This window comes from Misgurnus anguillicaudatus, unplaced genomic scaffold (assembly GCF_027580225.2).
Source record: "Misgurnus anguillicaudatus unplaced genomic scaffold, ASM2758022v2 HiC_scaffold_28, whole genome shotgun sequence".
Taxonomy (NCBI): Eukaryota; Metazoa; Chordata; class Actinopteri; order Cypriniformes; family Cobitidae; genus Misgurnus; species Misgurnus anguillicaudatus.
In genome coordinates, this window is record NW_027395278.1 from 2,880,975 (window position 1) to 2,943,483 (window position 62,509).

Here is a 62,509-nt window from a genome sequence, read left to right on the forward strand (position 1 = left end):
GTGTCACAGATTGGTGTCCCTTTTTCTGAAGGGTGCATGGCGGTTACGCCCCCCACGAGCACAACGCGCTCCAGCCTGTCCCTATGTTCACCTCCCTTTGAACCCCTGGCTCAGGCAGAGCTGAAGTGGGTCTCTATTAAGACTGCCTTTCTCCTTGCTATCACGTCAGCGAAGCGTGTTGGGGAACTTCATGCGCTCTCTGTGAGTGACTCATGTTTGAGGTGGAACTCCGATGGCTCGGGGGTTACCCTGTGGCCCAATTCAGCTTTTCTTCTGAAGGTTTTGTCATCAACCAACCTTAACCAACCTATCCACCTGGCACAATTTACTCCCCCAGAAGGGGAGGACAGATTACAGCTGCTGTGTCCCGTACGGGCTCTCAGAGCCTACGTCGTCGCAACTGCAAGTATAAGGCAGTCAGACCAGCTCTTCCTCTGCTATGGTGGTCCTAGGAGGGGCTGTGCTCTCTCCAAACAGCGGTTGTCTCATTGTGTGGTGGATGTAATCACCCAGGCATATAAACGAGGTGGTCACCCCCTGCCATCCGGGGTGAGGTGCCACTCTACCAGGGCAGTCTCAACTTCATGGGCGGCCCTGCGCGGCGTGCCCCTGGAGCGCATCTGTGAGGCGGCATCATGGGCATCCCCGAGTACCTTCTCCAGGTTCTACCGGGTGAATGTCGCCACCCCCCATCCACTGGAAGTGGTCCTGTTGCCAGACTCTGCACTGTCCTCTCAATAAGGTACGTGCTAAATTCCTCGTGACTTTTTTGGTATGTGTCATCCAGTGCTTAAGCACCGCCTCTGGCGGTCAGTAGGGATGAAATAGAACGAGAGTTACGTATGTAACTACGGTTCTATGAATCCCGGAAGACCGCCAGAGCGTTCTGTCACTCAGAATTCCCGTGTACTCGCGAGAAGATTCTGTAGGAACAGATCCTCTGATGTCACCGGAAGTTATAGACTCTCCGTAGGCATCAGGGGTCACGGGTGACTTTGTTGGTATAAACACTCGACCTGCGCATGCGCGAGATGGATCATTCAGTGCTTAAGCACCGCCTCTGGCAGTCATCCGGGATTCATAGAACCGTAGTTACATACGTAACTCTCGTTTTCCTTTGGTTTCTTTGCGAAACGTAAAGCAACAGCCGATCATCCACATCAATCTTTGTGACTACAACACTGCATAGAATTAACACAGTGTTATTATCCGTTTGTACCAGAGCTTTGAACCTGATTTTTTCCCAATTGGTTCGTTCTGAACAGAAACAGTATTTTAAAGCAACACTAAAGAGTTTTTGCTCTTTGCTCCCCTTAAAGGTTGGAAGCGGAATTGTCCATTACCACTGTCGTAAATAATTTAGCCTAATGCAACGAAGCTGGCTCTGATTGGATTGTAGGTCTGCCGTAAAGCAAGTTTTTGTAGTTTTCACTCGAACTACACTCGAACTACAGGACCGCGACCCGACGGTTGGAAACTTCTTTAGTGCGGTTTTGGCCGATAGAGGGCTGCAAAGCCCTTCAAAGTGCTGTTCACCCTGTTTTGAGTGGATGAACGACCAAAGCTTTTTTGCAAAAGTTATTTTAAGGTAAAAAAACTCTTTGGTGTTGCTTTAACGTTTCCGGTTTTCGGTTCAACCCTAAAATTGATGTTCCTGAACAGGCTAGAACAAAAAAATTAAGTTCCCTAACCAGTTAATAACGTTCCATGTCAGCTGTGGGACATGCAAATAAGTAGGCTGATCATTAGGACATTAAACTTAAATTATTAGTCTACATAATTTTCCTTAAGGCTCTATCTTGTCATCAAACATTAAAAAGGGCTACATTATGTAAGCGGCATAACTGTAATTCTGACATGCCTACATTTGTTGAGTGCACTTAAACACGCGCACACACACAGACGGAAGACGGAGTTTTGCACAGAAATCTGGTCAAAGAACGAAAAAAATAACGGTATTAACCCGTTAACGTTATTTTTTAATAACTGCACTGTAAAAAATTTGGAGAAATTACAGTATTACTGGCAGCAGGTTGCCAGTAACTTACTGTAGATTTTACATTTATGTCATTTATTGGCAACAGTTTGTTAAAAGTTAAATGAACATGAAACTTTTCAGTCTTTATCTTCTACAGTAAGTTACTGGCAACCAGCTGCATAATTACAGCTAATTTTTTACAGTGTGATTCTGTTCCGTAAGATATATTTTTTAAAGTTTCTGGTTTTCATTTTCAGTCCGTGAACTGGTTCAAAGCCTTTGTTTGTACAGATACTAATATAGTTATAGTCTGTAGTGTGAATGGCTCTTTATTCTACTCCCCATTCTGTTTGTCTTCTTGAAAAGAGTGTTGCAATACTTCATGCAAGTAGCTTCCAAGATTGGGGTCAATTTCCTGTCAACTGCAATGATTTCTGAGAGAGATTTAGTGAGGAAATGAAAGTATGATTTGACCTTCAAGAGTTCATAAATTTGCTAATTTAAATGGAATGACCCCACGAGGACCAGACAGGTGTCGTTTCCCCCCTCAGGCCCGGCACTGCTGCTGAAGCGCTCAAGGTCAGAGGTTAATGGAGCCGAGCGGTGCTACGCCTCTCATTCTGTGATTCACTGAGTGTGGATTTGGTAAACAGTGAAGCTGTCAGAGCAGATTAACATGAGGAGAGAGCAGTGCGGCGGCATAACAGCGTCCTCGCAAGAGAAATACATTTAAAGGGATAGGTCATCTAAAAATGATCTCACCCTCAGGTTGTTCCAAACATGTATAAAATTTCTTACTAACATAGTTTGATTAATTTGGAATTAAACATAAATCACAAGTTTCATTTGTTACGCCTTAGTTTTGACGAGTTTACGATAAAATGTGGAAAGCATATTAATAACGAATGAAAAAGTGACACTAAGCCTTTGAACAGATAATCGCACTTTTGAAAAAGTTTAAATGTCATTGTAGGATGTTTGTACGAATCCATATACATATGAGTATGAGTAATACTAATAGTGATGCTCAAAAAAAAAATAAAACACCAGTAATAAACAGACCCCCACATTTACCTCACGTATATTCTTTAAACACAACATGGTAAATGTCATTGCGCACCACTACACCCACATTCCATGATACAGCGGCAGTGGGCTCAGTAAACTCAGAGCAGCCGTCTGTCAGTATAGCTCAGGTGAGAGTGTGCATAGCCACAGGCCTGCGTATAAAGGAAGCTATCAAATGTCACTCGCACAACTCTGACTCATGCATGATGTTTTCAACACACCTCAGGAAGGGGGGAGAGGAAGATCGAAGAGATATGAGAGTAGCATTTCTTCATTCCTATGCGGATCCTGGAACAACATAATCTTTCATGTGACACCTCAATACAGATGCCTTAAAGCATAAAGTTACTTTGAATAGAGACAAAAAAATGTGATGAAAAGCAATGGGTAATGTAATTTACCGCCAGTTTCCTTGTGCATATGCACGCGTGCTCGCGCGTACACACACATTTGTCATTTAGCCAGCAGGGGTTAAGCCCACTTCTTTTTGTGGTGCTATTCAATGGCCCCTATTGGACTTGATGTACAATGGGAGTGAAGCTTTGATCTTAAGGGGGCCATGCACATATTTAACACTTCCACCCCCGAAAAGCTGCTTTTTTAGCCTTGACCTTCACCCTTCAAAGAGGCACAAAACTCTACAAGTGAGAAAGATGGACCACAAAACAGTTAAGGAATTACCATACCAAAGGTATTTATTTTGTTTAGTAGAAACAACATTAAAATATTACAAATATAATATCTTAATATCTTGTTTCTTTGCATTGAGGTTTACTACATCAAATAGACTTTCCTCAAGTCTGATAAAGATCAGATTTTCTTCAGCAAAAAATACGCTCTCATTAAAGTGTTCAGATGTATCAGCTTACCAAATTCTGCCATCAAAAGTTTCAATTAGGTATGCACCGATGGATCAGCCTATATCGGCAAATAAAAGCACCTTTTCCACTTGCGGACATCGTCTGGTTGCTAAAAATCAGCTGATCAAGGCTGATTATATCCTGTCAATCACAAAACACACCATAACTCAGTGTGTGATTATTTTGAATTGAGTGAAAGTGACAACAAAGTTGCAGTTTCTATGCTCTGCATTACAAGGATTTCAGAACGTAACAATTTGATTTGAGGTGTGAAAAGCAAAACTATTGGTATCTATAAGTATCAGTAAATGTCATTCTAAGTAAACGAATACCGGTATCGGCATTCGGCACCAAAACTTTGTATCGATGCATCTCTAGTTTCAATGTAAATTTTTTATCAAATTCTTCCAAGAACATTATCTGACTAATGCTATTAGTTACTATTTATAGCTCCTTTCACTTACTGACTGTCAACAGCTTAATTTATGTCTATTTTTAGATGTCTAATAAAAGCATCAGAGATAATGATGATACTTGATTTATCACATACACTGTCACAAATAAAGTTACAAAAGCTGTCACGGAGACGGTACTCTTTAAAAAAATCATATTATGTAATATTTAGATATGTACCTTTGAGGTACTAATATGCACCCTTAAAGGGACACCTCACTTTAAAAAAAAAAATAGGCTTATTTTCCAGCTCCCCTAGAGTTAAACATTTATTTTTTACCATTTTGGAATCCATTCAGCTGATCAGCTGATCTGGCGGTACCACTTTTAGCATAGCTTAGCATAACCCATTGAATCTAATTAGACCATTAGCATAGCGCTCAAAAATAACCAAAAAGTTTGGATATTTTTCCTATTTAAAATTGGACTCTTCTGTAGTTACTAAGATCGTCTGAAAATTTAAAAAAAATAGCTATTTTCTAGGCAAGGGAAGAGATTTCAATGATTTCCTTTGATATGTCTAGGAACTACACTCAAAACATTATTCAAGAAATGACACATTAAAATTGTGTTCAATTATTTTAAAATACCTTATTAAGAGCAATAAGTATAAATATTTAATTAGTCTAACACAAAATGAATATGTACTATAATTCATTGATTTCTTTTTAATTGTGTTAACACAATTAGTTTGAGTTTGGGTTCTGGAAAAAGAATTTCCCAGCATGCTTTGCATGCAACTGCTTTTGGAGAGTTTTTTTTAATTAAGTGTTATTTTATGCATTTTTTGGGTAAAGAGAAAGACTCAATAGAGTTTAATGTCCGTTTATCTTATTGATTTAGAAGCGTTTGTGTTATATTTTTTCAAATTGTTTGGTTACCATCGTGCAGAAGAGTGGCGCTTGTGGTTAGGTTGTGGATGTGACGTATTTCTCTCAATGAGTTTGGAGATCAGTCTCTTCTCACATGATCATCCAAAGTATCATATGTTATTATTATTAGCATGCCAACATGTGCTTATGCTAATTAGTATGATATAAAAACGTTTTATATAAAACAACAGAATTGAGTTATTCAGACTACACTACATTGAGTTATTCAAACTATGCTAAATCGCATTATTCAGACTACATTAAATTGAGTTGAGGCAACAAAGTATTGCATTTACTTTCAATTGAGTTGGACTAACTCAATATATTTTTATTGTGTAAAGCAGTTTTTTATGAGTTAGGGGTACACATTCATATTGGATGGAAATCCTGCCCACAATTTTATTGAGTTAATCCAATGAATTATTTTTTTGAGTGTATACACTCTAAAAAACAAACGGTGCTATATAGAACCAAAACTGTTGCTTTGGATCGTAACCATAGAAGAACCATTTTTAGTGCCATATAGCACCTGTGTAGCACCTGTGTAGAACCATATAGGGGCCATATAGCACCACTATAGCACCACATATGGTTCTACATAGCACTATATGGTTCTACACAGGTGCTTCACTGGTGCTTCACCGGTGCTATATGGCACTAAAAATGGTTCTTCTATGATTACGAGCAAAGAACCACTTTTGGTGCTATATAGCACCATTTGTTTTTAGAGTGTACTCTCATTCCGGCGTAATAATCAAGAGCCCTTTTCACACAGACATTCCGGAAAATACACGGAAAATGCATTCTGGATTTTTCAGGGATCGTGTGATTTTTTTGCTCATTCCCACTGCTAATGATTTGCTGGCATCTGCAAGGTCCCAGAAAGACACGTAACCTGTTGAAATTCCTTTACTATCTACTACGCAGCGTCTGAAGTTTCTATATTATTTATTATTTCTCTCTCTATAGAAACCACTCGCGTGCATTAATTATAACATTAAAAGGAACGCATGACGCGCCATTCTATGCTGGTGAATGATCTCAGCTTCAGAGTAGATATTTGACGAGCTCCCTGATCTCTGCTTTAATTTTCTCATCGTGATTGTTAATATGCATTTAAAACCTCTTTTTGAGGAGCTGAACGATATATCTTGTTGGGATGACGCAAAGGTATTTTTGTTTATTATAAACTTAAATGAGCACATGACGCAATATTCTTTTATGCTGCTGAATGATTTCCGCTTCAGCGCAGTAAGTGACAAGCTAACTTGCTAACGAGCTAACCAGTTTGCTGACATTTCTCGTCATGAATGTTGTATTGCATGTAAATCCCTCATTTTAAAGAGTTGAACCAACTTCATGTTGCCATGACACGCGCGTCCTAACTACGGCACACGCGTCATTGTTTATGCTTCTCATTTATCAATTCCTAATAACTGCTTCAATCTAGTTTGTGACAATTCTCGTCGTGAATGTTGATGTGCATGTAAATCTCTCGTTTTAAAGAGCTGAACTATAACTTTTTTGGGATGATGCGCACGACACGCCCATTACGACATTGTTTCGGCTTCTTGTTCACACAGAGGGTTTTCCGTGTATCTTACTAGGTCCTCTTTCCGGCAACGATCTCAGAAGATTTATGGGACGTGTTTGCGTCAACACAGAAGCTTGTCTGGCAATTTTACAGGTATTTTCTGGGACCAAAGGTCTGTGTGAATGGGTTTTCTGGGACCAAAGGTCTGTGTGAATGGGGTTAAGGACTTTGCTGCCGTACCATGGCTGCAGCAGGCACAACGATATTACGCAACACCCGAAAATAGTCCCCTTGGTAACTATTAATAGCAGGGGACTTTTTTCGGGCACTGCGTAATATCATTACATCACAGCCATAACCGGAGATTGGCTGAATGGATTCCAAAACTGGAAAAATCAAATGTTTAACTCTAGGGGAGCTGAAAAATTAGACTTTTTTTTTTTTTAATGGAGTGTCCTTTAAGGTAGAAGTATATGTATTTATGTATACGCAACGGTCCACGCACAGTGCGCATGTGATGTAACTTTTGTCATCAGAATTGTATGGATCCACTGTACGCAGATTACCAGATTTTTGTAACATGTACTTTGTGCATGTACACAGAGGTGTCACAGGTGACGTTTATTTGAACGACGGGCGGAACCCGGCTTCCACACTTTATTTGGACGACGGGCGGAATCCGGCTTCCACACTTCATTTCCGGGGTTTCCCCAAAGGCAAAATTAAGCCTGATCACGCTCAGGTGGGGCAAATTAACACAGCGGTTGCTAATAGGCTAACGAGGAGAAGAGTCAGGGTATAAAGACACCTTTGCAGACATTAAACGAGGAGTGGTGGTATACGTTGTGTACGTTGTGTTGCTGCTTTGCAGACGGATCACGCTGGTCGGATCGCTCTCCTGGGGAAGAGAGTGAGAGGCAGTCAGCGAACGAAGGGGTATTGTGGAGTTTATGTAAGGAGGAGTGGACACAGAGCCATCGAGAGCACCGTGAACAGAGGTTATTGGCAACTAAGCGTGAGTAACCGCTGTGATACTTCTCTGCAAATGTCTCGTATGAAGGATTACCCTGGTGTGTGTTCTTGTGTTTTGTGAGGTCCCTGGCCCCACTGGAGAGGAGAGCGTGGGTGAGCCGCGGTTGACCAGAAGCGTGGGCGAAGCACCCGCCGCCAGTAAGCCAGTGGCCCTGTGGGAAAGAGGAAGTGCAGGTGAGCCAGGGAAGTGATAACCGACACGCCGGGCTTGTGAATACCATACATCTCTCCCTCCCTTGGGATCCAGTTGTTGCCCAACCGATCTCTCGAGGTCGTCGTGGTCAGGTGGCAAGGACGATCTAAAATTCACGTGACGTGGTATAAGAGTGCTGTGGGTGAGTTTCACTGATTGATGGTGTTTACGCTTGACTTGCTGTGCATATGCTGTGCTTATAGCGTTCGAACTGCCCAGCCTCCGACGAGACGCGAGATGGTGACATCTGTTGCGGCCTGAATCCTATAGAGAGAGAGAGAGAAAATCAAGCTTTGCGCCCGGGGCGTGACAACGAGAGCTTCGCCTTCTACTTACTTGAACCAGTGGAGCTCCGTGTGGGAACGAGGATCCCCCGGCACTGTGAGTAACGCAGCCTGTACAATAACCTGTTCTGTGCTTATAGCAACAACCTACCTGAACCAGTGGAGCTCCGTGTGGGAACGAGGATCCCCCGGCCCTGTGAGTAACGCAGCCTGTGCAATAACCTGTTCTGTGCTTATAGCAATAACCTACCTGAACCAGTGGAGCTCCGTGTGGGAACAAGGATCCCCCGGCATTGTGAGTGACGCAGCCTGTGAAATAACCTGTTCTGTGCTTATAGCAACAACCTACCTGAGCCAGTGGAGCTCCGTGTGGGAACGAGGATCCCCCGGCACTGCGAGTAACGCAGCCTGTGCAATAACCTGTTCTGTGCTTATAGCAACAACCTACCTGAACCAGTGGAGCTCCGTGTGGGAACGAGGATCCCCCGGCACTGTGAGTAACGCAGCCTGTGCAATAACCTGTTCTGTGCTTATAGCAACAACCTACCTGAACCAGTGGAGCTCCGTGTGGGAACGAGGATCCCCCGGCACTGTGAGTAACGCCGCCTGTGCAATAACTTGTTCTGGGCTTATAGTAACAACCTACCTGAACCAGTGAAGTTCCGTGTGGGAACGAGGATCCCCCGGCACTGTGAGTAACGCAACCTGTGGAATAATCTGTTCTGTGCTTGTAGCAACTACCCACCTGAACCAGTGAAGTTCCGTGTGGGAACGAGGATCCCCCGGCACTGTGAGTAACGCAACCTGTGGAATAACCTGTTCTGTGCTTGTAGTAACTACCTACCTGAACCGGTGAAGCTCCGTGTGGGAACGAGGATCCCCCGGTACTGTGAGTAACGCAACCTGTGGACTAATCTGTTCTATGCTTGCAGCAACCACCTACCTGAACCAGTGAGGCCCTGTGTGGGAACGAGGATCCCCCAGGGCTGCGGGCAATCAGTGGAGTGTGTGCCCTGGTCTGGCTGTGTTCGAGTCTGCCTCCAGGAGAAGCGGAGCGCGCCACGGGTTGTTGAGCCAGAGCCCCGGCCCCCAGTCTTTTCCCCAAGTGGCCCTGGAGGCAAAGAAGAGCCATTAGTTTTAAAGTTCCCTTTTTCCCTTCCCCCTTTCCCCTTTTAAATATTTAATAAAGTTTGTTTTAATTATAGTATACTCGTCTGTCTGGTCATTGGGGTGGTCTTGGGAAACTCCTCGAGGTGGAAGAGTTAAGAGGGGTGTGGCCCAGTAGCATATTCGGGTCCGCCCCCGGCCGTGACAGATTTGGCGTAGTCGGCAGGATTTCCACCTCGAGTTGAGCGACCAAGGTCCTCCAATGGCCGACGACGAGTTGCCCGAAGCCCCGCCCCGTGTTGTGCCCGAAAGGCCAGAAACCCCACCCCGTGTTGTGCCGGAAAGGCCGGAAACACCACCCCGTGTCATGCCCGTATTCCTGGGAAACCCCTGGGTGCAGAAGTATACTGGGGTCGAGTCCGAGGTTCATTTGACGGAGTGGAGAGCCCAGATCGAGTATTTGGCCGGCCTTCAAGGGCTGAGTGCCAGCCAACAACAGCAGTTTGTATTAAACTCACTAGGAGGAGAGGCCCGGCGAGAAGTGCAGGCCGCCCCCGAAGCCGTTCGAGTCACCGCCCAGACCATCTTCCACTTCCTCACCGAGCAGTATGGTGATACCACCCCTGTGGCCGTCCTGAGGGCGCAGTTCTTTAATTGTAAGCAGGGCCCCCACCAGTCCATTCGAGCCTTCGCCCTGAAGCTGCGCGAGCAGTATACACGCCTACAGCGACGACGAGATCATGGGATTGGAGATGAAGAGACCCTGTTAAGGGACCAGTTCCTGTTAGGGCTACGAGAGGGCCCCCTACGACAAAATCTCCGAGTGCAGTTTAGACGAGACCCTGAGCTCACGTTCGACGACCTGAAAAAGGAGGCCATGGCCTTGGAAGGCGACCAAGCGGAAGCCAAGGAGGCCCCCGTATGTGCAGCAGTGAGTGGCCCGGCGGCAGCCTCGGAGGTATCAGACTGGAAACAAACATTGAAGATGGAGCTCTTAAAAGACGTGCGAGATCAGATGGCCGAGCTAACCAAGGCCCTGGTAGGGGAACTGCGCCTAGGGCCGGGAAGGAAAGAAGAAGGGCCCGCCCCCCGAGAACGGACGTACTCTGAGCGAGGCCGGGATGGGATGAGGCGGCCCTGGCAGGCGAGTCGCCCTAGGTTTGAGTGGGACAAGCAAGGGAGGCCCATTTGTAATCGGTGTGGGACCGCCGGGCATGTGAGTAGGCAGTGCGGACCACGAAGAGCCTCCGAGGGGGGTTTTTAAGACGACCGGCCACAGTGGGTCATGTGGTCGGCGCCCCCCAAAGTGACCCCCATAGAAGAATGGAACCCAAGGACGGGATGATTGGGCTTAGCCCAATAGTAGAGGCCCAGGTATGTGGCACCACGGTGCGCTGTCTCGTCGACACTGGTTCTCAAGTGACTTTGTTTTCAGAAAGCTTGTCCCATGAATTATTTGGAGCCCACCCCGCACACAAGGTTGAAGCGCCCTGGCTTACCCTGAAGGGGGCGAACGGCTTAGAGATCCCCTACATCGGCTATCGACTTACCGACTTTGAACTGTATGGAGTACGAGTCCCGCAGAAGGGGGTCATCATTGTACAGGACCATTGCCTTGGCCGGCATCGAGCCCTCCTGGGTATGAATGTCCTCTCGGAGTGTTGGGAGGAGCTATTTCGGGCTAGGCCCGTTCAGACAATACCGAGGGCCGAGCGGCCAGGCTGGGAACGAGTAGTGGCCGACTGCAGGCGAGTGCAGCTGGCTAAGAACCAAGATGGCCGAGAAGAGGTTGGTCGAGTAGCATGTCGATTCGCATTGTCGGTGCCAGCAGAAAGTGAAGCCATAGTGTGGGCCAGGGTGCCACAACAGCGTCGAGGCTCCGAGAGCTGGGTGTTGGTGGAACCTCATGAAGACTGCACACAGGTGAGGGTGGCCCGAGGACTGACGGTAGTACGACGAGGCCGAGTGCCAGTGAAGGTCTGCAATGAAAATCCCTACCCAATACACTTACACAAGCACCAGCGGCTGGTGACGGTGACGTCGGTCGAGGGACATCAGGTGCGGGACAAGGAAGATGTGAGTTTCCGGCGAGTGCACCCTGCAGTAGTTGAGGTAGCACTAACGCAAACCGTAGGAGCATCTAGGACGAGGGAGAACAAGGTACCGGCCCACTTGACAGGGGACTCCTTACGAGGAGAGGACCTGGAGCAGGAACAAGTGGAAGAGCTACAGAAGCTACTGAAGAAATGGCAACACGTGTTTGCCACCCACGATGAAGACTATGGTTGCACGACGGTAATACGACATAGTATCCCTACGGGAGAAGCTGCACCAAGTCGGGAGCGGTACCGACCAATACCCCCCACCCTATATACTGAAGTGAGGACCCTTTTACAAGGTATGTTGGAGCAGGGGATCGTGAGAGAGAGTAGTAGCCCATGGGCGGCACCGATAGTGCTTGTCCAGAAGAAGACCGGGGCCTGGAGGTTCTGTGTGGACTATAGGAAGTTGAACAGCTTGACCAAGAAAGACGCATTTCCCTTACCTCGTATTGAGGACTCCCTGACAAGTTTGACCAAGTCGGCCTGGTATTCCACCTTGGATTTGGCCAGCGGGTACTGGCAGGTACCGGTTGAGGAACGGGACCGAGAGAAGACCGCCTTTACTACGCCATTTGGTCTTTTTGAGTGGGACCGGATGCCCTTCGGTCTTTGCAACGCCCCCGCCACCTTCCAGAGACTGATGCAACGATGTTTGGGAGGTCAGTTATTAGAATCTGTGCTGGTATACCTTGATGACGTGATTGTGTATTCCCCAGACTTCGAGACTCACTTGCAGCACCTGGAAAAGGTATTCCGAGAGATGGAGAGGTATGGGTTAAAGTTGCAACCGGAGAAGTGCCACCTGCTGCGCCGTAAGGTGCAGTTCCTGGGACACGTGGTGAGCGCAGCTGGTGTGGCCGTTGATCCCGGGAAGGTATCGGCAGTTCGGGACTGGGAGGTCCCCAGGACTGTAAGGCAAGTGAGATCATTCTTAGGCTTTGTCGGCTACTACCGACGATTTATTAAAGGGTTCTCTAAGATCGCCAAACCCTTGAACCAGCTACTGGTCGGGACGGGACGACCAAGGGGACGAGGATCCCCCACGGTGGGATGGACCCCAGAATGTGAGACGGCCTTTAGGGTCCTGAAACAAGAACTTTTACAAGCCCCGATTTTGGCGTATGCTGACTTCTCTCAACCCTTCCTTCTCTATACAGATGCCAGTAATCTGGGCCTGGGAGCGGTGCTTGCACAGAAACAAGATGGAGTGGAACGGGTGATCGCCTATGCCAGCCGGAGCCTCCATCCCGCTGAACGAAACGATGCAAATTACAGTTCTTTCAAGCTCGAACTGCTGGCGCTGAAGTGGGCCTTGAGCGAGAAATTCAAGGATTACCTCTGGGGAGCCAAGGTAACCGTGGTCACCGATAACAACCCTCTGGTACATTTGCAGACAGCCCGGTTGGGAGCAGTAGAGCAGCGATGGGTGGCCCAGCTAGCCAATTACAACTACCAGCTGCAGTACCGCCCGGGGCGGGAGCACACCAACGCCGACGCCCTCTCCCGGTTGCCAGCTAGGGCCGATTCGAGGGGCCCGGCCCCATTTGAGGGAGAACAAGGAGAGGAAGGACTGATGGTCGGCGTAGTGGAGGCACCTGGGAGCCAACGGGAGGCAGCACCTGTAAGTTGGGGATGGGACCCCCAGCATTGGAAGGCTAGACAGCAGGAGGATCGAGAGCTGCGGAATCTGGGCGAGTGGCTTCGGCAGGCCCGGCGACCGACCCCCGCCGAGAGACAAGCCCAGACAGAGGTGGGTCGAAAAATACTGGGACAATGGGAGAAATTGAAGTTGCGTGAAGGTGTATTGTGTAGGGCCATACGGGACCCGGGGACCGACGAGGAGGTTAGCCAGATTGTGGTACCGGCCAGCCAAGTTCGGGCACTGTTAGAGGCCTACCATGACCAGATGGGACACCAGGGGCAGGAACGCACCATGTCGTTGCTACGCCGACACTTCTATTGGCCAGGAATGGAGATTTCCGTGAGTACGTTCATTCAAGCATGTCCCCGATGTACTCTGTTTAAATCCCGGCAGGAACCCCGAGCACCGATGGTTCCAATCCTCGCAAAGGCCCCCCTCCATATTGTGGCGATGGACTATCTGACCCTGAGTCGTCCCAAGGACCGGTACCAGAACATCTTAGTGGTGACGGACTTGTTCACCAAATACGCCTGGGCTATTCCCACCCTCGACCAGACAGCAAGTACCACCGCCACAGCATTATGGAGGGCAGTGTTCCAGCCATTTGGGTGCCCTGAGTTCCTGCACTCAGATCAGGGCCCGAACTTCGAGTCCCGCATCATCCGAGAGCTATGCCAACTGTACGGTTGTGTAAAGACCCATACGACCTCGTACCATCCCCAAGGAAACGGAGGATGTGAGCGCTTCAATCAGACCCTGTTGAGTCTGCTGGGCACTCTGGACCAGAGACGCCAGGATGATTGGGTGAGTGCTTTGCCGAATCTATTACAAGCCTATAATAACAGCGTGCACAGTACAACGGGGTATGCCCCCACGTACTTAATGTTTGGAAGACACATCCGCTTGCCCACAGATCTCCTATTGGGAGCAGCGGGAGGTGAGAAAGAAGGGAACGTGACCGAGTGGGTGGGACGGCACCACCATCGTCTCCACTTTGCCTACGAGCAGGTCAATAAGAAGATCCAGGCAGCCGGGGAGAAGAACAAGAGGTTGTATGATAGAACGGCGCGGGATGCTCCCCTGCTCCCTGGAGAAAGGGTACTAGTCCGGGACAATCGGCGACTAGGTGGAGGCAAGCTGAGTGATCGGTGGGAGGCGAGGCCGTACATTGTGCAACGGCAGCAGAGACCGGGACAGCCGGTCTACACGATCCGGCCCGAAGGGAAGCCTGGGCCGGATCGGGTGGTCCATCGGAATATGATCCGCCCTTGTCCAAATTTTCCCCCACTAGCTACAGAGGTGGCTCCTAAGGAGCCGGAGGCTGTTACCCCCTGGTATGGAGGGTGGGTCATCTTTCCAAGAGGCCCGGCGGAGGGGCCGGCCCGAGTGGCCCCATGGGAGCCTGAGAACTTACCTGTCGTAGTGGGTCCAGTGAACGATGTAGCCCCAGAGGCTCCAGGAGAGCCGGATAACTTACCTGCTGAAGGAGCCCCAGAGGCTCCAGGAGAGCTGGATGACTTACCTGCCGAAGAAGCCCCAGAGCCCCCACCACAGCGCCCCCAGCGTGAGACCCGGGGGCGGCCGCCCATCCGGTATGGAGAGTGGGTTACAGGAAGCGGTTCTAGGGACTAGAACCATTTCGGCGGGGGAGGATGTCACAGGTGACGTTTATTTGAACGACGGGCGGAACCCGGCTTCCACACTTTATTTGGACGACGGGCGGAATCCGGCTTCCACACTTCATTTCCGGGGTTTCCCCAAAGGCAAAATTAAGCCTGATCACGCTCAGGTGGGGCAAATTAACACAGCGGTTGCTAATAGGCTAACGAGGAGAAGAGTCAGGGTATAAAGACACCTTTGCAGACATTAAACGAGGAGTGGTGGTATACGTTGTGTACGTTGTGTTGCTGCTTTGCAGACGGATCACGCTGGTCGGATCGCTCTCCTGGGGAAGAGAGTGAGAGGCAGTCAGCGAACGAAGGGGTATTGTGGAGTTTATGTAAGGAGGAGTGGACACAGAGCCATCGAGAGCACCGTGAACAGAGGTTATTGGCAACTAAGCGTGAGTAACCGCTGTGATACTTCTCTGCAAATGTCTCGTATGAAGGATTACCCTGGTGTGTGTTCTTGTGTTTTGTGAGGTCCCTGGCCCCACTGGAGAGGAGAGCGTGGGTGAGCCGCGGTTGACCAGAAGCGTGGGCGAAGCACCCGCCGCCAGTAAGCCAGTGGCCCTGTGGGAAAGAGGAAGTGCAGGTGAGCCAGGGAAGTGATAACCGACACGCCGGGCTTGTGAATACCATACATCTCTCCCTCCCTTGGGATCCAGTTGTTGCCCAACCGATCTCTCGAGGTCGTCGTGGTCAGGTGGCAAGGACGATCTAAAATTCACGTGACGTGGTATAAGAGTGCTGTGGGTGAGTTTCACTGATTGATGGTGTTTACGCTTGACTTGCTGTGCGTATGCTGTGCTTATAGCGTTCGAACTGCCCAGCCTCCGACGAGACGCGAGATGGTGACATCTGTTGCGGCCTGAATCCTATAGAGAGAGAGAGAGAAAATCAAGCTTTGCGCCCGGGGCGTGACAACGAGAGCTTCGCCTTCTACTTACTTGAACCAGTGGAGCTCCGTGTGGGAACGAGGATCCCCCGGCACTGTGAGTAACGCAGCCTGTACAATAACCTGTTCTGTGCTTATAGCAACAACCTACCTGAACCAGTGGAGCTCCGTGTGGGAACGAGGATCCCCCGGCCCTGTGAGTAACGCAGCCTGTGCAATAACCTGTTCTGTGCTTATAGCAATAACCTACCTGAACCAGTGGAGCTCCGTGTGGGAACAAGGATCCCCCGGCATTGTGAGTGACGCAGCCTGTGAAATAACCTGTTCTGTGCTTATAGCAACAACCTACCTGAGCCAGTGGAGCTCCGTGTGGGAACGAGGATCCCCCGGCACTGCGAGTAACGCAGCCTGTGCAATAACCTGTTCTGTGCTTATAGCAACAACCTACCTGAACCAGTGGAGCTCCGTGTGGGAACGAGGATCCCCCGGCACTGTGAGTAACGCAGCCTGTGCAATAACCTGTTCTGTGCTTATAGCAACAACCTACCTGAACCAGTGGAGCTCCGTGTGGGAACGAGGATCCCCCGGCACTGTGAGTAACGCCGCCTGTGCAATAACTTGTTCTGGGCTTATAGTAACAACCTACCTGAACCAGTGAAGTTCCGTGTGGGAACGAGGATCCCCCGGCACTGTGAGTAACGCAACCTGTGGAATAATCTGTTCTGTGCTTGTAGCAACTACCCACCTGAACCAGTGAAGTTCCGTGTGGGAACGAGGATCCCCCGGCACTGTGAGTAACGCAACCTGTGGAATAACCTGTTCTGTGCTTGTAGTAACTACCTACCTGAACCGGTGAAGCTCCGTGTGGGAACGAGGATCCCCCGGTACTGTGAGTAACGCAACCTGTGGACTAATCTGTTCTATGCTTGCAGCAACCACCTACCTGAACCAGTGAGGCCCTGTGTGGGAACGAGGATCCCCCAGGGCTGCGGGCAATCAGTGGAGTGTGTGCCCTGGTCTGGCTGTGTTCGAGTCTGCCTCCAGGAGAAGCGGAGCGCGCCACGGGTTGTTGAGCCAGAGCCCCGGCCCCCAGTCTTTTCCCCAAGTGGCCCTGGAGGCAAAGAAGAGCCATTAGTTTTAAAGTTCCCTTTTTCCCTTCCCCCTTTCCCCTTTTAAATATTTAATAAAGTTTGTTTTAATTATAGTATACTCGTCTGTCTGGTCATTGGGGTGGTCTTGGGAAACTCCTCGAGGTGGAAGAGTTAAGAGGGGTGTGGCCCAGTAGCATATTCGGGTCCGCCCCCGGCCGTGACAGAGGTGTCAAGTAACGAAGTACAAATACTTCGTTACATTACTTAAGTAGATATTTTGGGTATCTATACTTTACTGGAGTAAAAAATTTTCAGACGACTTTTTACTTCTACTCCTTACATTTTCACGCAATTATCTGTACTTTCTACTCCTTACATTTTAAAAATCGCCTCGTTACTTCTTTTAATTTCGGCTTGTTTTCTTTTTTTACACTCCGGCTTGACATCGTTAAAAAAACCTATCTTGATAAATTGCGTCATCCAGATGAATGCGATTGTGGTTGGATGAGAAGTATAAACATACACCATTCCGACACCCTATTGGTTTGTATGCAATCCCCCCCCCCAGCTGACTGCAGATGATCAAAAGTTTGTTCGATAGCGCTGCAGAGATAAACATAAAAGAACCGCGAGAGCGATTAGAAAGCATGCAGAGCAGTTTGCTCTCGCGATGCTTTGATATCATCCACCATCTGTTTGTACAGTAACAGAACGCGGCAATCTGTCTTCAAATGGAAAAGTAGGAAATAAAACTCGCGCATCACTTTCAGGTCAGTTCACATTCACAAGCCTGTGTAAATGTATAGCTGGCTGCTGACACCAATCCATCTGTGTGATTTAAATAGTATAACAATACCAATTTATATCATGTAACTTCAGTTGTTCAACTTAAATGACATTGTGCTGCGTTGCGTTTTGAAGCATGGCAAAGATATCTAGGCTAAAGGCATCTGTTGTTTTGTATATGCTAATAACTACCCTAAATTTTATTTGCATTAACAAAACCTACTTAGCTGAATGCTTGAGTGTTAAATCAATCAAACAAATAATCATACATACAAACTTTTGCTTTTGTTAATAGACATCAGCTGTTTCCTTAAACCTGTTTCTACTTACAAGAAATACATTTAGTAATCTTCCAAAATTGCTTGGATTTATACTGACTAAAGTAAAGTGTACTAAAGTCCATTAGCTACACAAGTACAGATGCAGACATATATGCTATAATATATAATTGCATATTTGTATAATTGTAGTTTGTGTTGCGTTCAAAATACAATTATAAATGATAACAATAGCGTATTTCTATTCTCACACATACTATAGTTGTGTGATTTTGTTGTTTTTTAACTAAAGAGGGCACCACTGTAAAAGTTTGGCCACCAGCGGCTATGCTCTGAAGTTTGACTTTTTGCACCATTACAATATTTATAGGCAACTAGTCATCATATCTTCTTCTCTATAGAACACATGTTAATGCTCAGCAGTACACATATATGGTTCTTTAATGCAGTGGTTATCAAACCTTTTTTTTTTGCGGCCTCCCTTGTGTACAGTGGATTCCTTCGCGGCCCCCAAAAGAAAATGTATGACATAAACATTCTAAAACTTAAAATTTGAATTAAACAAAACATATTAAATTATACAATGTATTGCTTTTGTTTAGTAGCCTTATTTTTCTGAGGTTTACTTACACAGAATTTATAATAAAGTAATGTATTTCATAAAATATTATAAAACTGGGGCCCCTGGCACCATCTCACGACCCCCAGTTTGAGAACCACTGCTTTAATGTATTTGTTTGCATTGTATTAAAAAGCGTTCATTTTTAATGGGCATATACAGTATGTGGTTGAAACAGATAGCCTAGTGCAGGGGTAGGCAACATGGAGTGCCGATGTCCTGCAGTGTTTAGCTCCAGGTCTAATCAAGCAGACCTGAACAAACTAATAAAGGTTTATAAAGTCACCTGAAACTACAGGCAGCCAAGGTTTTATAAGGGTTGGAGCTAAAATCTGCAGGAAATCGGCACTCCAGGACTGACGTTGCCTACCCCTGGCCCTAGTGCATCCCACTTTTTTTTACATTAACATTTTTAATATAACACTATAGTTATTATGGCCTTTAGAAAGTTTTTTAGAGGAGATAGGGTAGTGCACAATAGGCCCCTGTGGTGCGGCCTAGGCTTTTTTCCGTAATGACATTTTTTCCTTACATTACTTTTACTTTTATACTTTAAGTAGTTTTGAAACCAGTACTTTTTCACTTTTACTTGAGTAAAAAGCTTGAGTTGATACTTCAACTTCTACAAAAGTGTTTTTAAAACCTAGTATCTATACTTCTACTTGAGTAATGAATATGAATACTTTTGACACCACTGCATGTACATATAGGAGAATGTAGTATGTAGCCCAGGAGATGCATTGCATTTTGTCGCAGTGCGTATGCGTTTCATGTCTGTGTACACGTACAAGTCAAATAAACTATGCTATCTTATACTCCCGGTTTTAAGGTACAAAGGTGTACTTATTGAAATAGTGCCACGCCAGTGACAGTCTCTGTACTTTCTGACAGTGTATGAGATTTCCAGTATAACCTTAAACCCTTTAACTGCCGCAGCCCTTTTTGAGTGGGGGGTTGGTGAAAAGGTGATATACACCTTTAAATTGATATAACTCTGGCTTTTTTTTTTTGGTCTAGAAGCCTAATTTTGGTTTTAATTTTGGTAATTTTTGGTTTTAAAGAAGACACTTCAACGTTTTTTAGGGAAGTGTCTGGAGGTGAAAATATATTTTTTTAAAGCAGTTTACATTTATTTGTAATAAATAAAAGTGCAATATAATATAATTTTTAATACATAAAATTGTCAAAAAACTGAGGTTTGTGCTGGTTTGCTTTGAGGTTTGCTGCATACTTGTGTCACAAATGAATAAGTTACAGTTACTGCATTATTATTACTGCTAAAGGTTTTGAAATATGAAAACTACATTTTTAGACCTTTCCAACAATATATAGTTTGTCGTGATAACATTTACATAGAAAATATTGAAATAAACGTAAGTGTCCCGCTGACGGGACAGCGCCAATTAACGGGTTAAAGCAGTAACTTCTAAGCAATGAAATAAAATTGGGTTTACATCCTCATTTTTTACATCCACTCTTTCCTTGTCTTAAGCAGGGGGGATTCCAACCAATATTACATCAGCAGAGAACATGCAGGTTGTTTATCTCTGAGAGAAGGAGAATATGGGCCCGTATACAGAGATGTTTCGATACTGATTGCCAGTGCTCAGTCTTGCTTGTTATTTCCAGGCTGGGAACCCCCACCATCTCCTCCAGCTACATTTTTTTACCTTCCTTTGCTTCTTTGTATTCAACTCCTTTCCCTCTTATGAAGGGAATTCAGAGCTCCAGCTGCCTTTCTGTCCTCCAGTACCCCAATGCTTCAGTGAATCTGTATAGAGTGCACGCTAGGCAGGCAGAGCGGGGTATTGTTTCACCCGCTTGGCCCCCTTCCAACACCTTACCCAGCTTTTGGTAAGCCTGTCTAGTTCCAGCTCCCAACCTTTTCTTCTTATTCTTTTTTATTCTCCTTGGCCTTGCTCTCCTCTCTCTCTCTTTTTGCCTTTTTGTCTTTTGTTTTCAGCCAACCGTTCTTCTACCCCCTTTCTTCTCTGCAGTGTGAGGCTGGTGAATATTTATTGATCGTGCAGGTATTGTGAATGGATGAATAGTTGGAGTACAGGAGATGAGGTATGTTGGAAGCTGTGGGAGAATTCTGAATGAACAATACGCTTTCCTTTACGAATGAAGAAAAGACACAGCGAGCTACAGATTCGGGCCGCTAGTCTGTGCTTGTCTCATTCAGATCCTTTCTTTATTATCCACGCTATTTTTCGTCTTGTTTTTTCCTCATTCTTTCCTTTATAAGAGATGAAATATGTTCGCGCGGGTCATATCTCCTCAGGGCAACTGAATGAATGAACTGTGGGCAAGTGGATTTTTTCTCCCCCAATTCATCCTTGTTCATCACCCTGGGCTTTCTAAGAGCCATCAGTCCCACCCGCTTCCAAAAGAGTGGAAATGGTTAACGATTCCATCCTCAACCTCAACAGATCCGCTTCACACCTGAGGTAAACACAGGTGACTAATGGACCTGCATTATCAGGTGTCACAGACAAGAGAGATATATTAGGTAACAAAGACAAAAAGAAGCAGATCCAAAAAGCCCTCACACAATATTACAACTTTAAACAATATGGCTGAAAAAAGTCTCAGGGGACTCTCGTATGTTCAAAGAGAGCAGAGCTACGGTGTGCCAGCAGTATTGTTCTTTCCTATCTCAGTCTTTTATATAAGTGTAAGATTTTGTCTCAGATTTAAACCAAATAGACACGATTTCACATTAAAGACTGACATACAGTAACAGCATAGAGGTACAGTAAACTTAATGTGGATGGCATAGTTGACATTTGGTCTGTGGAGAATTCATTTAAATTGATGTTGATATCTTGGGTAAATCTGGTGATAGTGTGAGAAATTCCTGAGATCTCAGGAATGAGGTATTTTAAGGAGATCATTTGAGAGCTAGCGCTGTAAAAACATTTTTGAGGTGGTGAAAACGTAAAAGTTAAATGCATTAAACTTCAGGACATTTTTTATTTTATTCAACATTTGGGCCAGGTAAACGGTCCCAAGCTGTCACTGGGGCAATACCCTTTAAAAAGGTCTACAGATATGTATAAATTTGGTACCAATATGTACCTTTTAGGTCCTGATAGGCACTCTTTGGTACCAGAATGTACCGTAGAGGTACTATTATGAAATATTTTGGTGAAATTCTGGACAAAATGTCTTTGGCCAAAAATATGTTTTAAATATATGCTTAATATATTTTTACATTTGAAAATATATGTTGATATGAAAGTTAAAACTAAATATTTTATTTTTTTATTTTTTTGTATTTTAAGGGCAAGCAAATACATTTCTAATTTTACAAACCATATGGCAAGAAATGTACGGAGCCCCTAAGGGGACATGGCGCAAGAATTAAATAAAGTTTAGTTTTGCGTGCACACGTAAAACTATCGCGTGCTCACGTGAAAGTATCGCGTGCTCACGTGAAACTATCACGTGCGCATGTGAAACTACCGCGTTTAGTTTCATGCGCTCACGTAAAACACGCGATACTTAGTTTCACGTGCGCGCGTGAAAGTTTCGCGTGAGCATGCAAAACTAAATACAATCTAATTATATATAAAATATATTTGAAGTTAAAAATATATTTAATTTGAACTTTTTCAAGCCTGTTAAAATTTTTCTTACAATGCGTAAATATATTTCCTTTGTTTAAATATATATATTTTTTTAAATATTTCAAAAATGGCCAAAAATATATTGGTGAAAAAAATATATTTTAAAACATTTTCCAAAATATATTTCGGCAAATATTTTTAAATATATTTAAAAACTTTTTTTGCCGTATGGGAAATGTGTACTTTTTAAAAGTGTACCGCCTCAATGACAGATAGGGACCATGTTTTTATTTAATGAGTAATGTTCAATGTCTTTCAACTTTATACCAAAAATAATAAATTAAATGAATACTTAAAGGAACAGATGTAGGATTGTGGCCAAAACTGGTATTGCAATCACAAAACTTGTGGCTAAAAATGGTACTGCAATCACACAACTGGTGGCCAATACACAAAATGACAACATGAACATCAGTTGAGGGCTGCAACTCCACTTTTTAAATGACAATATCCTGGCCAGGCCACTGTTGTGAGTGATATAAGTATTTGAAATGAAAATGATTTCTTAATGTCTAGTGACATATCAGGGCCATTTTATGATTAATTGATATTATTTCTTACATACTGTTCCTTTAAAAATAAAGTAGGTACAAGTAGATTGTAGCCATAGTAAGTGCTTACAGCTTGTGTTGTATGCATTTTTACAATACTGTGTCTTGCACTTAAAAAGTCAGAAGAAACAGAAACGGTAGTCTTTACATGATGCAATGCATGCTGGGAACTTTCAAACCCTTGTTTAATGTACAGTTGTCTGGAAAAACATTTAAGTATCTAACTCCAGTCAGCAAAATGAATTTGGTTGACTGATATGCTCACAATACATCCTATTAAAAATATTTGTTCAAATAACTGTATTACCTTTGTTGGAACACATTTAATTTGGATTTTTCTTTACACTGAGGACATAACAAGTAAAGTCTCTATATGAAAGCCACCATTAAAGCCTTCTTGGAGAAACAACTGTGATGTTGAAGATGTGCTCTGTCATCTTCAGAGTATGAAAAGGCAGGGCTCGCCAGTAAACACTGCTCCAATTGGACCCAGAAGGCAGAAATTAGCACAACGGTCTCTCTCACAAAGCCTGTCTCTCTCCTCATCTCTCATGAGGTTTGGCTGAAGACCATCTCTGAGCAGGAAGTTGTGGGTCAGCCACACAGCTGGACCCAGACAGACACTCTATTGTCTGTTTCCTCTTGTCCATGCTGGTGGCAAACGCTGTCGGAACATAACAGCGGCAGAAATGAATGTTTGACAAACAAAATTGTGGAATAAATCTTTTGTGAGGGCTGTAAGTCTTGTTTTTATTGACGATTTTAGTGTTCAATAGTGGACATGATCGAGTTTGATTTGTTTGACAAGGCCTCTTGAAGAACGCAGAAGGTCAGAGGTTGATACCGTCTCTCTGGTCTGTTTCAGTATGTTCTCCATTAGTTTCGCAGGGCAGGTCTGCTGCATGTTTCCTGTCAGCTGACTGCCCGCAATCACTCAACATCAGACCACATGGTAGAAAAGAGCAGACTTCAGAGCGGAGCAGAAATCTGCCTGATCAGCGGTTCTTCGCAGTGATTGAGGGAATAGCAACTTCTCATTTTTAGGGTTATTTTTCTGCTTGACATTTTTCCCTTTTTTCAGCGTTGATAACATAAATAAAACACGGGTTATACAGGTGATAATTAACATTTCAAGAAGTATCGGCATAATGCTGCATTTACACCAGCCACGGTAGAGGCGTCAAATGTGAGTGATTTCAATGTTAAGTCAATGTGAAGACGCGTCGACGCGTGTCTGGAGGTCTCGCGTCGCGAATGAGGCGTTTAGCGTGGCACGGTCTAGTTCACGCGAATGGCGCAACTTGAGCATTGCCTCGTGAAACGCGCGAGATTAAAAATTTGAATTTTAGTGGAAAAAAGTGCCGCATTAACCAATCAGGAGCTTGCTCTAGTGGTGAGGTGATTCCAGGAAGCGAGCGGAATCGCAGAAGCCCCTTCCATGACATGAATTTCTGTGTGAATGTCTCAATGACTAGAATTTCACGCGCGAATGAAGCGAGTAAACTGAAAATGTTAAAGCGGCAAACTAGACGCGGTAGATGCGAATTTGGCACCTCAAACGCGGCTGGTGTGAACCCACAGTAACAGCATAAACAGCTGCGTAACGCACACACCGACTTTCTTCTCCCTTTTCTCAAGTGCAGGGGCACCCAATAACTGTCTAACTAATACATATCAAACATGGCACAAGGCAAAAAGGTAAACTGTCTAAATAAAGTAGTCCCAGACTAATATGCATGTTTGTGGTGCCTTTATTTGAAAATGTCTTCTACTGACCAATTTTACATATATTGGTGTGATTTTTTGTCTGAAGACACACACTTCTTTGCAGGGTTTGTTTGTAAAACTACTTAAATCTCCTAATATAACTAAGGCCTAGTCCTGGATAAATCTAAACCCTGTCCATGAAACTGCCCTTAGTTTTTTAACATCTGTTTTCTTCCTTTTGTTTTATAATATCCTGAATCAACCAACAGTGAAATAAAATAATGAATTAACAAATTTGAGGTTACACCCATATTATAAAATCATGGTATTGTATTGCATTATAAAAAATGTGCTCACATGTGGTCAATTGTGCAAGTTAATTATCTTGGTATATTGTATTACTCGTATTTCTAATAGCATTGTCAAAGCATGCCTTCTCTTACAAGTGTGAAGACAAAATGTGCTTGTGTAAATAATTGTTTGCATGCTTTACAAAGTTTTGAAACCTTGATCAGGAATTCTGCTTTTATGAACCATAAACAAACTCTACATGTTCTCAACAGAGTTTGGTACTTTAAAATCTTTAAAATGTGTCAGGTGCACATTCACCTAACTAACCCCTGTTAGTAGTAAATAGCGATAGATTATATTTACACTGTAAATGCTATTTACACTAAAGACTGCTCCGACCAGACATTGGTGGCCCTAGTTAGTGTAAATAGTGTTTGCTAACAAGGAAGCCTATTTACACTGACTCCGTAAAAGAAAACCTTGTTGTTCCCTTTCAGTCGGTCACTTCGACGTAATGTTGATGACTGACGTATTGGGAACTCACTTAGAGGGACCAATCCACTACGAGTGTATCTAAAAGAGCCAATGAATGTTAGCATGCAGTATTTGCATCTGCTGACACTGCCCCGCCATGCAGATATTAATAGGCCGCAGGTGAACTGCATCTTTACTGTCGAACTTTCATCCCTTAGTCAGACCCTTTCTTTCCATGGGCAGCTGTGCACTTAGAACAGGTCTCCAGGCATGCTGCCTCCATTATGGGGTGGGGGGCCACATATTCTGGACAGAATTCTGCAGGCACTACATTAGTGCCAAAATTCCTGTATTGTAGAATTTGGTACTTCTTCCAATTCCAATAGCGAAGCATCTGGTGCCAGCCTTTTGATTAGCTGATCCTATGGTGCCCATATAAGTGACCCCTGGGGAATACCATATGTGTAATGTCTGTGGAGTAAAAAGTAAGCCCATGTTTTTCCCCCAGCAGAGTTATCTCTGAGGTCTCTGTACACTCTGTAAGCCACTCCAGAGACTTCGATATGCAGCAAAACCCCCTAAGGTTATTCCACCTAAGAAACCTCTTAGGGATATGGCTCCTCAGCATTCCCAGCTATGTCAGAAACATGTATGCTTCCCAGTGTTGTCTAAGGTAACTCAAGTGGGTTGTTTAGGAACAAGCAGTGATCGGCCTCCTTTGTATGAGGCCCTGTCCCGCCTACCCTTAAAACAAGAGGCGGGAGGCTTATGCAGGGCACTGGAAGAGGCAGCTTCCATGGTACTTTGACAGGATTCTTAATACGTTGATCATCGATGTGACCGACTGAAAAGGAATGTATTGGTTACGTATGTAACTTTTGTTTTCTGAAAGAAGGGAATGGAGACGTCACGTCCCGTCACCACAGGTGGCTCAACCACTGCTGATTTGGCCGGGTCTTAGGGCGCACTCACATTATCCAAACCAAACCAAACCATGCCCCAGCGCGATTGTCACCCCTCCCTACTCCCCCAGGTGCACGCACTCACAATGTACTTTTTATCGATCCGAGTCCGGGCGCGCTTTCGTCATTAAAATGCGATTGTTTTGAAAAAAGCAGGAAGTAAAGCTCTCTCTTAACACTGGAACCCACCGTAATGATAAGTCTGTGTTTTTTATTCGGAGTCGTTTGGTGCGCGATTACAGACAGCCTTCGCACATGTCATCATATTGCTTAGTTGATCTGTCACGTGCGCAGCTCGGACATTCACGTAACTCCGCTGCGCGCATCAAAAGGTTTTTACGGCGGCAGATGAAGGTGAGTGGTCGCGCAGCTGACGTCTTCACCTTTTGAATCGCGCTCAGGCGCGAATGCGCTCACACCACAGCCTTCCGCGCCTGAGCCCAAGTGAACCGCGCTCCGGCCCACCTCTGCAACCCGGCTGTGGCGCGATTAACCAATCCGCGCCCGGGCGCGGAACAGAGCGATCACACTTGTCAAACAAACCAGGCTTTGGGGGTCAAACGCGCCCGAGCGCGGTTTGGATAGTGTGAGTGCGCCCTTAGGCTCGGCTCCTCAGCAAAAAAACAATGATGCAGTTCACCTGCTGCCTATTTATAACCGTACGGTTGGCGTGTCAGCCATTGGCTCTTTTAGATACACTCGAAGTGGATTGGTCCCTCTAAGCGAGTTCCCAATACGTAGGTCTTTGACGTGACATCTCTGTTCCCTTCCTTCAGGGAACGAGAGTTACATATGTAACCAAGACATTCACCCTTACTAGATACAGCTCCTATTCCTACTTGTACACATGACTTTGTAAAGTGGACTTTGTTAGTTCTATGACAAAATGTAATATGCTCTCATGTTTGTAAGTCGCTTTGAATAAAAGCGTCTGCTAAATAAATTAATGTAAATGCAACTATTAATGTAATATAAATAGCTGCCCAAGCCAATCCAATTCTACCAGCAACCCTGCAGTTCCCCTCCTTTTCTTAATATTTAACTTATGTACTTGTAGTACATTACTATGGAGTAATTATATGTGATCTATAACACTAAGAATGTACAACCAAATAAACATCTTAGCCTTGAAATATAATTTAATTATTTCAAATTAAAATAAGCATCTACCCCCAAGATCTGTAAATTCTCTAAACTGAACCTTAATAAACAGTATTTTGAATGTGCCTTCTGCACCTTTGTGTCAATCATGAGGACAGTTCCTTTGCACATGCTCAGTGTGTATCGACATCTTTTCACTGGTCAGTTTCATTACTCATGCTGGAGATTCTGTGTGCCAGTGGATGATTGGCCAGTGACAAATCATCTAAAATGATCACTCAGGGTCCATCAGGCACAGTGAGAGGTGAATGGGGTCAGATGGGTTAGAGTCAATGTTAATAACTGTCTCAGTGATGCAGACTGATTCCCAGGAGAAACAGGTCTTTAATGTGAACTGCTCATTACTGGATCATAAGTCCCCCGCCAGCCTTTCGAACAGATCATCTGTGCATGCATTAGTATGTTTGTGTCCTGTCTTGAGAGCTTTACCAATACCCCATCAAACAGAGACAATAGCAGATTATGTGTTGATCATTTCAAAGAGATTGTTGAGTTTGGGTTAAATCGGGTCACATCCCTCCTACTGCTTCTCAACCGACAAATCTTTATACGTGTATATTCAACTCAATCACACATCTATTTCAATGAAAAGTTTCGCTGTTTGTCACAAAGTTGTTTTGTGCTTAAATCAGTGTTTTGCATGGTTTGTTAGGTGTTGCTAGGTAGTTACTTGGTGTTTAGTTGCAGGGTTAGGGTTAGTCCCACTTTTAGTTTGAGTCTTCAGTGTAAGGATTTGCTCATCTGCCATACAGAGAGTCATCACTTGAAAATGCAGTTTACAGGAGTTCACACTGCCTGTTATGCATCTTTATGCTGTTTCGTTCAAATGTTCATGTACAACCTTGTGATGGAGATCCCTACTAAACTGTGCTCTTTGTGATGTCTTTTGCAAACTTGAAAAAGCTGATTTCAGGCCCTGCCTTTTCTCTGAAGAACACATTGGTGTGCAAATGCACTCCAATGACCTAAGCCCTCAAATCCATATGTATCCACGTGAGAGAGGAAAGCTCAGGATATGGAGCTCCAGGAGACGTAGGTCTTAACTTCAGCCTTGTTTTAGGGTGCTGGCCTGTTCTCTCTCATCTGTTGTTACAGCTGCTACGGCCATGAGCGCTGCAGAGACTCAACCTCAACCCCTACCCAGCTCCTCTCCAATGGGGTCATCACCTCTGACCCCTCACCCCGGGGTTATTTGCTGAGACACTGCGATTAAAGAAAGCTGTTTTGTTCCAAAATCTTTTTAAAAAAGACTTCAGCTTAAGTCCTCTGTCATCGGTGCTATTGATGTGCTCTAAGTGAGCTGATTTGTGGAGCCGACCGGTCAGAAAACTTGCTAAGCGGCCTATGTACTGGATTAGCATGTTCCCATAGCTTTTGTGAGCTATAGCATAATTTCAGTCAACTACAAGGTGTTATAGATGATGTGAAAAATGATACCGTATGTACGAGCAGTTTTTTGTTTCAGCTATGCGTAATCAATGTGTTGTGTGTTGTGCTCGTGTGTATGCGTGGGTGTGTGTGTGTAATTACAGACTGCAGGTAATTTAACACCACAATCATTCCCTTAGGTGCATGGCTCATGTTATATCAAGAAGAGGGTTTAGGGGAGGGAGGGTCATAACAACAATAGGCCATAGATCTGCACTGATCTCCATCTAAACCAACCATATACATCTCAAATGGAGCGTGAACGCATTGTCCAGATTGGAATACCAGGAATGACTGTACAATTCCATAGTGTTAAATAGCCACACCTATATGGACATCTACATGCATGGTTAGAGCGTAACAAATGTATTTGCATTTAATTGTTTGAATAAATATAACCCTCCAGTACAGATTCAACACTATGATTACTAAACAACTTTAGACCATTGGAGATCTTTGATGTTTGGAGATTTTCAAGCTGTTGTTTTTCTATCTCACTCTCTCTCTGTCTTAGGTCAGAGGGCAGAGATGGAGATCTCACCGTGCAAGCAATTCATGTGTTCACATCCGTCTTCATTAACCGTCTGGAACTCCTCAATCCACACAGTGTAGATTCTCCCACTTCCAGCACACACAATCACTGGCTGGCTACTGTGAGCTGCCAGATTCTCTCTCATCAACACTCGTATACTCTCAGATTTGTTTCATCCTGTTATTTTGACTCTTCATATAGATGTTCACATACAGTAGTGCCAAAGTGCATGGCTTTGGTTATGAGGATCTACATACCTGTGCATCAAACTATTTGTGTAGTTCGCATTTATTTCAGCTATATATGGACTAACATTTTAGGCTTGGTTGAGTTTTGGATGGAATTATGTTGAAGCATACATTGAGGAAGCCATATCTAGGGACCAGAATGCCACAGAGACTTGATCATAGGTATCACTACTATATATAAAATCATCCTGCATAACGTAAAAAAAAAATTCTGTGCAAGTATAAGCTTGATATCTTTAATATTGACAAAGTAAGGCCATGTCAAAGAAACTGAAATCAATGTCAAATCAATGATTGAAATCAAACTTAGACGCACATGATCTTAGAATTAGATTATGAGCCTGGATTTCACAGAGGCATGGTTCCAAATTTCAGTATTTTCTTTTGAAACTGTTCATTCTAGTTGCCTTAACTGTGCTGTAAAGGGGACATATCATGAAAATCTGACTTTTTCCATGTTTAAGTGCTATAATTGGGTCCCCAGTGCTTCTATCAACCTAGAAAACGTGAAAAAGAACAACCCAGTAACTTTGTTTTAGTCAACCATACTCTGCAAGCATGTGAAAAAAATTGGTCATTCAGATTTCGCTCCCTATGTGACATCAAAAGGGGATCTTAATTAGGGCCGGGACTTTAACGCGTTAATTAAGATTAATTAATTACACAAAAAATAACGCGTTAAACATTTTTAACGCATTTTAATCACACTTATTTTTGCACCGCGGAACATTTCTCATTGGATGAGTTTCGGCGGACCGATTATACTGGAGCACCAGCTAGCGTTCATGACTTCAGACAACAACAAACCACAGAACATGAGCGAAGAAGCTGATGAGATCGCTTTGGATGGCCCCGTGGATGGGAATTTTTTTTATAAAAAACGAACGGATGGAAGGGTCAATAAGAGCTTGGTTGTGTGTAAGCTATGCAACAAGGAATTCACATATCACCGCAGCACATCGAGCCTCAAGTATCATCTCAATGCAAAACATATAGCAGCTAGCGTGGACATTAGCCCGACTCTGAGTACAACGACTTGGTTGAACAAAAATAAACAATATTTTGTTGCTTAAGCTTATGTGTTCAGTCATTAATCAAGGTATACTAAAAATCCATGTGAAAAAATAACTTCTCAATGTTCTCAGATCAAATATTTATATGTGATTAAAATGTGATTAATTTTGATTAATTAATTACAAAGCCTCTAATTAATTAGATAAATTTTTTTAATCGAGTCCCGGCTCTAATCTTAATATAATAATACCACCCCTTAATCTGCACTATCCAACCAAGGCACTGGCATTTAGTACAGAGAGAGAGAGAGAAAGAAAATAATTGGCAGCACAGTTTAGTTTTAATTTCAACAAAACACCATTATGGCGATCAGTGTTTGCATAGCTCATTTGCATTTGAGGGGACACTAGGGGTGTAACGGTACGTGTATTCGAACCGGACCGTTTCGGTTCAGGGCTTTCGGCACGGTGCACACGTGCACCGAAAGGCCGAATGCATTTTGTGTGCGCCTGTGCGGAACATAATACGTGCGTTTCCGCACGAACATATTAAGTGGCGGAAGTCTCCGCGTTCAGCGCAAGTCTTCTGTCAAACATATAACATAATTCGGCCCGGAGAAAGATTTTTATTTACTTAGATGTATATCCGTTTGATTATTGATGTAAACGTTTAAGTGTCGTATCTAAAAGCGCATGTTAAACGCGTGTCAACGCGCTGCTTTGTTCTTTCAAAAGTGCGTGAGAGGATGCGCGCCTTTCGTTGGTACGCATTCATGAGACGCGCTTTCTGTGACAGCGAGAATAAGGAATGCGTGATCAGATTTTTCATCTGCACATCACGTCAATCATATCATTGTGCCAATGCGATCAGCTGGTCGGGACAGAGAAGAGCTGTAACCCGGGGTTACTCAGCTGTCACTCAGCTGCGGAGGGGTTCGTTACAGCTTACGTTGACGACACAAGCAAAGATTAGGAGAAACATGCAAAAGATCAAAGATGGCTAGGTATGCAACTCACTAATCTCAAAATGAATGTATAATAAGTATATCATCATGTTGCTTGCTATGCAGTTACACATAGAGCAGTAATATTATTTTTATACAGAGATGGTACATAGCCAATTCAATACTGTGAGTTAAACAATCCAAAATAAATCAAAACAGAAAATTTTTGGTGGCAAAAGTGTAGGCTAATAGTTCATAAATGTATTCGGGAATTGAATTTGTTAGTTCAAGGTTTCAGTAGAAAAAGTTTAAGAGAAGGTTAAGAAAAGAGTTACCTTCTGTTATAAAATAATGTAAAAAGAACTTTGCAGTAGTATTTTATTTATTATTTTTTCATTTTATATATATTTTATATGTTATATTTTAATAAAAAGTGTTTAAAAAAGTGTAAACAAATTGTAAAAAAAAGTTTATAGTAATAAACAACCTGCAGTTTAATGTTTGCATTTCTCCCTTACTGTACCGAAAATGAACCGAACCGTGGCTTCAAAACCGGGGTTCGCACCGAACCGTGATTTTTGCGTACCGTTACACCCCTAGGGGACACCCTTAATTTTTGAACACACCAATAAAGTGGCAATTTTAACTGCTGTAATAAATTATCTATGGGGTATTATGATCTTAGACTTCACATACACACTCTGGGGACACTAAAGTCTTATTTTACATCTTAAAAGTCTCATAAAAGTATCATCTTAAAAAGTCTCATAAAATGTCCCCTTTAATGAAATATTCAAAATGACCACAAGGCTCAATTTGATACGCTCTGTTCCATGCTGTATTTCTTAATATAAGCAGATTCACTTATATGTGGGTAAACTGATGACAGAATGATAACAAAAACAGAGAGAGCATAAGAGACTCCTATTGGTGATTTGGCTGAACTCACTGTGAACCGTGCCAGATTTATTTTCTCCAACCTTTCCCTCTCCCAGTGGGAGCCAGATTTACACTGCCCCCTCTCTGTACGTGTGCTTTTGGGGGAGAAGCCTCAAAGACTTGTGGGGAGGCCGACAGCAGAAAAGAGGGATGATGGGTATTTAGAGGGGGGTCTTTTCTTTATGGCTTCACAACTGAACTTTAACCAACTCTTTGCCATAGAAGCACATCTCTCGCTCTCTTGCTCTCTCTCTCTCTCTCTCTCTCTCTCTCTCTCTCTCTCTACCCAAGGCCTTAATTCATCTTCTGAAACTCTCTCTGCTAAGCAATCAGAGGGAAACGCCTCAACTTATAGATTGGGGTCCCCCAGAAGTAGTAAATGTGTATCTTCTGTCATCATTCATCATGGTATTGTATTCATAAGAGTAGAGGTCAGTGGCCTGGGTTGAGGGTAATGATTCAATGCGTTACGGGGGGGTTGTGCAGATTTTTTGTTTGTCTTTATGTAAAAGGTGTTGAATGATATTGAAAGACCCTCCGTGCTCACTGTGGTTTGGTAACTATGCGGGCTCACGATGACTGGATTCAAAGGGCAGTATGCCATTGTGCGTATGTGGATAACAAAGTGATTCATTAGGAAGTGAGTGACACAAAAAGACCTGATAAAACTATATTGCGTTGTGACTAAATTATCTGTAATCTTTTCTAAATACAGTGGTGTGAAAAAGTGTTGGAAAGCATTGGAACAGTGGTGAACCTACGCAGGAGTGGCTGCCCGACCAAAATTACCCCAAGGTATCCAAGAGGTCAAAAGACCCCACAACAACATCCACATAACTGCATCCAACTAACTGCTCTCACAAAAATGTTTATGCTGAAGGAAATCAAGGATTTTAATGGGATTTTTGCCTTCAAAATCAATCATGCCATACATTACAGTCAGTTCTGTTTTTAGCTGGTACAGATTGAACTGTTCCGTGACTCTGCGTTAAGCTAGAGAACACTTGCGGGATTTTTTCCTGGTATGTTTGAAACTGCTAGGGGTCAATCGAATCAAATGATGCAAAAATACTGATGTCATTTAAAGCCAGCTAGAAGGCGCCGGTGACACCAACTCGAAATCTGATCTGGTTAATGCAATGATTTAATTGCCATTTATCTTAAGCTGAAGGCGCCTGCACTGCTCGTTCTGAAGGCCTAGGCAGATTTCTTTTTCCCTGGTAACACATGATTGGATAAATGCTCTATCATAAATACTGGAAGCAGTGCAAGCAGGAGAAAAGTAATTAAATAAAGATAATAGACTATTTTGGGATTCATTTAATACACATTTATGGAAAATATTTTAAATTGTAAATCAGTGAATCAGATTAGGCCAGGTGAGAAGGTTTTGCTGGCACTGACGGCCTACCACTGAGAAAGATACAGGGCAAAAATGGCCTGAATGGCAGAGTTCCAAGACGAAAACAGCTGCTGAGCAAAAGGAACAAAAGGCTTGTCTCAGTTTTGCCAGAAAACATCTTGATGATCCCAATAAAATACTTTGTGGACTGGCGAGACAAAAGTTTAACTTTTTGGAAGGTGTGTACGATTACGTATAGTGTAAAAGTAAAAAAAGAACATCATACCAACAGTAAAATATAATGTTTTGCTGCTTTAGGACCCGGAAGTTTTAATAACAAAGCTATTACTACCTACCTCAGTCCTGTTTTCCGACAACCCTCCACCACCCCAACTCCCCACTCTAATCTGTTTTTATCCCACTTAAGGATGGGGGAGTTCTCCGGGTTTGGGCAATACCCCGGATTCGAGCTTCACTTCGAATCCAGAGCCCTCCCCCAGGACAACATGCCAAAATATGCTTACTTTCGCAATCAGATTAGATGTAAGGGCGAACTTGTGAAGCTGTAATAAATGGAACCACAAATTTTGCTGTATACCAAAAATTCCTGAAGGAGAATGTCTGGCCATCTGTTCATGACCTCAAGCTGAAGCGAACTTGGGTTCTGCAGCAGGACAATGATCCAAAACACACCAGCAAGTTCACCTCTGAATGGCTGAAGAAAAACAAAATGAAGACATTGGAGTGGCCTAGTCAAAGTCCGGACCTGAATCCTATTGAGATGCTGTGGCATGACCTTGAAATGCTCGAAAACCCTACAATGTGGCTGAATTATAACAGTTCTGCAAAGATGGATGGGCCAAAATTCCTCCACAGTGCTGTAACAGACTCATTGCAAGTTATTGCAAATGCTTGATTGCAGTTGTTGCTGCTAAGGGTGGCCCAAAAACAGTTATTAGGTTTAGGGGGCAAGCACTTTTTCACACAGGTACATGTGAGTTTGGATTTAGTTTAATAATAAAAGCCTTCTTTTAAAAACTGCATGTTTACTTGTGTTATCTTTGTGTTATCTTTTGTAAAAAACCAAAGAGTAAAGCCATTTTCTTCAGTGAATGCTGAATTTTAAGGCAACCAGGTGACTTATTTTTTTAAGTTGAACTAACAAATATTTTTATACATAAAGATTTACTTATTGCATAGTACACTTATGCAAATTAGGACATAGTGTCATTGTTTATGCCAATGAATACACTTGCACTGTCCTACAAGTTGGACAGTGAAGAATGCATCCATGTTCAAAGTGCCAAAAGCTAATATAAATACTTTTATACACTACTGTACTTCTGCATGTACGCTGGCACACCTACTGCGCGCACCCAGGGGAAGTCAAGCGCATAAAAGGACCAATGGTTGAAAAGGAGAACATAGTGTAACACCCATTTGAACATAAACAGGGGGATCTCCTTACGGAACAGAAAAAAAAATGCTCCATCCAACTGTGCTGGGAAAGGTGGATGAGGTCAGAGCACTTTCATTGGTGGAAAAGCTGAAAAAATCATTATAATTACTGTAATTACAACCAAAGCCTTTTTGCTCCCTCATTCAAATTGTGAAAGAGGAAGGTGGGGTTGCTTTACCTGAATAAAGGACACACACACACTCAAGCAAACACTCATGGCACACGTAAACATATGTAAACAGACACCGAGCACAGCGTACACACACACAGGTACAGGCATGCAGATGTATAGACAGGCATTGGCTTGCTGACACACATGATGGCGGTCTCAAATGCACACACATATACACTAAGCAACACAAATACACATGCCCCACAAGACGAAGATGTCTTTTATCATATTTCACTGTGTTGTTGCGAGTGTCAGGGTAACGTTGATTTATGAAGTCTCGTGTCCTCTGCTTGCTGTTTGTATATCTGTTTTGCTGTGATACTTCATGGGCTTCAATAAAGGCCAGTACATTGGTTGAATCGTGTTGGTGGACTGCGTTCCTGAGTATTTTGGCTAAGCCATTTTAAATGGAAATTCAGACTTCCTTGTATGAAACAATAGGGTGTATGTGATTGTGACATACTTTGGATAATTGTATTTTGAGTATTTTAAGTACAATACTAATGTGCAACTTTCTAATGGTTTTGCAGTTTAATATATGGATATCTAAAACACATAGGCCTACTCTAGTATGTAATATAATGTGTACTGTTTAGTTTGTTTGTTTGTATATTTATTTCTTATTTATATATTTAAAGGAAAGATTCACCAAAATGAAAATTCTGTCATCATTTACTTCCATGGTATTCTTTTTAGGAAGCTTGGTTACAAATATTCCTCAAAATATCTTCCTTCGTGTTCATCAGAACAAAGAAGTTTATACAGATTTGCAACCACATAGGGGTAAGTAAATGAGGACAGAATTTTCTGTAAATATTTTATACATTTTGTACTGTATCAATGTCACATTCTAACATATGCAACGTATTTATATATGAAGAGTTTGGTTCCAAAACTCAATAAATCCATTTTGACTATAATTTCTGTAAAAACATGTTTTCTATATCAAGAAAGTGACAAGATGAAAACCACTATTTTGTAAATAAATGTTACAAACTTTCTCATAGCATCTTTAGGTTATAAAAACATAAAAAATTCAAATCCATAATTTGATGTTCAAAGATTTATTATTATAAAAACTGATTCATTTTCCACAAAATGCAATAAATCCATGACAAGTTTTTTTTTTCAAAATGCTATAAATCTATTGAATCAATATATAACTGTGCATTCATCTTTGCCATGTTATATTAATTTAGTTGACTAGTGGTATACACTGATTAAAAAAAACATTAATGGCATTAATCAAAACACTTTGTCATATTAAGAACTGTCATTGCTGCTGTCATCCTTGGGACGTCGTCGCTGAACTTTTTTGACAGCGATCAACTGTAAAATGTTTTTGTCCTGCTCGATTTTTGTTGACTTTGAGTAAAATAATGAAAAGTTTTTCATAAGATCCCTTGTGGTCAATGTGTTAGCATGACAGAAACTTGATGCTGTCGTGTGAGAACAAGCAACAGCCGGCATTTTTCCTTCTCCCGAGTGCCTCTCGCTTAAATTATTAGATTTTGATGGCTTACGTTTCTTCCCCGTCACAGAAAACCACCACAGGTTTATCAATGTCAACAAAAGTATTATTTTGTTTTTGTTTGTTTGTTGATCACGAAGTAGAAATAAGATGAGGAAAAATAGGATTTTGTGTGTATTCAACGCGCCGCCATTATAGTTTACAATGCGTTGAATGGTGCGCTGTCATTTGTTGAGCGGATTTATTGCATTCTGCAAAAAAAGGAGGAGTGGCGTTTATCGCGTTCTGGGGAAAAAAGGTAGAAAAGATGACAGAATAACACGGCGGATATTGGATTTTGCATAAAATTAAGAAATTACTTTTTAATACTGACCAGATACAATACTGATTTGGGGGGTAACTAACTTTGTTTTTAAATGGCGTTTATCGAGTTTTGGAACCATATATTATATTTAATACTACAAATAAATGTCTCAAATACTGCGTGAATTTGAAAATACCAAGTTTGTATAATTTCATTTTAGTCATCACTATTCCATTTCAGTTTCACTATTAGAGTTATTTTTGGTCATTCAAGCTGTACACATTATTCAACCTCAGTTCATCATTAGAGCTCTGTTCTTACGGTAAACCTAGTGAGCCGCCGACATGAATCTTCCTGTAAGTCAACATAGCCACGTTCCTGACACAAAAATTGTTTCACAAGCTAGGCCGCGTAATTATACTGCATTTTAAGACACTGTGCCAAATTCTCAGGCATAATCAAATATATCTTTAATGGAAATGGCAATCCCAGAATTCATTGTAAACTCATCGAAGATGGCAGATTATTATTGTATGAACTGATTTTTTTCCCAGTATTTGTGTGTGGTTTATAAATATTTTGTGGCAGCAGCTCATCACACAGCAGTTTTTTCCAAGTATTGCTCTTTAGACCATAGTTAGATCTGATACCCTGTCTGATACTCAGTGAAATCCAATGCTTCAGTCATATTATCTGCACCACTCAAAGTGTGATGATTGACCTACTCATCGAGAAACCCAATCTTTTCAAGCTCTGGCCTGCATACAGAAAAGAAATCTGACAGTACCCATTTGGGTACCAGTATATACCTTTGTGGTAATAATATGGACGCTTTAATTACAAAGTTGTATTTTTGAAAGGGTACCGCCCCAGTAGGGGAGAGCGGGGTAAGTTGTCACACGGGTAAGTTGTCACACTGTTAATAACTCCAACACTAGAGGCTCTATCTCAAAAATCAAATAGCCACTTTATGTGACTTCTTCTTCTATAGTGAACTTCCTGTTCACATGTGGTCAAGATCACTGTAATCTGAGGTTAGCACAATTTTCTTATTTTTCTGCTTAAAAAGTAAAAAAAAATCACTTTACATTTTATGCAATACAACTTTGTTAGGTGTGAATGTTTAAAATGATTATTTTGCACAAAATAGAGGAGACCGTAAAGTGTCTTTTGATACTTTAGCTAAAGTGATATGATGAGCTAAACTTGAGATTTAGACAACATTAGCACACAAGTAAGTATGGGGCAAGTTGTCTCAATGACTTTGGGGCAAGTCGTCACATCTGACAACTTGCCCCTGTACAAACAAACACATCGAACATGCTCAGAAAACATGATATAGAAAAGAATAAGCCTCAATCTAGCAAAAAGCTGTTTCAAAAGAATGGGAAGCAGAAATCTGGACCTATGAAAAACAAGGCAGCTAAAAGAAGAAAAATCATGCAAGAGTCATCATCAGATGATGAAGAGTGCTTCTGCCTCGTCTGTGTAGAGCCATTTTCAAAGAGTCGTCCAAAGGAGACCTGGGTAAAATGTGTAAAATGCAACAATTGGGCCCATGATGCTTGCACCTCAGGCCAGGCAATTTATGTGTGTCAGAATTGTGATTCTGGAGATGAGTCCTATTAGTCATACAGGGCATCTGTTTTGTTCAGAGGTTAAACATGTTAAGTTAAGCAAGTTATCTGCAGCGTTCCATTCAGTTATCTGGTTTTATGTGAAAGCCATAGAACATTTGAACCAAAGTTCAAAGTAAAGTGGTCTTGCCACTTAATTGAAATGTGCATTATTTGGATTGAAATAATTGTTTTTCCAGATTCTCCAGGCACGGATGTTTATATTTCCAGTTTGGTTTGAGTTTAAAAATTAAAATCAATATTCACAATTAAGTAGTTGTGTTCTTATTTTTAGATAATCTAGTGTGACAACTTACCCGCCCTAGTGTGACAACTTACCCTCCGATGGGGCAAATTGTCACAAGTGCACAGTCACTATTCAACAGTCTACAACTCTGTAATGAGATAAGATATAAAGATGTTATGAATACAACATATGTGCCCAAGACTTCCTTCTTTCATTTGGTATGAGATTTATACCATTTTGATGTATGGTGCTCAGTAAATGTTAGACAGTGTGAAAAGTGTGACAACATACCCCGCTCTCCCCTACCTTTTTCTGAGAATGTGGTGTAAATAATCCGACTTCAAAATGGTCTCTCAACAATTTTACGTAGGAGGGGTCGAGTGATTATTTTGTGTATACTGAAGAAGATAAGTCTAATCATTTTGCTAAAAATTATATTTTGTTGATGTTTCGTTGTGTAAATGTTTTAGCCTAAAGGTTGAGTAAACTCAAAAAAGCTGTGCAAGTTATTTTTAGAGCAAATAATTTGTCTATATATTTACACAATAAAACTATTTGTTGGAAAAAGTAAGTAACCTTTTCTAACTTTTGAGTTAGTTCAACTTTTTGTAATTGTTTTAAAATTGTTGAGTTAACTAATATTTTGAAATAACTCAAAAACTTACTTTTTCAGTTGAACCAACTTTGTATTTCAGTTTACAGTGAATAATTTTATATACAGTAAATAACATAAATACAAAATATAGGTTAATATATATATATATATATATATATCCTTGCATGGCTAGGAAGCAAAACTTGTTCTGTATACCCCTAAGTTGATTCAACTTAAAACATGGGGTAACTCGCAGCCCTAAAAATGTCAATTTTGCCTTGTTAAAATGCGGAACAGGCAATTAATATTTTTCATACTGAACGTAAAAAGTCTCGTTCCAGCAATTGTTAGATTAACAAAACATTTCCTGTTCTACAAATGGTCAGTAAACAATGTGAAAAAACTTTATTTCACACGAGCTCACATGTAAATCAAAAAAATATTTTTACTAGTGTACACCCCCCTAATATTGTACTAAGCTTGATACACTTGTGCTGTCTTGGTTAGCAAGTCAAAATTAATCCTAACAAGTGCTGACCAAAGGCATATGTGTTCCCCTTCCTGAGTCTTGGTTCCTCTAATGTTCTTCCTTCTTCTAACCTTACCATCTGAAGGGATTTTTCTCACCATTGTTTTCCTTGAATTGCTTATTACGCATTTTAAGGCACAAAAATAAGAGTTTGGTAGAAACCTAGAAAAAAACAGAATTGGAAGTATTTTCCTAGTTTTGCCAGTTGTGATCACGTGTGTTACTGAAGGGTATGTACTGAACTGTATTATAAAGGCCATTGTTGGCTGGAGGAGGGGATGGGGCTTGAGGAAAATACCTAGAGTTTTGCCTCATGAGCTGTGGTGAGAGGAGCCCACTAAACACTAATTGTATGGGTGCTTGGGTCCACCTTTATAATTTTGTCATGAATTTTAACAGCTGCCCTATGCCTTACTTCCATAAATAGAAATGTACCTGCTTATATAAACAAATGTATCCTCATTCCAACAAAGAAACATCTCAGATTGCTTCCTTACATACACTGTGAAAAATTCCACTTTGAATAAACTTGTATACGATTCATTTCAAGTTTCTTGACTAGTAAGTTTATAATTTATGATAAAAAAAATGTACAAAAAAGTTAAATAAGCTCAAAGAGCAACAATGGTCCGATTCACAATTTTACATTTTCTTTGGTGTGTAAGTGTGTATTAGTACATGTTAAGGATATGCAATAGGTACAGACCCCAAAGTAAACGATGTTGGAGTTATCATCTCCAACATAAATCTCTTTTCTTGGACTACAACAAACACACGGATTGTAGGCAACAGTTTACTTTACTGGGATTGGTAATGTAGACAGGTGATTCTCACGAAACCATTGAAACACCACGGCACTAATGATTTTAGCTTTAAAATGTGTAATATAGTAACATTAAAAAGCATCAGAATTAACACAATACTGTGTTCTACCTTGCACAATGTGTGATTTCAACATAAGAATTTATAATTGGAAATTTTATCTCATTTTCTGCTGAAATTCTTATTACCGCAATGTGTCCGGCTGTGTTTGAACATGCGTTATGTTGTAATTTAATCAAATTAACACAAAAATATTAAGAAAAAAATAAATGGATGTTTTGCTAGACTACTTTAGATGACAGAAAATATTTACTGAATATTCATGTATAATAATAATGAAGAAAAATTAGGAAAATGATGTGTCCATGCCTGATGTTCTCATCCTCTGCAACACTTTTTGAGAACAGTTTAAGCACACATACAGAATTTTAATAAAGTTTGATTTTGAGTGACCAAGCACATGGACCAGTTACTTCAAGATGGCTACCAAGTAAGATCATTTTTTACAGTTAATTTGAAATATTGTCTTGTCAGAATGCTTACACGACATTTTGATTATCATTACCGCAACAGATGCTTATTAAATGTTAATTTAATTAATAGAAGCATAATACTTTGATTTTAAATGCATGTGCAGAATCTCCAAATTATGTTCTTTCAGGTTTGTCATGTCATTTTGAAAATATGTCAGTGTTGATGTTTTCTGACTGTTGCGGTAATGAGATTTTTTAGGACTATTTTTTTTTAATTATGTTACAAAAAGTGTTAAATGATAAGTAAAAGTTTTTAAATTAATGTTCCCATTTACTCCAGACTTTGTTTTTCAATGTCTGGTGGGAAAAAAGTAAATTTAAGCAATTTTTACATTTTCATGCTTGACATTTTTAAAACCAAGTTTTCGTGAGAATCACCCAGACAAGACCCGCTTTGGACTCACAACCTGTAAGTTAACTCCTGTTAGCATTGCATTGTGACCAAATTTTTTAAACATGGTAAGGAGCGTCACATTTCCAGTGTGATATTCAGGCCAATCACAACTTACTGTACAGGTCAACGGGCCAATCAGGGACAGTTTTGTACAAAATCTGTGCGTTTCTGGAGCTACAAAAAAGTACAGTGTGTGGAAAATAATGCAATAATGCAAAGTTATTTCAATTAAATTTTTTATAATTTATAGCAACTTCTTAGTGTTTATATAGGTTCACACTATTTCATTATATCTTAACCACCAACACAAAATTGCACTACTGTCTCTTTTTTGGCGGCAACAAATTTGCTTTAAATACACAAAGTTCTAACAGCCAGAAAATAACAAACAAGCTAAACATTAAGAGTTAAGAGTCCGACTAAAACAAACACTGATCACCATAATGGTGACTTTAAATAAAACAAAGCCAACATCTAAACTTAAAGGAATAGTCTACTCATTTTCAATATTAAACTATGTTATTACCTTAACTAAGAAGAGTTGATACATCCCTCTATCATCTGTGTGCATGCACGTAAGCGCTGGAGCGCGCTGCGACGCTTCGATAGCATGTAGCTTAGCCCCATTCATTCAATGGTACCAATCAGAGATAAAGTTAGAAGTGACCAAACACATCAACGTTTTTCCTATTTAAGACGAGTAGTTATACGAGCAAGTTTGGTGGTACAAAATAAAACGTAACGCTTTTCTAAGCGGATTTAAAAGAGGAACTATATTTTATGGCGTAATAGCACTTTTGGGAGTACTTCGACTCGGCGCAGTAACACCCTCCCTCTCCCATTATGAGAGGGAGAAGGGGAGCGGACTTTTCAGGCGAGTCGAAGTACTCCCAAAAGTGCTATTACGCCATAAAATATAGTTCTTCTTTTAAATCCGCTTAGAAAAGCGCTACGTTTTATTTTGTACCACCAAACTTGCTCGTATAACTACTCGTCTTAAATAGGAAAAACGTTGATGTGTTTGGTCACTTCTAACTTTATCTCTGATTGGTACCATTGAATGAATGGGGCTAAGCTAAATGCTATCGAAGTGTCGCAGCGCGCTCCAGCGCTTACGTGCACGCACACAGATGATAGAGGGATTTATCAACAATTCTTAGTTAAGGTAATAACATAGTTTAATATTGAAAATGAGTAGACTTTTCCTTTAAGTTTAAGTTAATAAATGATTCTACAAAATGTAAAATGCAGTTGTAGGTTTCAAACAGAGATGGTGATAGAGAGGATAAAGTCAAAAGTGTCAAAGCTTTAAACACCGTTTCAGTGTTACTTTTAACATTCTGTGGTGTTAATGTAACACTGGGGATTTTGCTGTGTGTCACACAGTAACTTTTACTTATCTTAAGTTGGAGAGTTACTGAGCAGCATTCCAGATTATCTTTGCCTGTCAATTAAAACACATAAGAATCTCATAATGCAGAGTCAACAAAAATTCCTATATGCAACCATATTCACACTGCTTCACCCCAGCACTGTTTACAAGCAAACAACCATCGGCGAGATCTGAAGTGGGCCACACAGAATACAGCACACGACCCTATTATATTATTCTCTCACATCTTTGGCCTCATGCACACTGCGTTTATTTATACAGCAACTTATACTTGAGACTTTATTACACTTAACACTAAAACGTTTAAGTTGCTGGTTGTGCAAGGGAAATCAGATTCAGTACAGTAAAGCTGTGTAATGTAGATACTGACCTAGTAAAGTCATTCAGTCTGTGCTGTTGAGTTGCAGATGGCTGGTGTTAGCTTACCACAGTCTTGAGAGTAAATTCATACGAGCTAGTTGTGCACGTGCACGCATTGTTGTCAATCATAGAGCTTAGATGTCACCTGCTGGACACAAAGAGAACTGCAGGCAGTCGCCCGGACAGGGTTTAGATTAATCCAGGGCTAGGCCTTAGTTATATTAGGACATTTAAGTAGTTTTTACAAACATACCTTACAAAATATTATTTAATACACAATATTGGTGTGCTTCTTGACACAAAACAATGGCACTGATGTATGTTAAGATATGTCATTGCTAGATATTTTTAAATTAAGGCAGCTCAAACATGCATTTTAGTCTGGGACTAGGATAAGCCCTAACCACCCCAAACAAGCAACAAAAATCTTGAAAAAATTTCTTAAACATTAAATTCAATAAAATTGGCTGATTTGTTTTGCTTGTTTTATGCACAAAATCACTTAAATGTGAAATTTTTGGTTTTACTTTTTTTTCTTGGGTCGTTTTGCTCATCAAGAAAAAGCATCTTAATTTAAGAATTATTTTTTGATATTTTTACTGAAAACACTAAGAATTTTTTTTATTGAAAATCATTTTTTGCAGTGTATATTGATAGAAATTTGAGAGGGGCAAAGAAATAGCAAAGAATGAGATTAGGAATTATAAAACTTTTGCTGCGAGCACATGGGTTGTGTGCCAATTCAAGCTTTTTGAATTTTAATTGATTTACTAAAATAAAATTTTAAATGTGATTTAAATGAAATTCAATGCGTGTTTTCAGTAATATCTGAAGATATTAATAATCATTGCTTGAACTGCAGGTCTCATTTACTTTCTGACAGACATTTACCCTGAACAGTTCACAGCATGGTTTGTCCCACAAATCTTTCTAGGATTGGATTTGACATTGTAACTTGAGAATATAGGTCAGTTTGCTGTTGTTATTTAAATGTCTTTACTTTCGAAGGCCTTGACAAGTTTGTACCGTAGTACGTGTGTACTTAGACCTTTTATTATGTTCACAATGCCTGGCTCTTTTTTTGTTACACTTGACAAATAATGACCACACCCGCATAGGCCTTACATACTCTATATGTTACACAGTATAGATTCTAGTTAAATGTAGTCCAGCAGAAACTTTTTGTATAATGTATACACTGTACAATTAGCCTCATTTTACACTCTATTTCTTCTCCCTCGTACTCCTGCCAGCACAGCAGCTGTGAGGCAGATGTGAAAACAGTTGCGTATGAGAGCTGCGTTTGAGATATGAGTTTGGCATCATTTCCCCACACACCAAAACCACAGCACAGTTCTCCATCAGTCCAGAAACCTTCAGTTTCCCCAATCATGCTGGTTTTCGTTTTACTCACGGATGATTTTGGACCACTTAAGTGTCTGTTAATGGAGTCATTTTGACTAAAGGAAACATGACAGCGTTGCATGTGTTGTTTGGGTTTGGCTAACCAATCATCAACATATATGTTTATAAATGGTGCATTTTTGCATTTTGTGGGGAGTTACATTTCCATAAGAAAGGCAAAAATGAGGTTTCAGAATCTGGTGTGTGTTTATGTGCAATGGCCATCTTTCAGCCAGGCTTCGACTTTAGTTACACATGAATGCTAATGCGTGTGAATGAGCACGCTGCAGTCACCAAGCAGACTTTTTACACTTTTGAAAACTGTGAGTCGTGCGAATCTTGACTGTTACCCCACAATGGCCTTTAAATGGGCAAGGGTGTTGCTGACCATGTCAGTACCCCAAACCTCTATGCCGTTAGAGGTCATTAACCTGCCAAGGACCACTTAATGGATAGAGAGGAGCACCAGGGACCCCCAATACATGAATCAAATTTAGACTGGACTTACCTTCTTTGTTTACGTTACAAATATATTCAAATAATTGTTTTTTTGATATACGCAGTCACCTACTTTAATCATACAACATACAGTAACACAATTTACTAAACACAGGAAGCCTCAACAGATAAAAAAAATTATCGGTGAAGTTTTTTATTATTTAATTATATTTTTATTATGAGCCAATTAATGCTTTTTGTTGCCTAATTTAGGCAGATCATTCCACAGTTGTGGAACAGCTCCAGAGAAGGTACTAGAGGTCTTTTCGGGTCCAAAGAAATGTACCCGACCCGAAATGACCCGAATCACTTAATACTCGAACCCGACGTGCATAAATAATTTTTTTAAAAGAAAGACCAGAACCGAGACAAACTTGAAAAAATTAGACCCGAGTCCGACCCGAACTAGTGGCAATTTTTTTAACGGGACTGGACCCGAATGTAAACGGCACTGACGCAGCAGTCAGACAGAAAGAAATTACGGTGGCCTCGCAACCAATTTGGCGAACTGCTCCATTTGTTTTACTTTGTTATCTGACAATGACACCAAGGTAACCGCTAAAATGTACATTTAAAATTGACTGACATGTCTGTCTCAACGAAAATTAACTTACCCCCAGCCACACAATGTCGCAAGCGCTCTTGGCAAACAGATGAGAGGTTTGAAAAGGACACACGCGAGAGAGTTCGGGTCTTCTCGGGTCCGTTCGGCAAAAACACATTCATTGTCAATTACCCGAGACCCGATGCGGCTATTATTGTACCCGAGCCGTGTCCGAGGCACATGTGAAACTTTTAGACCTGAATCTGTTCGGGGTCTTGGGTTGGACCTCGGGTTTTCGTATCTAAATGGACCCGTGAAGACCTCTAGAAAATGTACGCAATAAAGTTTTTTTCCCTTTTTGAGGTGGCAACACAAGCCATTGCTCGGTGAGAGAGCGCAGGGATGTCATGTATATCGAAAAGAGCAGTGGTCCAAGCACGGAGCCTTGAGGTACCCCAGTATTTGCTGTATTTATTTGTGCAACAGAAAGGCTCTGTGGATGTTAAAGGTTCTTTATGGAACCACAAATCCAGACAAAGACCATTTCTGAATTTTTTTATTGTGTAGATATGGTATCTCCTCTTAATGGAAGAGTATAGGAATTACATAAATCAAAACGTTTAAACATACTTTTCAAATTGCACAATTTGAGATATCATTAAGTCAGAGTTATGACAGAGTTTAATACTTAGAAACAAAATGACCCATTTTGAACAAACTGTTAAACTAAAAAGTGAGAGGGAAGAGATTTTACTGAACATTGTAAAACTAAATTGTAGTGAGAACGCATTAAAAAAGAACATAGAAAATAGTTGACGAGAAGTGTTGAGTTTTATTGTATTCATCCTGGGTGTGACAAGACCTTAACCTCCCTAGTTATTGGGTCACACACACGAAAACAAAGTGCGTGTGTGTGTGTGTGTTTGCGTATGCTCGTGTGAACAAACCAGAACAAACACATTCCCTATTGTTAAATGGAACAGTATTAGGCAAGTGAATGTTTCCATCATTATAAATATAACATCATGCCGATGTGTCTTCCAAACTGAGCAAATTCAATGGATAATGGTCAGAATAGGAATGGGAGGGGGCAGGAAACAGTAATTAGTCTTTGATCAAAGTGTCCGTTACTCAATAAGAGATGACACTGGAAGGGAGGGCAGCGGTAAAGAGAGTGTGGTCTTTTTCTCTGTCCTTTCTATAACTAACAGGGGAACCGTGGATGCTGAGGTCAAGACCCCAAACCCACAGTGCAATATGCACTTTCTATTTATAAAAAAATTGTAACAGTCTTTCCTAAAAGACTGAAGAGTATTTTTCGTTGTTTTGTTTAGAGTTGGGTGGATGGGGGTTATGTATGACAAACCTTCCTTTCATTTAATTTGATTCAAAGTAGGAAGCAGCTTTCAGACGTAAAGACTGGTAACTACAAAAAAAGAAAAAGAAAGGCAGAGGGTGAGTGATTTTTTAAGGCTTGACCACAGCTAACAAAAAAAAATAACACAATACACTAAGAACAAAAGAGATGGGACAAACATTCTTTTTTGATTTTGATTCTCAGTCAACACGTCTGCCGGTTCATACAAATGTTTGTCAAATACTGTCCTGGTATAAATATAGTACAGTGAATGATAATACAAAAAATACAAAAGTATGGTTCTTCATCATAATCGAACACATTATTTGCATATGCATATGAATACAAACACATCATAAAAACAGCAGACATTTTGATGGTACACTGAGAGTAAATATTTAGGTAAACTACCCTAAAAGGAAAAAAGAGAGCCACACGCATACAACTATCCATCATGTGCTTCTCTTTGTTAGTGTCTGCTCTCATTGGATGGTAAATACAGTCTTGGAAATAAATAAAACATTGAAACACAGCTGTTTTGGCCTAAGTTTTTTTTTTTAAATATATATAAATAGGAAAGAACAAGTTTGTGTGACACATTTAAGAGTACGCTTTTGAGAGATCTAAAAAGTGAACTATTTAAAATGTAAAGTTGCAACATTTAGGTTACAGTGCCTTTTAATTATTTTGAATGGCAAACATAAAATAATAAAGCGATGTTCATTATATGTTCATTAGGGGAATATGTATAGTGTTGTATTTGTAGGCCTACTTCTAACACTGCAAAAAATATATATATTTTTGTCTTGTTTTTAGTAAAAATATCTAAAATTTCTTAAATTATGATGCTTTTTCATGATGAGCAAAACGACCCAAGAAAAAAGTCTAGTTTTTAGACCAAAAATATAAAAGTGATTTTGTGCATATAACAAGCAAAAAAAAATCTGCCAATGGGGTAAGCACATTTTTCTTGAATTTTTCGTGAGTTTAGTGTATAAGAAAAATGTTCAAGATTTTTTTTGCTTACCCCATTGGCAGATTTATTTGCTTGTTTTATGCACAAAATCACTTAAATTTGATATTTTTGGTCTAAAAACTAGACTTATTTTCTAAGGGTACTTTTGCTCATCAAGAAAAAGGATCTTAATTTAAGAAATTTTTGATATTTTTACTGAAAAAATATTTTTTCTTTAAATAATTTTTTTGCAGTGCAGTTGGGGCAAAATTGTGCTGTGTGACGTCTAGACTGACATAGCTGTATCTTCATTGTCCTGACAAGACCTCACACCCAACTACTGTACAATTAAGCAGAACATGTTTGTATGAATAATACAAGTTACATAGTTCTGTGCTTCACATTCTTCATCAGTTCACCTCACAATATCAATGCCTTAACTTATTCAAAATCTCAACTATATTTATCCTAGACCAAAGTGGGGTTAGATAAAGTGTAAATGGACATCTGCTTTACAAGCTATTTTTTACAAGACAAAAATAGTTTGTTAAATAAAACAGTAAAGTTACACGTATCTTTTGTAAAAAAAATGTCCTGAGTTATAAGCAACCTATGAGCAGTAAAATATCTTCTGAAAATGTAAATGGTAAAGGCCTACATGATTCATAAATAGTTTGAGCGCCTCCATGTGGTTATTTTTGACAATTACGTTTTAAATGTAAACATTAGGGGGCAGTATAACACCTAAAAGTTTGTTTACAATAAATAACATTCTCTCTCTCTCTCTCTCTCTCTCTCTCTCTCTCTCTCTCTCTCTCTCTCTCTCTCTCTCTCTCTCTCTCTCTCTCTAAATTAAAGTTTATTTGCATGATTGTGTCACTTTATACATACTTTCTGAGTGTGTGTAACTGATGAACGAATTTAGCAGCAGCTGATGGGCCTGTTTTTGATCTGATTCTGAAGAGCTGTGAAACTCTGGTATGAGCATTGGGATTTTGTTAACATCCCTACTGAAAAATCCAGCAAAGACCAGCATAAGCTGGTAGCTGGTTTTAGCTGATTTAATGTGGCCAAGGTGGTGGGTCAGCAGCTAAGTCCAGCTAGACCAGTTTAAAAAGTGACCAAAACACAGCATACCAGCTTGCTATAATTAGTGTGACCATACGTGCCATTCTTACCGGACGTGTTTTGGCCAGTATTTCAGTGCGTCTTCTGGAAGTCGTATTTGTTGACAGCATACGCCATTCAGTTAAACACAGCTACAATCGTAGTTTCATCCTTCTCTTAAAATGTAACGGTTGCTTTTCTGTAATAATAATAATAATCCTCTATGACATATGCGGTTGACAAATACAACTTGAAGACGCACCCGAAATCCTGGCCAGGACGCGTCCCGGAAGAATGAATGGCACGTATGGTCACCCTAGCTATAATAGCAAAACCAGCTAAAACCAATCTGGGAGACTAGCTAATACCTTTAATGATTTGGTTTATTGTGGCTTGTGCTGGTCTGGAGTTTCAGAGCCAATTGACAGATGAGATTGGTTTTATGTCTTTTCTCTTGGGTTTTAAGGGCTTCATTCTTAAGTGTGTTGGATGAACTTGAATTTAAGTGTGACCAGAATTTAAGGGAGCGTTTTTAGATGTTTATTATTAGGGGATATTTTCCTAATTCAGCCCTGCATGCATTAGTAGGTGTTCTTCTCTGAAGAAAGTTCTTCTTCTACAGAATACAGCATGCAGAGATATGCTCTCTTTCTCTATCTCTCTTTCTCTCTTTCTCTCTAAAGTGCTCTAAATCAGAATCATGTTTTCTTCATTGGTTTTTGCAGTGTGTTTCGTCTTATCCCTGACTCAAAATGACATCAGCCGGGCCGAGCATTAATCACAGCAGACTACACACATGGCATTCCCCAAACCTGCTCCATATCACACTGCAGTAGATCATTCTCTCCATTTCTCTTTAATGTGCTGCATAGTTATTTTCAAATGTCATTTCCACATGCAGCTGTATTTAAGGCCTACCTGCCCTCTCTAAAGCACAACCAATGACTTCAATGGGATATAACTCATTCTAAAGCTGCACAAAAGCGACAGTAGGATAAAAAATCAGCAGCCTTATAAATCCATCACCAGAAATACTGTCCTCAAGGCCACGTTTCACATGCTGAAGGTTTTGAACAAGAAAATGAAACAAGAAAAGAACAAAATATGTTTATCCCACATTCAGAAATTTATGAGGTCAAGTCAACTGTAACACGCACATGCATCAGCGACTTGTTTTTATCCATGTGCACTGTAAATGTGCTTTTTCTGACTCCTCCCTCCGAGCTTATTCCATGTGTCTATGTCTGCTAAAGTCATCATTGCGCTACCCCCTTACACCATCCCTGTCTCTCTCCCTCTATAAATGTGCTCTTATGCCTCTTTAATGCCTCAAGATGACAATACAATAACATTCACAGGACATCATCACATAAATATCTGTGAAAACTTGCAGATCATGTGTGTGGGATAGGGGGGCTACTAAGTAAAACAACACTTCACTGATATGCTTACAGTGGTTTCAGAAAATATTCAACCAAGGGGCATCAACAAGCAATGCTGCTTATAACGTTATATAAGCCTAAGGTAGGTTTTTTTACCAACTCATCATGCACAAGCCTTTAAATTTTGTTTTTGGGACACAAAATGCTGATCTCCACCACATCACTTGAGTATCTGATCTAGATCTGTTATATCTAAGATAAATGTCCGCAATTTAGCACAATTATTTTAGGGGAAGTTGAGATGAAATATTTTAAAGGAAGTAGAGCCAAAATCAAAAACTTCCAGATGTTACTGTTTTCTGGTTATCTTACAGAAAAATATCTGGAACTTTTCAAGTCAAAGGTATTATAGCATGAGCTACGCCAATAACTTGAACTCTCCTTCATTAGATTTTTATATCTGATTACAGCAATGGTAAAACATAATACGAAACAAACAGAATTTTTGATTTTGGGATAAAATGTTGCATTGATCGTAATGATAAAAGTGCATTGTCTAAAGCGCACGGTCTTAACGGGCGTGTCCGATTCCACTTTTGCTAATTTAACAACGGGAAAAATTGTTTGTGCGCTGAGCGCACGGTTCAAAAGGGTTGTTCCTATTATCATAATGAGTAAGGGGTGTGTTTTGAGGGTAACGTGCAATAAACCAATGAGAGTCTCAGCTCTCATTCCCTTTAAAAGCCAGTTGCGCTGGTGCTATGTCTAATCCCTATTTAGATGACGGACTTTGTAAACTGAAAAACTAAGCGAAGGAAGAAGGCCGCCAGTTTAAGAATAATGTTTAAAAATTGTGTTGTATTCATTTTTATTGAAATAGTTATTTTTTGGATTAAAACCTTTAAAAGCAGTTTTCTTTCAGTCATAGAAGTAAAAATAGCAGGCTTTTATTGCTGTAAATGTATTAATATCCTACATAATCATTGTAATCTCATAAAATAATTAGCAAATATGCAAGAAAAGGTTTTTACTCTAAAAAGACTTTATTTGTAACAAACAAGAGATAAAGAATGTACATACGTGCAGAGAGCCAAAGTGTTTCAGCACTCGGACAGCGACATGTTTTTTTTTTAAGCATTACTTAAAAATGTTTCTCATTTCACCATATCCACAGGTACAGAGTCATCATATACAATAAATGCGTGGGGTAGCATTTAAAAAAACATTTAAAAAAATTGCATTTAAAAAAGCATTTATTTACTTACCAAGCTACAGGTGAAGCAGCTCTTTGCGCCTTCTAACGTCTCACAATCGGTCCTCGTTTATGTCCAAGAGACTCAATAATAATCTTTTACATTTTAATCCTTTACTTTTTCATATTTAAAAGCGTTTTTGTGCTGCTGCGCATCCACGTGTGTGATAAGCAAACCCGCGTTGCTGTCCCATTTATAGGCGCATATTACAAACACGCTCATTAAATAACAAAAGCAATATTGCACCATTGATTTTAGACTTTAGACCAGGTTTTAGTTGGTCAATGGTGTAGTCTATTTTAGTTGCCTCCAAATAGCAACGCGCCAACAATGTGCCTGAACACACCTCGTTTTCAGACCAGAACGCCCATGGGCGCAAAATTGAGCGCAATTTGCTATTTAAACAATAAAAGTGAAAAAAAATTAAATTGTTGGACATAATGACTAAATACAGTGAAACTGTTTCACAGATATGAACAATGTTACAGCTGCAAGATATAAAGTTATGTTAAAATATGAATAATAAAATATTACAACAATGAACACTTGTCAGAGGACACCGAGATGCAAAGAATGAGCCAGGAATAAATTAGACTTCATCTTGATTCATTTTATTCAGATTTTGACAATATTTCTATCAGTTTACCACTTTGGAGCCAGATTTACACTGCTTTCATCACTGTCTCTTTGGCCATTAAAACTATGGGTGTGGACAGCTGTTTTTGCAACAGACATATTTGTAGGAGTTTCCCCTACTATGTTGATTTAAACCTGTATGAGTTTCTTTATTATGTTGCACACAAAAAAGCTACTTTGATAAATGATGGTAAGCATACCGTTGACGGTACCAAGTCACTTCCATAGTATTTGTTCCTTCTACTATTGAAATCAGTGGGTACCATCAACTGTCTGTGCGGTTACCATCATTTATCAAATATCTTCTTCTGTGTTCAACAGAATAAAGTAATTCATCTGATCAGCTGATCTCTGCACTAAATGGCAGTGCCATGGTTGGATAGTGCAGATTAAGGGGCGGGAATTATTATAAAAAGATCCCCTTCTGACATCACAAGGGGAGCCAAATTTCAATTACCTATTTTTTGACATGCTTGCAGAGAATAGTTTACCAAAACTAAGTTGTTGTTTTCACATTTTCTAGGTGTCTAAAAGCACTGGTGACCCAATTATAGCACTAAAACATGAAAAAGTCAGATGTTCATGATATGTCCCCTTTAACATGTGCAGAAAATCACAAACAGAAAATTCCACTCCCATTTATGCTTTTTTGAAATTTGCTTGGTAAATCTGGTACATAGTCTCTTATCTATTTATATGTTGAGATCAATAGTATTCAGGGGCAAGCATGCAAAATTATAAAAAACAAATAAAATTTTTATTAAAAGCTAGATGGGCAAGTAAATCTGTAGGTAAATGGAGGATTTGTGATATTGTAAGTCAGTGGTGCTCAAACTGGGGGGCGTGAGATAGTGCCAAGGGATCCATTTTCAAAATACATTAATTAATTATAATTTCTGTGCAATTAGATTTCAGAAATAATCCTAACCAACAGCATTACATTGTAAAGGGAGAACATTTTATCGCTGGAATATTGGCAACAAAGTCGGGGAGGTGATTTCCAAGTATGTATCTGTGGGAGCGAGATAATGCTGATTCAGTCTAAGTTCAGACATCACAGGTTGAGAATGTCTGGCCTTCCTTCGAAACACATGACAGAGACACCTGACAGTAGCAAAAGCTTTTAAGAAATGAAGTGAGAAGATGGTTATCAGGCTGGTTTTGTTCTTTTCATGTCTGAAAGCCAAATGTTAAGGTGTTGAGTGCAAGGTCCTGTGGGACATCTACAGCACTGCAATGAATCAGGGATTTCGCAGGCCTTCAGTGGGATTATAAATGCTGACACAGACTTGAAAACAGGTGGTGAACTGAATGAGGGAAGTGGAAACTGTGAAGACTTTGTGTGGGCTTTACACCCCATTACAGGCATACATACACAGACCTGTAAAGCAATATTACTGTAAAGACATCTCATAGGCACAATGGTTTTAATACTAAGATAATAATAATATTTTACCCAGTGAGAATTTCTGTACGCCTAAACCTCATCTGTCGATAGTATAGCCTACTAAATTTAAAGCAAAACTTTATTTGGTTGCTTTATGAGACTTTCAAAAATAAGGACCACTTCAGAGTATAAAACTGGATGTATTGGATATAATTTGTGCACAAATTGTGCAAAGTATTCAAAAGCCTTTCTGCAGCCTATACCAAAGGTGGTCCTAAGTCAAATCTTTTTCCTCCTTAAGCTTCCTGTAATGCCCCTCTACAACTGTTCGTCTTTAAACACGTCTGCTGTTTAGTGAGAGATCTCATCTGTCCTCGGGAGCCGTGTGTTTTGTCTGGTAGTAGCAGCGTGATAGATGGTGATATGTGTGTGTATATAAAGACAACCCTACCATAACACATTAAATGAGTGAACTCAACACTAAAGGAACGTATGTTTTGTGTAAGGCTTTGTGCTTTTCCGTGTAGAGCTGTAAAGGCTTAACAGACAAGGCCAAAAAAATTAAAATTAGGGCTGTCAAAAGATTAATCGCATACAAAATAAAAGTTTGTGTTTGCATAATATTGTGTGTATTGTGTGTAATTATTATGTATAAATAAATTAATATACACATACATGTACATTTAAGAAAATGTTATTTATGTATTATTTCTTTAATTTGTATATAAAGAGTTTGGTTCCAAAACGCGATAAACGCCATTTTTGAAAAAAAAAATGAGTTACTGCCAAAATCAGTATTATATCAGGTTATTATTTAAAAGTAAATTTTTAATTTTACGCTAAATCCAATATCCGCTGTGTTATTCTGTCATCTTTTCTCCCTTTTTTCCCACACTGTAAAAAATACTTTGCCGCCTTACATTTTTTTGTTGAATCAACTCGGATTTACAAGTCATTTCAACTTACTATTATTTATCTTGACTAGAGATGAGTTGTTATAACTACAGGTGAGTTGTTATAACTTATAAAATTTAGTTGACTTTTCTCAACTTTATTTTATAAGTTGTGACAACTCATCTCTGTTGACATGACTTGTAAATCTGAGTTGATTTAACAAAAAAATTTAAGGCAGCAATGTATTTTTTACAGTGCAAAACGCAACAAACGCCACTCCTCCTTTTCTATAGAATGCAATAAATCCGCTCCACAAATTATAGCGCACCATTCCACGCAATGTAAACAAACAATGGCGGCACGTTGAGTACACAGAATCCTATAACTGCAGCAATGACAGTGATCTTAATATGACAAAGTAAGTGTTTTGATTAATGCCATTAATGTTTATTTCTTTTAATCAGTGTATACCACTAGTCAACTAAATGAATATACAGTAACATGGCAAAGATGAATGCACATTTATACATTGATTGAATAGATTTATAGCATTTTGAAAAAAAAAACTTGTCATGGATTTATTGCATTTTGTGGAAAAAATAATTAGTTTTTATAATAAATCTTAAAAAAAATTAAGTTATGGATTTGAATTTTTTTGTAACAGAAAATAGTGGTTTTCATCTTGTCACTTTCTTGGTATAGAAAACACGTTTTTACCGAAATTTGCATGTGTGTGTATTTATATATAGAAAATAAATACACACAGTGCACACAAATATATTATGCAAAAACAAAAACGTTTTTTTTTTAATGCGATTAATCGTGATTAATCTTTTGACAGCCATAGTTAAAATACATTTTAACCTGGGCAGCTCTTATGTTGAAGGTTCAAGAAAGCTTGCAATGTAAAAAACGAATACATAGTCAAATTTGGTAGATGCGATTACCAAATATTTCATGTAAAAATATTGTATGCTGGCAATGTTTTGAGTATTACAGAAGGGCATTTTGGTGCCTGTAGTAAAAAAATGGTTTGGTTCCAAAATGCAATAAATCCATTTTGACTAATTTCGGTAAAAATGTGTTTTCTATGCCAAGAAAGTAACAAGATGAAAACCACTTTTTTCTGGTACAAACTTTCACATAGCATTTTTAGGTTATAATAACATAAAAAATTCAAATCCATAATTAGATTTTTAAAAGATTTATTATAAAAAAAAAAAATTCCACAAAATGCAATAAATCCATGACAAGTTTTTTTTAAATGCTATAAATCTATTGAATCAATATATAAATGTACATTCATCTTTGCCATGTTATATTTATTTAGTTGACTACTATATAAAAAATAACATTAATGGCATTAATCAAAACACTTACTCTGTCATATTAAGAACACTGTCATTGCTGCTGTCATCCTTGGGACGTCGTCGCTGAACTTTTTTGACAGCGATCAGCTGTAAAATGTTTTGGTCCTGCTCGGTTTTCGTTGACTTCAAGTAAAATAATGGAAAGTTTTTCAAAAGATCCCCTGGGGTCAATGTGTTAGCATGACAGAAGCTTAATGCTATCGTGTGAGAACAAGCAACAGCCGGCATTTTTCCTTTGCCTGAGTGCCCAAGTGGCTTAGGATTCTTCCCCACCACAGGTTTATCAATGCCATTAGAAATATTCTTTTGTTTTTGTTTGTTTGTTGTTTACGAATTACAAAGTAGATGAGGGAAAACTAGGATTCCGTGTGTATCAATGCGCCACCATTGTTGTTTACAATGCGTGAAATGGTGCGCTGTGATTTGTTAAGCAGATTTATTGCATTCTGCAGAGAAGGAGGACTGGCATTTATTGCATTTGGGATAAAAGGGAGAAAAAGATGACAAAATAACACGGCGGATATCGGATTTTGCGTAAAATTACTTTTTAATACTGACCTTTTACAATACTGATTTTGGTGGTGACTCGTTTAAAAAAAGGCGTTTATCATGTTTTGGAACCAAACTCGTTGTTGTAAGTGCTGGAAATACATGCTAATGCATTTACAAACACAACACAGTTTTACCTACTGTAAGCATCTGCTAAATGCTTAAATGTTTTGTCTCTGTATTTACACCATATATTAATATTTGTAACAAATTATATGTTTATTACATATTTCCCTGTTAAATCTTAAAAAATCTATAATTCTATGTCATTGAGTTAAACAATTAAAATATTTCAACTGTAGATTTACATTCTTTCCTTTTGAATTTATGAACATTTTGCTGTGCGTTTGTATGTGTTGGAGAGAGAGAGTGTGTATGTGAAGGAGCTTTGGCTGGGACAACTTTGGTCAGTCACAGAGAACCTAATCCACAAGATTTAAGAGAGCATTCGAACTGAGCTCTGTGTGTGTATACTATAATTTACAGAGAGTCAGAGCTTAAGGAGATATTCAGATACAGACATACGAGACACACACAGAGACACAGCGGACAATAGCAGAGTTCAGTAAAATAAAGTAGACGGTTCAGAAATAAGGGGCTTGTGTGATTGTGATAAACAAGAATCAGTTCTGCAGCCTGTGATTTATGGACAAATGTCTCGTTGTATTTCCACAGTACTGATCCTTCCTTTATCCAGCTTCAATCCCAGTAGGCAAAGAGTACATATTGGTTAAATATAATCCATTCTGTTAAACACGGAAAACATCATGTTGCATTTAAACAGACACTTCACCCAAAAGTAAAAAAATATGTCATCATGCTTACCCTCATGCTGTTCCAGACCCATACAACTTTATATCTCTGTGGACCACAAAAGATTATAATATGAAGAGTGTCTTTTTCCATACTGAATGTCAGTTTTTTATGCACTTTAAGAACACCCAAGCAGCCACATAGCAATGCCCTGTTGACCTCCCGCAACACCCTATATGTCATCGGATGCATGCGCATTGCCACGGTTATGTGCCTGGCCCAAATGAACTTCCGGTCTGGCTAGAGGCTAAACTGACCTATGGGACCAATATCTTGTCGAAAATAAAAATATTTTGGTTTCCTAAAGACGAGGGGAGACGCCGAGCATGGATCACAACTGTGCAAAGAGAGGTTTTGGGAGACAGGCAAGAATTCAAGGATCTGTAGTTAACATTGTATAAATTCATTATACACAGTAACGTTAGCTCAGTGTAGTAGTTGATACGCTTTAGCTATGATTTAAACCAAGGTAAGTTACAGTACTTGCTATTTATTTAGAAATAATCTTCTCTAGAGGTACACTGTTGATTCGATTCTTTGCGGAAGTCCTTGGAAGTTAAGTTCGCACAACAAAAATGTTTTTATGTCGTTGCCTTTGAAACCATCTATAGCACTGTGAAAGTGAGATTTGAATGGTCAGGCATCATGAGTCTAGTTTTTAGACAAAAAAAACTAAAATTTAAGTGAATTTGTGCATAAACAAGCAAGCAAGAAACTCGGCCAATGGGGTAAGAAAATATTTTTTCATTTTTTTTCTTACCCCACTGGTAGATTTCTTGCATGTTTTGTGCTCAAATTCACTTAATTTTATTCACTTATTTTCTTAGGTCATTTTGCTTATCAAAAAAGCATTTTAATTTCAGAATTTTTAGGAATTTGTACTGAAACAAGACAAAAAATCTAAGTAAGAAAGTCTTTTTTTTTGCAGTGTAAATGTCTAAAGGTGCAGTCACACTGAGCATTCAAAAACAAATTCGACGTTACTGCGAATATGGGCGGGGAGTGGTTCATCAATATAAGATCTTTGGCTTTGTCCATTTGTGCTTTTCAGTAGAGAGATGGGGCATGCCAAAACATACCGTTTTTCTTCTGTCACATATCTCAACGTAATATGAATTTGCATGTAAGAGTTCCCCATACTTTAACTTTAATATGCAGTGAACTGTGAAATATCGTCGCACCAGCTTTTCAGTTTTTTCTGCAATTCTGCACTGCAAAAAATGATTTTCAAGAAGAAAAAAAAATCGTATTTTTGTCTTGTTTTCAGTAAAAAAATATCAAAAAATTCTTAAATTAAGATGCTTTTTCTTGATGAGCAAAATGACCCAAGAAAATAATTCTAGTTTTTAGACCAAAACTATCAAATTTAAGTGATTTTGTGCATAAAACAAGCAAAAAAATCTGCCAATGGGCAGTCCCTCCAGAAAAACGCGATTGTGCGATCGCGCAATATATTGCATAATCAGCCAAAATCCGCATATTTATGCGGGGCTGCATTTTTTCCAAATACGACGCACTTTCGCCGCATTAATTACATATTTCCTCGCACAAAATATGCGGGGCTTGCATGATTTCATAATCTCCGCATTTTCATAGCAAAAAGTCACATATATATTAGCAGAAAGTTGAAAAATTTTGCATTTACTTCCCAAAAGCGCAGCCGTGTCCTCTATTGCCATGGGAACGTTATGAAGTGACGTGATTATGTGACGTGAACATCATTGCAGCTTTTGCAAGTTTCCGCAGGTTTTGCAAGTTCCGCAATTTTCGCAAATTCCCGCAATTCCATCGCATAAATTGCATAAATATCCCGCATATTCCATCGCATTTTTTAAGAAAAAGTGCCGCAAAATCGAGGATTTTTGCCCGCAACAATCACAAAAAAACTCAGCGTTTTTCTGGAAGGACTGAATGGGGTAAGCAAATTTTTCTTGAATATAGGGTTTAAGAAAAATGTTCAAGATTTTTTGCTTACCCCATTGGCAGATTTTTTTTGCTTGTTTTTTTGCACAAAATCACTTACATTTTATATTTTTGGTCTAAAAACTAAACATATTTTCTCGGCTCGTTTTGCTCATCAAGAAAAAGCATCTTAATTTAAGAACCTTTACATATTTTTACTGAAAACAAGACAAAAATACTAAGAATTTTTTCTTGAAAATCATTTTTTGCAGTGTGGTTTTTATCACATTCGCATGCGTATGAATGGAAGTCAATGGAACGAAAAGTATAGTGTGACTGCCTCTTTAACCGGCTTTCTCACAGTTTTGGTCATGAAGGGCATAAAAGTAGGTAAAGACTGGCATAAAAGTGTATTCTTGACCCAGCTGACAGAGAAACTTGAAAAGATTGTGTTACATTTGCATACTCTAGACATGAAAACAGATACTCCTGTATATACTGCTTTTGACAGTTTTTGAATAACAAGGCAGACAATAGGTGGTGACATTTGTGAGCAACCTGACAAATCTCCAAATATAATGTAAATGCAGTTAATTGATTTGTATGTAAATGTATAAAAAGAAACAGATTTTTTTATAGATTTCTGCTTATTTTGTGCATTTAAAGCAATCATTGCAGATTCTTTATACACTGAAAAATTGAATTTAATAACTTTTTTTAAAGTAAGTGGTTGCAATCAATTTATTTAAGCTACATTTAAACAAAAGTTTTATATTTTATTTTACTTTATTAATCTTTTTTGTTTAAATGTAGCTTAAATAAATTGATTGCAACCACTTACCTTAAAAAAATTGATTAAATTCAATGAATCATTTTTTTCAGTGTATCAGCAAATTGGTACACTGCAAAAAATGACTTTCTTACTTAGTATTTTTGTCTTGTTTTCAGTAAAAATATATCTAAAATTTCTTAAATTAAGATGTATTTTCTTGATGAGCAAAATGACTTAGGAAAATAAGTCTAGTTTTAGACAAAAAAAATATAAGAAACATTTTCTTAAATTAAGTGATGAAAAAAGACTTTTTCAAGAAAAATGTTCTTATTCCATTGGCAGATTTTTTTTGCCTGTTTTGGGCACTAATTTACTTAAAGTTTATATTTTTTGTCTAAAAGTAGACTTATTTTCCTATGTAATTTTGCTCATCAAGAATATACATCTTAATTTAAGATATTTTTAGATATTTTTACTGAAAACAAGACAAAAATACTAAGAAAGTCATTTTTTGCAGTGTATATATCAGACTCTGGAAAGGTTCTCGTTTGACATGTGAAAACCATTTTTTGGTTCGGGTTTGAAATGTTTCATAACTTAAAATGTTAAAATGTGACTATTAGCAACAGATCTTCACCTGCTGTACTTGTGAACTCACAGCACACACTCGGATAGAATAGAAACAAACTCAGAGAGGAAAACAGATAACAAGATGAACCCATAAAATGGAATCACACATGAAACTGTCACCATTGGTCCAATCCCCAGATTTTCTCAGCCTGAATTGCTGCCACAAGTTGTTAGTGTTAAACATGGTTCACGCTAGATCCTCCATTTCTGAAAAAGGAGTTTCCATCATGTTTCACTCCCACTGAGGTTCCAGAACGGCTGGCCAAACGGCAATAAAAACCTCTGAGGACAGCAGAGAGAGGGAGTGACAGAGAGACAAATAAGAGATGGAGAGAGGATGTGTTTGTTTGAAAAGTTAGCTGAGTGATGACAATGGCGCGCGAGTAAAGCGTATGTCCGACTACCGCCGGGTGATCTCATCCTGTGCTTGACTCATACTGTGACCAATTCCTTAACTCAAAATACAGAATTCACGCAGGCGATATGTATGTGCACTGGCATTTGTGCACGCACAAATGGTTTCATTCAGGACGTACTGTAATGTACTTAATTTGAATCATAAGTTGTCCCAATTGACTACTTTGCTATCAATGAATGTTAGAAGTATCATCTCCAAACTACTAACCATGAGGTATAAGCAGTTTCCCAGACAAGTTCAAATGACGTAACGCATACAACAAAACAAGTTAATGTAAAACAGTTTGTACATTGTACTTTTGATGTCAATGTTAACTGTTTTGCTCAACATGACCTCAATCATCATCAAACTAAACCGTAATCGTTTCTGCAGGTGAAACCATTTGCTTGCAACGCGCCTTGTACCCCTTCCTCCTTTCTTCTACGTAATCAAAACTGTGACTGCTAAGTGCATAAAGTGTCAAGCGGTCCATTCTTAGGCGCTGTCCCAAATGGTGCACTTCATGTGGACTTTTGGTCTCATTGCCTTAAATTGCGCATGTTCCCTTAGTCTACGAGTCTGTAGGGTGTCCCATCTGTCAAATTTTATGCTCCGAAGTGTGCTCATCAGTGCCCCCTTTGCCCCCTTGATGCGATCTTCGGCAAACTTTACCACTTTACCAACCCAGAAGTCCTTGGGAAAGAGCAATCAGACGACGGAAGGGAGGAGTTCACATGATGGGCAACTTCTCTTCCTACTTCCAGCGTGACGCTTGAGTCTGTCCCAAAATACGACTCCGGTGCACCCTCGTGGACTCCCTAAGGTCTGCACTACATGATGTCATCAAAGTGTGGACTCTGAGGAAGTCCACAAGTCCGGAGTGTGCCATTTGGGACAGGGCCTTAATTTCTTCTGTTGAAGGAGTGCATCATCTGGGTACTTGTTGTGTACTTCCTCTTGTGAACACAATAATTTCAGTGTGAACACAATACTCATAATGTTTATACTATAAAATGACATAGAATTGTGCATAAGTGCAATTTGGGACACACATCTCCTTTTCCAGCCAGTCAAGTGAGACATGA

General features: G+C 40.2%; 1 protein-coding gene and 1 long non-coding RNA gene across 2 annotated transcripts; one reads left to right on the forward strand and one right to left on the reverse strand.

The window, feature by feature from the left end:
• The first annotated feature begins 8,671 nt into the window (after nt 1-8,671).
• Nucleotides 8,672-10,645, forward strand: LOC141362560 (uncharacterized). The gene is made up of 2 exons (XM_073864809.1): nt 8,672-9,064; nt 9,207-10,645. Exon 2 carries the CDS (start codon nt 9,644-9,646, stop codon nt 10,643-10,645), a length of 1,002 nt encoding a protein of 333 aa, XP_073720910.1. The 5' UTR covers nt 8,672-9,064; nt 9,207-9,643.
• Nucleotides 10,646-22,792: 12,147 nt separating this feature from the next.
• Nucleotides 22,793-43,668, reverse strand: LOC141362529 (uncharacterized). The gene is made up of 2 exons (XR_012368284.1): nt 43,585-43,668; nt 22,793-23,302 (listed from the first exon to the last, which is right to left on the reverse strand). It is a non-coding gene; the product is annotated as an uncharacterized lncRNA (long non-coding RNA).
• Between the last annotated feature and the right edge of the window lie 18,841 nt (nt 43,669-62,509).

Coding starts and splice junctions, on each gene's coding strand:
- LOC141362560 (XM_073864809.1), top strand. CDS start 9,644: ATGGCCGACGACGAGTTGCCCGAAGCCCCGCCCCGTGTTGTGCCCGAA.